Raw genomic sequence first — 71,397 nt, forward strand, 5'->3', positions numbered from 1 at the left:
TTTGGGCCAGTCACACTTGGTAGTTGTGGTTGCATCGACCACCCCTGCATTCTTTAACCATTCAAACATTTTACATTCATGTGCAAGTTTTTTTGTTTTTTGATTCAGGTATGTAGCCCGTACCTATGTCCATGTACCGTTGCAGAAGTGGAAGCAAAGGTCCAGTTGAGTTTAGCTCCTCGTAATCTTGCGCACTCCACGACGGTCCTCATAGAGAGTCGTTGAACCAGGGATTCCCCCCCATCGCTTGTATTCATCCTTGCTCCTTTTTTAACTCTATGCCCAAATAAAACATCAAACCATTTTTTAGGTCATTGCAACAGGGACATGTAGCATGGCAATTATGGTTCGTGTAGTCTGAAATAGGTCCCTCATACATAGAATGCAAAACATACATGCACATGGCAATAATAATAGGATACACATGGCAAGAATCATTTCATACACATGGCAATAACAGGGGACGGCAACTTCTTTTCATTTTCACCTTTCGTTTTCAAATTCATAGACACATGGCAATTCTTGGATGACATTGTAGTTTTTCCTGGCATCTATATAGACTTTTTAGCCATTCAAATTCACATATTCTTATTTTTTTTCTATATAAACAATCTACTTTGCGTAACACATGGCAACATCATGTCAATTAGGTTGGCAATTTTCTCCAAACATACATGGCAATTACGTGCAGGCCTCGGCTAAACTAGCTCCCTCATATCTAAAAATATAAAACAGAACTGTAGATGTCATTATTAGTAGGAATTACATGGCAAGAACCATATCATAGACATGGAAAAAATAGGGGATGTCAACCTTTTTTCCTTGCTCTATTTTTTATTTTCAAATTCACCTTCACAAACCCTCCCATCAAACAAACCCCCACACGTATTATTCTTGCAAACAGAATATACACATGGCAAGAATAGTACCACACACGTGGCATTAACCGTAGCACATAATACATCGTAATTTGTTCATGCCAAGATTTACGTGAAATCCAAGCCCTAGGTTCTTCTTGTCACTTACAGTACCACCCACATGGCAACATTTTCAAGGGAAGAGATGGGGGCGGGGATGGGAGGTGGGGACGCGGGGGGGGGGGGGGGGGTTGAGCAAAAATAGCCTGATTACACTTCAATTAGCTCAAATTTCGGCTTACTTTTTCGCAGATCTTGCCATGGCAACTTTCATGGAGAGCAATGGATAGAGGGGAAGGGGAACAATGGAGGGGATCGGGGGTGGAGAGGGGAGGCGAGTGTGAGTTGGATCTAGTGAGGGTTTGGAGGACGGCGTCGGGGAGTAACCGCCTTGGATCTCGCGAGTTTTTGAGGTTTTGCGCGGATTGGGCTTAGAGCAACTCTAGCAGACCCCACAAAACGTGTTTGCGGGTTCACGAAAATCGCTTTTGCGGGTCAAAAACATACGCGGCCGAGCAGAACCCGTATCTAAACCTGCATAATTTGAAAACATACTTTCACGGGAGAAATTGCACAAACATAGTTCATCACATACTACATTGTTCATCGCATACTACATAGTTCATCACAAACTACATAGTTCATCACAAACTACAAGCATAGTTACACTACATACTACGTTAAACTAGTACTAGGGGGTCGGCTCTGACGGCGGCGAGGTCGCGGCAACTGGACGACGCCGTGGAGGAGCCGGACGCTCAATCCTCCTCGCTGGAGCTGCAGAGATCGACGTACTTCTCCGCCTGCTCCGCCCGGATGCGACGCCACTCGTCAGCCTTCTCGTTGGCGGCGACGTTGTCGGCGACCGCCTGCCGCCACTCGAGGGCTTTGAGCTCCTCGGCGTGGCGCCGGCGCTCCTCCTCCTCGCGCACGCTCTGCTCGGCGATAGCGGCGGCGCCGGCGTCGAACTCCGCGACGTAGTCCTCGGGCCCGACGACTCCGCGGCGGCAGAGCGGAGCGGGCTCTTCGGGCTCCTCCTTCACCGGCCGAGCGAACGGCGCCGGCGGCTCCGGCTCCTCCTCCTCGTCCGACCACTCCCTCTTCACGGGGAGGAAGCCCGCGACAGAGGAGGAGGAGGATCCGGCGTACGAAGAACGCGCGGAGAAGAACGACGCGCGCCGGTGGTCGTACTCCACCGTCTCGCGGCGGTCGAAGCTCGCCGGCGGCGAAAGCCCGCGGTTGGTCCACTTCCGCGCGCCGCGCTTCCTCGCGCCGTTGGACCGGACGCGCCGCTCGCGCTCCGGGTCCCTCTCACGGCCGGATCTGCTGCCGGAGCCGCGTCCGGAGCTCCACATTCGCCCCCACATGGCGGCTGGAGGCGGGGCGGAGGGTCGCCGGCGGCGAGAAATTGGAAGAGGAGAAAGGGGAATCGGGTGGCTCACGGCGGCGGGGGATAGGGTTTAGACCCGCAAAAGGGTCACGGAACCGCACTTATAGTGCTCGGGGCGTGCGGTTTGCGGGCTGCGGCAAAAAAATTTACGGGCCGGGCGAGTATGCGGGCTCTGTTCTGGCCGCAAAATTGACCCGAGCCCGCATAGTCGCCGAAATTTTTGCGGGCCAGACGTTTTACGGGGTCTGCTAGAGTTGCTCTTATGGCGTTCGGGATATATAGAAGCCTATCCGAACGTTTTCGGACGGTCTGTAATGTCTCCCGCTCCGAATGGCTCGTTCGGACCGGCCGCCAATGGATCCGAACGTCCGCGCGATATCAGGGTGTTTTTTTTGGACTGAAAAAGGGTCTTGGGTGAAGACAAACCACGCCCGTCCGATGTAAAATAAGTGGCCACCGAGCACGAATGGAGCGGCTGAAATCTCTAGTCGTGGCTTGGGGTGCTCGTGTAACAGGAGGCGGAAGTAGGACGCCCGTGCACGCTGTGTACCTACCAGTTCTCGGCGTAGTAGGTAGTCACTGCCGTCGGTGCCGTGGGTCGAAGGGCCCACCAGAATCGTGCCTCGCACAGACTCCAGGGTCCCACTGAAGCCCCGGCCCCACCCGTCAGCCCGTCGCCCTTTCCAGCCGTCACAGCTCACAGCGCCCGGGCGCCCGCAAGCCATTAATAACCGAACACGGAGGGCAGGCGGAAACTCCACAGCTCATCTCCCCACCTGAACGGCCCTATCGGAGAAGAGGGGAACGGCGCGGCGGGAAGCTGCTGGATCGCGCGCGCGGCCATGTCCGCCGACGAGGCCGCACTGAAGGTACACACACGCCTCGTGAGGCTTGCTCTGAATTTATACTTCTCTTTTAGAGGGTAGGTTTCTGCCCTTGGATCACCCGAAATTTAGGGAACTTTCGAGGGGCGAACCTGGGCGGAGGGTTCAGTTGCTTTGGATCCTTATGGTTAATGTGGGCGATTCGTGCGCTCCTGACGCCAATGGTGCTCGGGATTTTGGTTTGCGCCGTTCGGGGCCACGGTGGAAGGCCGAAGCGGCTGAATTTCGGTGTGTATTTCTGTTTGGCATTGCAGAGTATTTAGTTCAGGAGTGCCCATGAAATGCCCCTATTATGCGGTGCCGTGTTGCTGATCCTGTAGTCTTAGACTTACCTGAAGAGGATGATTAAGCATCAACTGTGTGACTCAGTTCAGCTCATCCCCATTATTTTAGTATTATTAGGCTGCCCTATTCCATGTGCATCATGTCCAAAAACATTGACTGATCACAGTAAGTATATAAATACTCCATGCTTGTAGAGTTGCAATACGGTTTCTAATCTCAACCTCTAGTGGCCATCTCTTTGAGATCATATATCTTGCCTCAGTTCTTGTCGATCAACTTGCACTTGTTTCCCCAAGTGTTCCACCTTTGTGATATTTGAACATATTATATCATTAACTTCTGTCTTATTTTTTTCTGTGGGTTGACAAAAGCACATATAATACTCATCTTTGACACGTGGGAGAAGAATATGCGGTGCTGTCCTGTTGAGCATTGACTTGTCTGTCACATAGTGACTGATGCACTACTGAAAGGATTTTGAAACCAAAATAATACTGAAAACCTTGGATGTTATATGTGTCTAGAGGCGATACAGTTTGGTGCCTTGCTAACTTCACAACTACTGCTAGATGCACAGCTAAACATCCCCTCACAGTTTGCTTAAAATCTTCTGAATTTTCTGTAACATATCTGGTTATAGTAGGATTTTCACAAACCATACCTGACTATATGAACAAAGTAAGACTTTAAAGTCATTGACACAACCTGTGTTTTCGTTTTGTTTAGTCTCTCGCTGTTGTTAATGCATGAACTTGGTTTAAACTTCAGTGACATACTCTAGAGTTTTATACAATGTCTACCAGCAGCACTTGGCCTGTACTATATTTGTTCCTTTGAGTGGTCCGTTTGATGCTGGAAAGCTTGAATTCTGTTACCCTCGTCAGATTTCATGTTATCTTAATGAGGTTTATTCTTTTACAGACCTGTCATGAGAGAATAAACCTTAGTGTAGCTGCCTCACACCAAGCTGAGAATGGACCCGTCACCACAGTTAGTTCCAAGAAATCAGAGGAGGCGACCTATGCATACCTTCCTCCTATCGAGTCAACTGACGCGCACCTTCACGAGTTTGCAGAGGCCATGAGAAGTAATAATACAAATACTTGACATCATCTGAAGTCTGTCACTCTACTGTCTAAAACTTATGTGTGTCTGCACACATGTGCTTAATGTACATATACTTTGCAATTTAAGCTGTTGGAAAAGCACTGCGACAAGTCGCGGAAGGGAAAGCTGCTGCCCAAGCAGAGGCAGCTGAGTGGAAGCGCAAGTATGAATCTGAGAAGGCAGCCAAGGCACACACGCATCACAGTGTAATTAAAGGTACACAATTGGAAATTTTGAGTTTTACTAGTTCATGGTAGCTATCACATATTACCGCAAAACATATTTTTGTCGTATTTCGGTACATGATACATTATCATTTTAAATAATGGTATATTATTAGATCAGCCTCCATTGTCGTAGAAGACCAGTCAACGAAAGAAGGATCCATTGTACTGAAGTTGTACCTTCCGTGCGCAGAATATTAATGAACTTTCTAAAAAAAGCATGTAAACATAGTTTAATTATCCATGCACATCAGTATCGAAACTACGCAAATAACATGATTCCAGATACATAAGGAATGTAGTCCAACAAGTTAATAAACTGACTACTTTATCTTATCATGCACCTGATTTTGTCAAGAAAATTCATACTAAACTGTAACTTGTGCAGGCTGCAGCAACTGTGTCAAGGACAAGCTAGAGCATTTGGCTAGTAAACTGACACTGGAGACTGCCTCGGCTGATGAAACAGGCTGTTGCGGAAACCATGGGATCTGCTCACGTCAAATTCTCCAGGATCAGTGTCCTGGACCTAACCGTAAATCAGATGGCAGGATTGTTGGAAGAAAGGTATCCTTTGGGCTTTGGGCAAGGATATACCCTTACATGCTGTCTGTTTGCAGCTGTTGGTTTACATGACCATACTAATGTGTTTTCTTCGTAATGTGGTTTGATGCTAAAATCAACTCATATCCAGCTGTTCTTCATCTGATGCTGCTGGGTTACCTCTAAATACTTGCTGTCACCCAGATTAACGAAAGGAAGCCAATAAAAAATGATATGTGAAAAGAACTTTTTGCACATTAAATATACACCATTGAACTTGCAAAACTATTTTTTATTTATTTCTGGTTTGCTATATCTATTAGTGAAGAATCTCCCTGAAAAGCACAAGCATTTGTCTATGACATTTTGCTTGTGATACACAAATAACAGGAACACTTTTCATGTTTTGACACAGTTGGAAGAAATAGTCCTTTTCCAGTCAATGCGACTTGTCCTTTTTTCTTTTTTTCTAAAAGCACCTTTTCCTTATATTTGCAGGTACCATTTAGACTTTCGTGGGGTAGCAATGGGGATAAGAACGGTCAGCACAAGCATGATTTTGTGTCCTTCGAAAAAGGGGATATTACAACAGCAGAACGCAGCAATAAACAGGTAGCCCTTTTATGCTTAGTTTGATCCATTTTGAACAGAATATCTTATTTGTTTCCACTCGTCTGAAATGATTGTTTGAGAATTCGAGATAATCTCATTGCTGCTGCATATTTTTTCATGTCAACAAATACTCTCCTTGCAGATTTTTCTGAAATGGGATTCCCCTCCACAAACAGTTCTTTTTGTGACTAAACCTAATTCCAACTCCGTGCATGCTCTCTGTTCCGAAATGGTTAGGTATGTTTCTTTGCTGCCTATCCCGAGAGAATTTTACTAATGTCAATTATCTGGTGTATTCCACGCAACAGTATATGTTTGTTAGAACTTATTCTCCCCTGCTTAATGTCTTGTCGAACTGTATCTTCAAATATATTTGCCCACATGTCTTAAGTGTTCTGTGTATTTCTTGCAGATGGCTTAAAGAACATAATAACATAAACATCTTTGTAGAGCCACGAGTTAGCAAGGAACTACTGATTGAAGATTCTTACTTCAACTTTATTCAGACATGGGATAATGGTAAGAGAGTTTGACTGTATATTTCATTTTTCCACATTGCTTCCGACTGTACTTTTGGGATATAGGGATATTTGCTGTATTTTCGTGTCTGGATGTATTTTATTTTTAAAATCTCTATAACCTGATATGTGAATAGTTGTTATGGCTGTTTATTAGAAGAATGAAAAATGCTATGTTGTTATTTAGCAATTACATAAAGGACTTGTGCACCTCAAAGTTGCAGAGCACGCAAGTGGATTTCCAAGTAATATTTTGAATTTCTGCTCCATCCATGGTTTCTTTTGGGAGGACTCCTGTACAATCTCATTGTCGAACACTCAAGCACCTAAATTTCTCTCGTGATTTTAACAAGTGACGTGGTATGGGGGTTTAGTTACCTCGAGCAGTTATTCTTTACCATCAGTACACAAGTTTTCTGATGTTGTTTTTGTGTGAGATAACCTACCAAGACTACCAAGAATGAACTGCTCTTAAGTCTAAATAGTTTTTATATTTGCTATAATTGTTACTAACTTCCTGTTAATGCTCGAGGGTCATCTCTTATTAAGCATTTCCTTCTCCATTGCTGAATTATATCCAGTAAAGTTCTTCTGTGTTTTCTTATAGATGATTTTAAGCTATCACTGATTGTACTACCTTTAGTCCATATAACCTTTTCCATATAGTGCTCAACTAATGAGAAATATCTGATAGATGAGGAAATGAAGACATTACACACGAAGGTTGACCTCATTGTAACTCTCGGAGGTGATGGAACTGTTCTGTGGGTATGCAGCTCAATTATTGTGACAGTCTATTGAATATGGATGTTGTGTGCTTAGTTTGACAGAGCACAACCTTTTGGTTAGTTCAGCCTTTAATAAAATATACTACGTAGCAGTCTTATAACACTAATGTGTTATTAGTGCGCGTAGTTCCTTTGTGCATAGGAATTTATTTACTATGCAGATGTTAGCTCGCAATAAGGACATCCAAATGATTAGAATAGGTCAAACAGTTTTTTTTTCCAAATTCTGTTAATGTAAAATAAAAAAACAATTACATACACCTTGAAGGAAAACTGAGTAACTATCAGATGTACTCCTTCCGTTCCTAAATATAAGTCCTTTTAGAGATTCAAATGCGGATTACATACGAAGCAAAATGAGTGAATCTACGCTCTAAAGTATGTCTATATACATCCGTATTTTGTCTTTATTGAAATCTCTAAAAAGACTTACATGTATTTAGGAACGGAGGGAGTACATAAAAAATACAAGCTTTTTGGATGGAATAGACTTGTAGATAGATGATCGAATAAGTTCAGTAAGAGCAACTTAGAGGAAAATATCAATGCTATTAAGCATGGCTAGAGTGCAAGATGTTGAAGTGTGTTCACTTAGTTAACAGCGCATTGGAGAGTGGTTCGTCCACTCTTCTAAAGTCAATGCAAGATGCGGCCGCTGATTGATTTGTGGCTACAATAAACCCTTTTCAGGGATTGTCGATAGTGAGCCAGGTCTAGTTCTACGAGCAATAGCACCGAGTTCTTCAATACATTTCTAATCACATGGATACTTTTCTAACCTAGCTATTTTCTCGACTCATATTGTATTAGAAAAAGAATGGCGAGCGCAAAGTACAAACTACCAACTGTGGGGATGACCAAACCAAAAACAGACAAAGCCAAAACCAAAACTAAGAGAAGACCTACTCTACACCACAGAAGTAAGAGATACCTACTCTAACCTACTCCAATCTAGCAGCTACTACGGTTGGTAGTATAAGCTGAACATTGCCCTACTATTGAATAACTCGATAACCTAAATGCTGGCTGTGTTATGTTGAAACAAATCCTGTCCTGGTTTGTTGTTCTCCATAATTTTCAGTATTTTATGGCTTGTTTTTATAATCAGTTTAAGCTAGGGAGCTCTTTAACATGACAACATCTGTAAACAGGCTGCATCATTGTTCAAAGGGCCAGTTCCCCCAGTGGTTGCATTCTCTCTTGGATCATTGGGCTTCATGACTCCCTTCCGTATCCTTAATCATCAGTTTATTTTTGTTTTGAGTCCTTGCTAACCATGTTGCCAAACTGCACTGCTGTTTATTTTTGTTATTACATCGTTACATTTGGATATTGCACTTCTGCCTTTTCAACTCTGCATAGCAGATCCATGGCATGTTTGATTCCATCTGCAACTGGCCATAGCAGATTGCAACGTTTGGTCTCAGAGATTTAACATCGATACTTCACTATATGTGTCACAATCCCATCACAATCTCTATACCAGGGGTGCCTACATATTTTGTACCTGACTAACAGTGAATCTAATACTATATTAGTAATATAAAATATTTTTTACTCGGTGGAGCTTTATGCTCTGTGCTCAACCCACCATTTACATAGTTTGTCCTTAACTTAAGGTTAGCAAGCGAGCAGTATCGTGAGTGCTTGGGCAATGTGCTGAAAAGACCATTTGCTATCACACTGAGGAGCCGGCTGCAGTGTCATGTAATTCGTGATGCAGCTAAAGATGAAGTTGAGACTGGGGAACCGATTCTAGTGCTTAATGAAGTTACAATTGACCGAGGAATGTCATCTTACCTTACCTACTTAGAATGCTATTGTGATAGTTCTTTTGTTACATGCGTACAAGGAGATGGGCTAATAATATCAACAACATCTGGAAGCACAGCCTATTCACTGGCAGCTGGAGGATCAATGGTACATCCACAGGTATACCTTTAACTCTACATATACTCCCCAGATTTCATTTAGCGTTAGTATTATGTTTTAAATCACTGGAAAGGTTGTTATCTGCCTTGTTCTGTATTAAATAATATAATGTGTATTAGGTTTTATTAAGACAAGACTTTGGCCAGGAATTACTTGTTACTCCCTCTGATCCAAAATAAGTGTCGCAGTTTTGAACTGGGATTAGTTCAAAACTGCGACACTTTTTATGGATTGAAGGTAGTAATTATTATTTATATGACATGAAATTGGTATCACTAGATTCGGTTCTAAAATACTCGCTGATGATTATGATTTTATATCATATAAACCATTTATTAGTGGAGCAATTCTTGGTCAAAAAGCCTCGTGCTAACAAATACTAATAGCCCTTATATTATTGATGCGGGGAAAGTATATGTTTTAAAACTAGTTGAGGTGGATCTCAGTTTTTTAAAGGCCTAAAAACCTTGTCCTGGTTATTCTAGTTCAGTTTTTAAGGGGTCACTATTTCTACTAGATGCATTTTATATATTCTGAAATGTTGCCTGAGCAGCTATTTAAATCGTCACAAAGCCCATTGTACATGGTAACATTAGTTAAGAGGAATCAACAACCAACAATTTGATTAGAATCATGTATCAGCAATTAGACAATTTTGATGGTTCTGTGTTTGTCGCTCCCTGGTTTGTAGTCATTTCATATTTCATTCCCTTCAGTTGCTGCTTCTCATTTAAGTTGTACGATTTGCCTGTGCATGCAGGTCCCAGGGATCCTTTTCACACCAATCTGCCCCCATTCATTGTCATTCCGGCCTCTGATACTGCCGGAATACGTCACTCTGCGCGTGCAAGTACCGTTCAACAGCAGAGGGCAAGCCTGGGCGTCCTTCGACGGCAAGGGCAGAATTCAGCTAGGGCCTGGCGACGCCCTCATCTGCAGCGTCTCTCCATGGCCCTTGCCCACGGCGTGCCTGGTGGACTCGACAACGGACTTCCTGCGGAGCATCCATGAGGGCCTCCACTGGAACCTCAGGAAGAGCCAGGCACTGGACGGCCCTGGCTGACCGATGAAGTTTGCGTGTCACTGGAACTCGAGATGGCTGACGAGTCGTTAGATGTGATATTTCAGAGCATCTCCTCACAGCCCAGCGAAAATGGAGTGGACATGTATCATATATATATACTCCTGTGTTGGTCCGGTTCTTTATGAATCCTTGAATGTTCTTCTACTATATGCTGCGCTGCGCATAAAAGGGTTTATCGATATGTTTAGGTTTATTTAGGCTCGTGGAATTCGAACATGGTCCGTCTGTCGCCATGTGAATATCTATAGCTTTGTGGAGTAGAGGTGATGTAATTATGTAAGAGTTGCAGCTGAAACTCTGATGTGAATAATGGGCGGATTTCTTGCCTGCTGCTTGCCTTGGAAGAAGAGAGGTACACTAATAAGCTTTGCTTGCTTGTGCCGATTCCTAATGATAGCCAGTTGATCAGAAACAGTATTTGTTGTGGGGGACATCCTTCCGTGGGACCTAATTATATTGGTGGTTTTCCTGTCCCGCGGTTCGTTCTCCTTTTGTTCCCTCCTCTGTACTCATCCGATATAAAAACGATCTGGTATTTCAGGCCTATTGAAGGAAATATTCAGGCGGGAATCTCTCCCCCGGTGACCTTTCATTTTATTTTTATTTTATTTTTGAAAAAAGAATCTCGTAACGGCATTGCAGATAGCATCCAGCACCCGAAATACTACGAGCCAGTCGGCGTCCCCAATGCACGCGCACCTGCAATGCAAAGCTACGTCCCCGGCAGCTGCCAAACGAGTCTGTAGTGCCTAGTGCACCACGGGTCGTAACCAAACTGCATCATCCGTGGAGTCGTTCTCTTGAAAGCTCTCGGTAAGAAACGCTTCGCCACCAACCCCAACGAAAATCCGATCACGGAAATGGCCCGAGCCTCTCAGAAAAGGGCATTGCTAAATCTCAGTCGACTGAGACTAAACGAAGTTTTAGGGGGTGTTTGTTTTCAGGGATTTTTTTATGTAGGGGCTAGAAAAAATCCCTTTTAGAGACTTTTTTATCAAACGGGAGGGACTTTTTAGGGACTAAACTAGACATTTGAGACTAAATGAAGAAGACTCTCAAGGAGAGTCTTTTTTGGGACTTTGTGAGACTTTTCCAACAATGCCCCTCCATGCATCTATTGGCCCGCCACCCCATGGTGTTGTTTGATTGTTATTTTTCTATATACTAGGGGCAACATGGTCATTTAATAACCTCTAGGAAGGGACTAGGGACTTTTTAGTCTCTGAAAACAAACAGGGAGAGATTTTTTAGGGACTAGGGACTTTTTAGTTGGGACTAGAAAAAGTCTTAAGACTTATGAACCAAACAGGGCCTTAGTCGATGCTATATGCATGAAATCTTACTTGGAAATCCATGCAAAGTTTTCTTTTATTTTTCTTTCTTTTTTTATATGTTGTATCACTCGACTAAGACTCGTTAAGTCTCAGTTAAAAGATGTAGCCACACCCCTAAAAAAATCTGGATGCAAAACGATGAACACCAAAAATCAATCAACCCGTCAGTCGGACTGACGGTCTCGCTCTCGCCTGGCCGCTGAAAGACCGAAGTGAACCATTCGTGTCACTGGCACTGTGCCAGAAACCCACAACTCCAGAAGGACTGAAGGAGCGAGAGCGTACATAGCTGGTGCAGGCCACGGCAAGCTTCAAAAGGAAAATTCGCATCACAGGAGAGGAGGGAGCGCGGCCACACACGGCCTCGCCCCCACACGACGAAGCCCCCGCCGCGTCCACCGCACACTTTTCGCGCCCCCCTCGGCCTCGGCACGGGTCTCGGCTCGGCCGAGCCAAATCAGGCGCCCAGTCCGTCCCCTCCCTCCCTCCGGCCGGGTCGGTCCGAGCGACGAAGCCCTCCCTATCCGGTGCGCGTCCACCTCACCCGACCCGAGACCCATCGGTTCGCCTCCTTCGTTATAACACTCCACGCGCCCGCTCTCGGGATATAATCAATCATCCACCCGCTCTTATCTCCTCTTCCTCCTCCTCCCTCCCCCCCACCACCCCCGCCATGGCCACAGCCGCGGCCTGCGCGTCCTCCCTCCTCGCGCCGCCCTCCGCCTCGTGCGCGGCGGGGCCGGCCGCGTCCGGCGCGCTCTTCCCCACCTCCGTGCCCTCGCTGCGCGCGTACCCGCGGCTGCTCCTCGCCTTCCGCCGCCCCGCCGCGGCCGCCGTCGCCGACCCGCAGGGCGCCGCCGTGCTAGAGGAGGAGGAGGACGAGGCGCCCGTCCAGTTCGACGACATCGACGAGGACTACGAGGATGGATACGGCGGGCGCGGCCCCGCGTTCACGGCCCCCACCCGCCCGCGCACCGGCAAGGCCGCTCTCCCGCTCAAGCGCGACCGCGTACGCCACGGAACCCCGCGCGCATCGTTTTATCTTCTGTGTACGCGTCTCGTTTTGGACGGCTGGGTGACGTTGGTCTCTAATGCGTGCAGACCAGGTCCAAGAGATACCTGGAGATACAGAAGCTGAGGGAGAGCAAGAAGGAGTACGACGTGCCCATGGCCATCTCGCTCATGAAGCAGGTCGCCAACACCCGCTTCGTCGAGTCCGCGGAGGCGCATTTCCGCATGAACCTCGACCCCAAGTACAACGACCAGCAGCTCCGGGCCACGGTACCGTTTCATTTCTTCTTTCTCTTGTTTGCTCTCTCTCTCTCTCTCTCTCTCTCTCTCTCTTCCGTTGTTTGATTTGTGTTTTTGCTTGTGGCCGCAGGTCAATTTGCCCAAGGGGACGGGACAGACCGTGAAAATTGCAGTTCTCACCCAAGGTGAGTGACCACCGGTTGCATGTTGTTTGGACATGGTTATCGCCCAAACCGATGCAAATTGCACTCTATGACACATGTGTTCAACAGAGTTATATGATGCATGGAGTTGATCGAGTTCAGAGCATGCTGACTTCAATTTAATTGGTCAATATGTTATCTATGTAAAGCACCAATGCATGTTTTGTTGAACAATGTGGTCGATATGGTAAAAATGAGTCTGCCAAAGCAAACCCCGTTGGCTGTTAGTTTCAAGTAGTGACAACCCATGAACTTGCATTCCACCTAGGCTTGTCTATCTATGGTTCATGTCTCGTTCAATTGATGAATATTATGCTTACAGTTATCTTGCTCTTCTTTTGGAGTTGAAAAGCCATAAATGTATCAGAATTGAATGTTCATATTGGGTTGATCAAAATTGTGTCTTAGGGGTAACTTACTCAGCAGAAGCTCCCAATCAGCACACATTATGCTCATGGTGTTCCTAGTTCTGTTCATACACGTAGGATGTCAGTTGGGCATACCACTTTGGATTCATTTTCTTGATGCTATGATGCATAGACTTGTTGAATAATGTAAACTTCCATTTCAGTCTTTTGTTATACTATGTTATTCTTACCTGGTTATGCTCAGAAAATTGGCTACCTTATATAGTGATTCTCTGATGTCTTGCAGGTGAGAAGATAGATGAGGCAAGGGCTGCAGGCGCTGATATTGTTGGCTCAGATGACTTGATTGAACAAATAAAAGGAGGATTCATGGAGTTTGACAAATTGATTGCGTCACCTGATATGATGCCTAAGGTATGGCAGTGGAACTAGCTTTGTGCGGATCATCTTTGAAGTCTCTCTTGTTTAATGAAGCTTCCCTATCCACATGCAAGGTTGTTGGGCATATTTAATTAAGCAATTGTCGGACACTTCACGGAAACAGATTTTACTAGGAAATAATACAGTGATGCCTTTTTATTTGTGATGATGGTCAAATATACTCCATTGGAATGTATTTTTCTTTTTGTTGTATTGCATTCCCTTTACTCAAACATTCCCTTTCTTAGGTTGCCAGCTTGGGTAAGATTCTAGGACCAAGAGGATTGATGCCCAACCCCAAAGCTGGTACTGTTTCTCCAAACATTACTCAGGTACTGTAGAGACTTTATTTGGTTTCCCGTAAATATTGCTTGTGAATCATCAATCATGTCTGTTGTTTGGACTGGGTATTGCGACAGTGACAGTGGGTGAAACGTAGGGAGTTGCCCGTCCAACTTCAGTACCCAGATATTCATAGGTTGCTTCCTTGGCTAATTGCATATATTTCCATAGCTGAAGGCTCGTTCATAGAGATATGTATTGTGCAACTCGAATGTGTAGTTTGGTTGTGCTAGGGAAAGTCAAGGAAGTGGGAGAGGAAAGTAGATGATGTTGATGTGGCAGTGAACTGCTAATAATTTTTAATCTGCAAGTTGCCTTGGTAAGGCTGAAAGTATAGTAACAATAATAATCAACTTAAGGCAGAGTGGGTTAGTTGACTGTAAGGTAGGACTACCAAGTCTACAATTGTTGATGACATTTGAGTTGATGGATTTTAGCACCTAGTCTCAAAGCTTTGAGTACCTGAAACCACTTAGGATTGCATAAGTAGGACTAACACATCATTTTTATTTATATAGTAAATAGGTAACATTTGTAGTTGAATACCTGAATGTTAATCTATATTCATCCTGGCAAGACTATCATGATACACTGCAGCTATACAGGACTGCAGCAACACATACAGTACAACCTTGATATAAGTTGTTGACACTGATAAATGATCTTATTCACACATTGTATTCATAAAGTCTCTTTTTTCGTGATATTGCGACATTCATCTGGCTATGGTCTGCCGTGTGATTTTTTTTTTCTCTGCTAGTCATCTCTGGAGTAAGTTTGCAGCTGAACTTCTGGTGGTATCCTGTCTGCAGGCTTTCCTATGCAGAAGTTGCCCTTTACTTTTGCTGATCGTGAATCTAAGTCATTCTAGAATTCATGCCAGTAAAAAAAAATTGGTTTGGCCTTCAATGTATAAATACTAATGTAATCTGTCATCATTTTAAATATATTTCCATACTGTATAGTTGTATGATTGTGGCAGCAACATAGTACGAGATAAATTAGTTGTTGAAGTGGTATGGATTACCTTGAAGGTCGTGTTGGCGTCGAGAATGACCTAATAGTTGAGAGTATTATTTGATCTGTTTATGCTGTACCAACTTAAAATTGAGCCAATCAGCCCCAATCTTGTACTACCTATGTAACATTTTACAAGACGTTTTTAGAGTCTATGACAGTGTCAAAAAACGTCTTATATTAAGTTACGAAGGGAGTAGCAGTTAAAAGTTTTATACTGTCAATGGAGAGTGATGAGCTTGATTATGCTAATTGTGCAAATGGTTACAGGCTATCGATGAGTTCAAGAAAGGTAAAGTTGAATTCAGAGTTGATAAGACAGGGATTGCGCACATTCCTTTCGGCAAGGTTAACTTCCCTGAAGAAGACCTTATTGCAAACTTCATGGCTGTTGTTGTAAGATATCTGCTCTTAAAAACATCTCTTTTGTTGCCACTCTCAGAGTTTATGTTTACTTACCTTTTGCCATATCTTCCCAGCGCTCCATTGAGAGGAACAAGCCATCTGGTGCAAAGGGGATATACTGGAAAACGGCATATGTATGCTCATCAATGGGACCTTCAATCAAGCTGAACATTAAAGAAATGCTCGACTATGGCGCAGATTCGTCTAACTAGATGTCACCACGACCAATTAAGTCATCAGGCATTTGCTGCCAACTTCACAGGCTTGACCATCCATCCCTTGTGATAAATACACACTGAGAAACACGACTGTGGGGGAACACTGGGAGGTGCTTAGGTACAGTTTTTTTTTAGTTTCACGGACATCCGACGTCGGCAGTTAAACAGTGCCCTGATCAACAAACAAGCGGTATTGTTGGTCGTTTGTATTTATGAGCGAATTATGCATGCACTTACACATGTATTTTTGTCTGATGTTTGTTGTAATGTTCATCATTTTGTCAATAGTCATCCTTGAGCTTCAGCCAATATCATGTCCTCACCCGCCGTCATCGTTAAGTTGCTGCTGTTCTTGGACCATACAAATGATTAGAGGAGTAAAATTTGTGTAAAAGAAAAGTTAAAATGAGAACAATACTCACTGTGCTTATAAGTTGGATTTGGCCAAGGCCTATGATAGGGTCGATTGGAACTTTCTTGAGGGGGTCCTTCGGAAGACAGGTTTTGATCAAAAGTGGATTAATTGGGTAATGCAATGTGTCAGATCAGTTAGATATTCGGTGAGATGCAATGGTGAATTGCTGTCACCGTTCATCCCGTCTAGGGGATTGCGGCAGGGTGACCCATTAAGCCCGTACTTGTTTCTCTTTGTTGCGGATAGTCTGGTCGGCCTCATAAACAAGGAGATTGAGTCTGGAAACCTGAGCCCTATTAAAATTGCTAGAAACAGCCCAGGCATATCGAACCTTCTGTTTGCGGATGACAGTTTGCTGTTCTTCAAGGCTACTCTTGAGCAAGCCAGGACTATCAAGAAGGTGCTGTCCACTTTCCAGAAGTGCACCGGACAACTGCTGAGCGAGAGCAAATGTTCGCTGTTATTTAGTGAAGCTTGCCCGGAAGAGGTCAGAAACCAAATCAAAAACTGCCTGGGAGTTGTGGCATCAACTTTTGAAAGTAAGTACTTGGGATTGCCAACACCGGAAGGGAGAATGAAGGATGAAAACTTTCAGCCAATTACGGATAAGTGTGGGAAGAGATGCAATGACTACTTTGAAAAATTTATGTCATACGCGGCAAAGGAAGTGCATGTCAAATCTGTGGTGCAGTCTCTCCCTTGCTTTACCATGGGCGTTTTCCTCCTGTCCAAAGGGTTCTGTGAGAAATATGAGAAAATGGTGAGAGACTTCTGGTGGGGGGACGAGGTTGGACATAGAAAAGTTTACTGGATGTCGTGGGATCACATGACGAGACCCAAGCGAGCAGGAGGCATTGGTTTCAGAGATAGGCACCTATTTAACTTACCCCTTCTTGCTAAACAAGGGTGGAGACTGCTGCAGAACCTGGACAGCCTGTGTGCAAGGGTAATTAAATCTAAGTACTACCCACACGGGAATTTGATTGACACTGTCTTTGCAGCGGATGCGTCTCCAGTCTGGAGGGGTATAGAAGCAGGGCTTGAACTCCTCAAGAAGGGCATAATTTGGAGAGTAGGAGATGGAAAGAACATACAAATACAAAGGGACCAGTGGATCCCTCGGAAAGAGGGCCTTCGGACGGCAGCCTTCATTAGGCGATCGAGATTGAGATGGGTGAACCAGTTAATGCACTCGGACAGGAAGGAATGGGATACAGAGCTTATTCGGCAGATTTTTCATAGTTTTGATGCGGAGGAAATTATAAAGATTAACATCCCTAGTACGGACACAAAGGATCATATCGCCTGGCACCATGAGAGAAATGGAGTGTTTTCGGTGAGAAGTGCATATAAGCTAACTGCCTCGCTAAAAACACATGCTGCACAAGAACCCTCGAGCTCTTCAGGTGAGGTGCAGGACCGGAGCATCTGGGACAGCATATGGAAGGCAAAAGTCCCACCGAAAGTCAAAATATTTGGATGGAGGGTTGCAACTAACTCACTTGCAACAAAAAGGAATAAATTCAGAAGAACACTTGAGTTAGATGCTATTTGTAATATATGTGGCGTCGATGAGGAGGATGAGTTCCATGCCGTACTGAAATGCACAAAAAGCAGAGCCCTGAGAGAGGCGCTAAGGAAAGTTTGGGACCTTCCTCCTGAGGTTGCATTCTGCCGTACGGGTCCGGATAGGCTTCAGATGTTACTATGCCCTGAAACTGAAGAAGTTAGAGCAAGAATTCTCATGATGCTTTGGAGAAGCTGGCATTTGCGTGATGATATTGTGCATGGGAACGGGAGAGAGACCATTAAAAAATCTGTTATGTTCCTACTGCAGTATTTTTTTGAAACAAGGCAAAAGATTTGCCATTTTCATTGATTAAGAGAGAAGTTTTAACAGGAACCCGCAAGGCGGGAGAATGGAGTCTACTCTCGCGGCATTACATTACAGAGGTGTCTAGCGCCTGCAAGCGCCCAAATACGAGCCTCCTCCTTTATCCTAGCAGTGACCATGGTCACCGTGGTAGCGACATTCCTAAAAACTCTTGCATTGCGCTCATTCCAGAGTTCCCAGGAAACAAGCATGAGCATGGAGGCCAGAGCCTTCCTCGGGGGCCCCCTATCTAGAATAGTCTTGAACCACCATTCCTTTACAGAAATTTCGTAACGCCAGCCCGCAGTGATAGCACTGTTTATGCCGATCCATGAAGCCACATTAGCCCAAACGCATTGGGAAAATCTGCATTGGAATAGGAGATGTGGTGCAGATTCAGTAACTTGCTTGCATAAAGGGCAAAGCCCACAATTGGGCCAGCCCCGACGCTGCAGCCTGTCCGCTGTCCAAACACGATTCTGGATGACGAGCCAAGCAAAAAACTTGCACTTAGGAGGAGCCCAAGCTTTCTAAACGGACATGTTCATGTTGCTCCTGAGATGGCCCTCGAACTGCGCCATGTAGGCCGAAGAAGAGGAATACTCGCCACTTGTAGTGAGCTTCCATAGGATAGTATCACGGACACCCGCAACAAGGTTGATCGTAGACACCCTTTCCCAAAGGAGGGCGAACTCCTGGATGTGCCCCAAGGATAGGCCGTGCTGGGTGTTTATTTGGCTGACCCAGAAATTGTTCAGGAGTGCCTTTTGGACTGTGCACGTCTTTTTCTTAGAGATGTCGTAGAGAGCGGGTGCAATGTCTTTCGGCCTGATCCCATCCAGCCAAGAGGAGTTCCAGAAGCTCGCGCTGCAACCGTCTCCCATGTGAACCATGGTGGCAGCCGCAAAAATGTCTCTGTCCTTGTCAGTACATGGTGTTCCAGTGCCTAGCCAAAGCTTAGGGGGATCTGCCCATTCATACCAAAGCCAACGAAGACGCAAGGCGGTTGCAAAATTCTCGAGGTTGAGCACTCCTAGCCCACCATAAATCCTTCGCTTACACACAAGTTCCCAATTAACTTTGCATTTTCCTCCCGTGACCTTGTCACAACCTGCCCACAGATATGCACGTCTCAAACTATCAATCTTCTTCCTCACCTCCACCGGTAAATCAAGGGGCGTCAGATGGTAGATTGCAATGGCCGTGAGCACCGCCTTGACGAGGACAATACGACCAGGGGTGGCCACGTGCTTGGCCGCCCATGGCGGGAGCTTGCCGGCGACCTTGTCCTCTAAATATTGGAAATGTATCCTTTTGAGTCTTCTAACTGAGAGGGGCAGCCCCAAATATCGCACTGGGAAGCCGGAGCAAACTGCTGGAAAGTCATGTAGAACATCCTGAAGGTTGATGCCCTCGCAACGGATAGGCGCAACGAGACTCTTTGCACAATTGGTGACCAAGCCAGTGACCTCCCCAAAAGAGGCCAATGTCGACGCCAAGAATTGAATATCACTTTTAATGGGTGCAACGAAGATGGCAGCATCATCGGCGTACAAGGACGCACGGATCGGTCTTCCTCTGAGCGGATGCAAGCTCCCTTGGGCCGTGGCTTTGGCAAGTATGTGGTGTAGGGGGTCAATAGCAAGGACAAAGAGGAGCGGCGAGAGCGGGTCCCCTTGCCGAAGGCCTTGTCCATGTCTGATCGGGTCGCCGGGAATGCCGTTAAGTAGCACACGGGAGGAGGCTGTGGAGAGGAGCGTCGAAATCCAATCACGGAAGTGACTTGGGAAGCCCAGGTGTCGAAGCAAATCCATTAAATAGTTCCATCTAACCGAATCGAAGGCCTTTTTGATATCGAGCTTGAAAAGGAGGGTAGGGGATTTCGTGCGGTGAAAGCGTCTGGCCAAGTTTCTGACATACATAAAGTTGTCGTGGATGCTTCTCTTTTTGATGAAAGCACTTTGTGCATTGGATACTAGGTTGGGCATGTGAGGGGCTAAGCGAGAGGCCATCATTTTAGCGATGATTTTGGCAACCGCATTAATGAGGCTAATTGGTCTGAAATCCGAAATGTCCTCGGCGCCGTCTTTTTTTGGGATAAGGGCGATGTTCGCTGAGTTGAGCCATGTGAAGCTGGAGGCGCGCAGGTTGGAGAAGCCATTGACAACAGCCATCAGATCCTGCTTGATGATGTCCCAACATTCCTTGAAAAAAATACCGGTGAAGCCATCCGGTCCGGGTGCCTTGTCACTTGGTAGGGAGAAAATAGCCGCTTTAGTTTCCTCTTCAGTGAATGGCAGGTCCAGATCCACAAGGTCACATGGCTGGGTTGGAATGGCCTCCCAGTTGAAATCTTTTGACCGTGCCTGCCCCTTACGAATGACCGTGGAGAAGTGCTCATGGACAATGGCTTTCTTGTCATCATGATTGGTAACCCATCCTTGGTTGTGCCGGAGACGATGGATAAAGTTTTTCCGTCTCCGCCGATTGATTCGGAGATGGAAAAAACGCGTATTAGCATCTCCCTCTTTAAGCAAGGTTATCCTTGAGGATTGCTTTTTTCTAGCTCGCTCTAGGACAGCCAGAGCGACAACCTTCCGCTTGAGCTGTTTCCTTATATCTTGCTCGTCGTTGCTCAAGGCCCGAATTTCTTGTGCCATGTCCAAGCGCAGGATGACCTCGAGAGCCATGTGGAGTTGGACTTTATGGTGAGAGAAGAGCTTCCTACTCCAGCACTATGAGGACGACATGGCAAGGGCATCCTTGACACAAGGCTCTGAGTCAGGAAAGGATCTATGGCCCCTGGCCATTAAAATGCCGCATGCTACCGCATCGGAGTGTAGACAGTGGTCTGCTCCGACAGAAGGAACCATCAAAATTAACTCCGATGCGTCCTACTTGCCTGACACAGGAAATTGTTGGGCGGGAGCTCTTGCTAGGAACTACAGGGGGCAGATCATGTTGTGCATAGGGAAACAGATGCTCACATCGAATAGTGTGGAAGAGGCGGAGGCCAAGGCCGCCCTGTGTGGGCTGCAAACGTTGGCGTCAATATATACAGGTCCTGTAGAGGTGGAACTGGACTGCCGATCAGTTATCAAGGAACTGTCAGCTGCTGGTCCTAGCCTGTCTCCCTGCTATGCTGTGATTCAGGACATCAAGGCGACCCTGTGCCAGTTTGCGTCGCACAAACTATCTTTTGCTGGGCGGGAGTGCAACAAACTAGCGCATGAACTAGCCACAGAAGCAAGGAAGGTGGGAGATCTGCATATTGTCGGCGGAGTTCCAGAAAGACTGCGTGCAATGATGCTTAAGGAGTGTAGCACCCATCCTGAGTAATTATTATTCAGGTTTCTCAAAAAAAAAGAAGAGTAGTCTTCGCTATGTGAATTTCATTTTAACAGCAAACTTGGGATCAGTCATTTGCCTAGTTGCACGGTCTGAAACCTAAAGTGAAAACTTTGGTAAGAATTTTCTCCTGCAAACTGAATGAGGTCGTATTGGGCCTGGAACCTACAGGGTATACTTCGGTAAAATGCTAGTGACGTAATTTATCTGAAGGTCCAGCGGTAAGAGAAACTCTAATGGGGCGACCCATTTCGCCCGGCGCCGTCCGTTTGGTCGGCGCCGACAGAAAAGTCGGCCCAACGCGCTGACCCAAACGGACGCGCGTCCGCTTTTCATCCGCGGACGACCCATTCCCGGCCCATTTTTTGAGCCAGATTTGCGTCGGCGCGGACATGCGACGGACGCGCGCACGCTCGCCTTCTCCTCTCCCCGGGCCCGCTGGTCGGTGGCTTATTGGCCTCCCCCATCCCCCAGCCAACAACAACCCTCGCCCGCCTCCTTTGTCATCGACGCCGCCGCCCTTTTTTGCCGGCGACTCTGCCAGCCGCCGCCGCCTCCACATCCGCCCAACAACGCCGCTCATTCCCCCCGTTGCCCCGCCACCGCCGTCTTGCCGCCGGGGAGCAAACTGTTTCCCACCGCCACTCCCCCAACCGCACAGCCGCTCGCGACCAAGAGGCCGCCTCGCCGCCCCGGCCAGATCCTCACCGGCACGCTCGTTGGACGCCGGCCCACTCGTCGGACGTCGGCAGGGCAGCTAGCTGGTCCGTGCACGCCGCGACTCCCCTCGCCGGCCGTCTCCTTCTTCGACGCCCGCAAGCTGTTCGACGGTTTGCCAAGGTACGAAAATGGACTCCGCCGATGAGTTCTTTTTCCACAATTTCCTTTGCGACTCCGACGATTCGTCGTCCGACGACGAGGAGGAGATATTGGCTGCCGTGTTGGTCCATCACCACCTCAACAGCCATCGGCCGTTGTTTCGTGGCTCCATTTTGGGCCACCTTCCGGCGTTGAATCGCAACCGAGAGAGCGGGCATTTCCTTCTTTGGAATGACTACTTTGATACAACAAATCCATTGTTCAAACATCAAAAATTCCGCCGCCGTTTCCGTATGAGTAGGCATCTTTTCAACCGTATTAGAGAGGGGGTGGTCGGCTATGATGACTATTTCGAGTGCAAAGAGGTGCCGTCGGCAAGATCGGTTTCTCCTCTTATCAGAAATGCACTGCCGCCATCCGAATGCTTGCATACGGAGTGCCCGGTGATCTCATTGACGAGTACGTCCGTATGAGTGAGTCTACATGCCTAGAGTCCCTGTATAAATTCTGCAAGGCTGTTATTGCTGTGTTTGGCCCTGAGTATTTGAGAGAGCCGACAGCTGAAGATACAGCCCGTTTGTTGGCGACGAATGCCAGAAGGGGCTTTCCAGGGATGCTTGGCAGCATAGATTGAATGCACTGGGAGTGGAAGAACCGTCCTTCTGCTTGGCAAGGGCAGTATAAGGGACATGTCAGGGCTTGCACTGTCATATTAGAGGCCGTGTCGTCCCAAGATCTCTGGATCTGGCACTCTTTCTTTGGCATGCTGGATCACACAATGATATCAACGTGCTTCAGCGCTCGCCGGTGTTTGCTAGGCTTGCCGAAGGCAACAGCCCACCGGTGAACTTTACTATCAACGGACACAACTACGACAAAGGATACTACCTGGGTGACGGTATCTATCCTCAGTGGACCACTATTGTCAAGACAATACCCAACCCTGTCAGAGAGAAGAGGAAAAGATTTGCCCAGGAGCAAGAGAGTGCCAGGAAGGATGTCGAGCGTGCCTTTGGTGTTTTGCAATCTCGATGGGGCATCGTTCGGTATCCTGCTAATATCTGGAGCACGCATAAACTATGGGAGGTGATGACTGCTTGTGTGATCATGCACAATATAATCGTAGAAGACGAGCGCCCGGAACGTCTGTACAATCAAGGGTTTCAGTTTCAGGGTGAGAATGTTGTGCCTGAGCATAGAGTAGCGGCAACATTTGAACAGTTCACCCAATTTTATGAAGACATGCGTGATTGGGAAACTCACGTGCAACTGCAAAATGATTTGGTTGAGCATATGTGGGCTCATGTTGGCAACCAATAGATGTATCTTTTTTTATTCGTTTGAAAAACTATGTGACACATTTTTATTTGTATCCGGCTTGTAAAACTATAATATTTTTATTCGATAAAACTATGTTATTGACAATATGTTTGAATGCAAATCAATGTAAATATTAGGCGGCCAGCCGGCCACGCCGGCACATATGGGTCGGCGCGTTGAACGCGCTGCCGACCCAAATCTAAAAGAGGGCGGACGCAGGGCGGGCGGCCGACCCAAACGGACAAAAAACGGACGAAATCGCCGTCCGTTTGGGTCGGCCCGTTGGAGTTGCTCTAACAAAGTGGTAAGATGCTTCTACAGGTTTTTAGTGTGTAGTGAGTAGTCTAGGTAATCATACAATTATGGAGGACTGGAATTTTTATATTTTTTTTAGGGATTTAGAATTTATTTTCTATGAGGTTGTTTGGTTTTGTAGGACTATACCCATAGAAACTTTTCCTAATGATTGTACATTCGTACTACATTTTTCATAAGAATTTTTTAATTGACTCGAACTTCTTGGGATCATCCTTTGTTTCTCTGACGATGTAAATTCAATCATTGGGGCAATTTCAATCATGCAAGATATAAGTGGACATGTCGTCACAATCCTACATTCTCTATTTCAGCGTTTTTGGAATGCTGTGAGTCAAATGAGCCCCTAGATTCAGTATATTTTTTGCGATTCCAAAGATTTTTCTCAACTATAGTATAAGTTATTTCTGAATGATCTGCAAAAGGAAACACATAAATTAGACAGACCAACGCGTAAGTTTCTGCAAAGTCCCTCAGATTTGATTAAAGCAAAATTATGTTTTTGTCCCTTGACTGCTGACACGATTTGGTTGTGAGACTCAAAACAACAAAATTTTGAATAATATAGTACATTTTCTCAATACAACCTATTAGTTTGTATTACAGTTGAGCATATAGGTTGTATTTCTTAATAGGCACTAGAGGAAACACATAAATTAGACAGATCAATGCATAAGTTTCTATAAAGTCCCTCAGATTTGATTAAAGCAAAATTATGTTTTTGTCCCTTGACTGCTACGATTTGGTCGTGAGACTTAAAGTCAACAAAATTTTGAATAATATAGTACTTTTTCTCAATACAACCTATTAGTTTGTATTACAGTATATTTACGAAATCGGATTTTGTTTATATTGTGGAAGCATGTTTCGCATTTTCTCATTGATTTGTAAATATTAGTAGTCAGCATTTTAAAATGTGTCTTTAGTCTCACCTAAAACCTCAACTTCAGATGATCAGATGGAAGATTTATATTACATTTCCTGATTTTTCTGTGTCTTATCTGATTTTCCATACTGACTAAAATCTATAAGGCCGGGCTTTGTACACGTCAAACGTCGAACAATGTCCATACTGATCTCTATACCTATTATGGTGCTCTGCAAAGAAGATCATGCCCATACGACCACATTCATATACAATTACATAATACCCCGCGCGTTGTTGCGGAAATTTATAGCAATAAATTATCAATAAATAAATTAAAATATATGAGTAATACTGCACCACATTCATGCCATATGAACGGTGAAAAATATACAGGTAATTGAAGGATGTATGCATGTTATATTGCCTTGTGACATTCAAGTTCTTTTTTGTTGAAAATTAAAAAGGAAATCGATGATATGGAGGACTTGCATGTGTTTGACAATGTGGAGACTTGCATGTGGTAGAAAGTGGACATTGAAGTTCGATTATTTGTTGCTGAAAAATGAAATAAAAATTGATGATGTGGGAGGGATTGCATGTGCTTGATTATGTGGAGGGCTTGCATATAATGGAAAGTGAAAAGTGAAAGGGTTACATGCATTTGATGATGTACATTAAAATGGGATCACTTACATAAATACTATAGGATAGGCTGTGTATCCATATGCCGTGGCTTCACTAAATGTACAAATAATATCATAAAAAAGGGAAAAAATATGATAACTCTTTTGATACAACAACGCAACATATATTATGACTAGGAAAGTTAGAGTTTACAATTATATATGTAATGGATCTTTGACAGCTCATATGTTATGTGGAACAAATATCATTTACTTAATTATATATTTAACTACTAATCGGGAACCATGAGCAAGAAATTATACTCATACCTAACACATAACTAATCATGGGGGGGTGGGGGGGCATACTTGTGCCTAACCCATGCTAGACGGATATCACGTGTGATTGCAATCTTCTTCGTATAAAGGTTCTTATTAAAGGGCAACTTATGAGAGATTCAAATTTGACAGTCAAAATCTACACTCAAGCACTAGTTTATGAGAGACAAAATATGGCATTTCCTAGTATAAGAAAAAATGGATTACTTCAAACACATGACCACTAGAACAGTGGCACTCAGCCTTGCTTATGTCACCCTTGGGTACCCGAGCAGGAAATGAGCCACACATCACACGTGCTTTCTGAGGCCTACCCACCCTCCTCTATTCCGTTCAACTAGACCGGTAACGCGCCTTGGCGCGAGGGTGCCGGACCCAATGATATTGTAAGCCATGGAAGATCAAACGACATGATGCATTAGTATGAAGGCAAGTTTAACACATGTAACAACGCAACCGATTATAGTGTTAAAGGGTAAGAAGAAACATTTACTCTGTCCAGAAGAATAACATCATTGAGTTCAACAGGCTCATGAGATTATAAAAGCTGAAAGCAAGGTAGCATCCAATTTAGCACATGAGATTAGGAAATGTTAATCTCCAAATTCCAGAACCATTCATCATCAACAACATAATAGAATTAAAATAGGAAAACTTTACATATAGACCATTTTATTATTTATAAGAGATACACAGAGTAAGTAGTCCCATATCAGAACATTCAGTAGCGTGACAAAATAAAAGGAGATGCCTGTACATATCAGAATTGAGATTCTCCAAATCCCAAATCTTGGTCATGAAATATATTCTTTATCAGAATTTGAAGTACCACAATGGCCTAATAATCACTGTCAATGTAAGGTACTGCATGCTTTTCTTTCGCTTCATATTGAACAGAATTTCTCTATTAAATAATCATAGTTGATATCAATGTCCAACCTTGAAAACCACTGCATTAGTAACTCGATGCATTCGTTTTGTCTTCACTTTGTCATAGTAGACACATTTATTGCCCCATTCTGATTTTAAAACTCTGCTGCACAAGTTAATATCATGACAATATAAGTGCCAAAGATAATGAAAATGTTTGTTATACGCTGTTTCTGATTAAAGAGAAACATCAAGCATCTAGCATAATTTTACGATTGAAGAGAAACATCAAGCATCTAGCCGGACAGGGCATCTTATAATAAATGGATCATTGGCTATCCTTGATTGGCAAACTAACTCGATATCTCCAGGAAAAGAACCTGTCATGACACATTATGCACTAAAAAGGCAAAAGGCGACCATATAGGGTACATAATGTTTGCAGTCCATCGGCTTTACCAAACACTAAAAAGGGGTGAGCATAAATACACCTCGCTAATCCCATGGAGGCACATTTCACAAAAAATCAAGAAATGAAAATAGGGCAAATTCGAAAGTGGAAACTCGTACGACATAGTAAGGAGTAAACACATAAACAGAGCAAGCATTTAAGCACACTTATTCACACCTTGCCTGATTCAGTGCTATACCAGTTCTCACGAAAGCAAACTCACCCTATACACTGCGTCTATCATTAAGTAGAGAAGAAGATCATAAAGAAACAAAATAAAGGCATGCACCTGCATCATATCCCGCCTTGTATTGATATATGAATATGAAAGCCTCCAATAATTAAAGAATACACATGCTTGCCCTATCCAACCTCGTGGTCCAGCGCTAAGGCCACTGCACAACAAAGACAACAAGATATTGATTTGTATCACCTAAATAATAGTAGTAGAAAACATTACCTAAATACATATCCTTCTTATTATCAATCAAAAGTACTTGAAACTAAAATTACAGAAGAACATTTATCTCCTAAGAGTGTAACCTAACCACATGCTGAAGCAAACTGTCATAATTTTTGGAAGTTTCATCATTTTCCAAACTTATCATTTTCTCCTCTCATCTCAAAACTATCATAAATCCATATCTTCAGTCTAAATGGTCAACTTTCTTCATAAAGCAATCAACCAAAACAAGTACTACCTTTGTAACTAAATACAATACGTTTTTGCTGTTCAAATTGAACTACAAAGACGTTTTATATTTGGTTACGGAGGGAGTATCTTTTAAGCATGAGTATAGATACGACATCAGAAGCTCTGTAACAGAACAAACATGGGAATGTTTCAAGAACTATCAAGACTAAACAGCAAACACGAGTTGTGTGCAGATTGTAGATCTTGTAAAGTATAACATCCAGATGAAAAATCAAAATTACTATGTGGTACATCATGAGTTGTTAAGAAAATAAAGATGTGGTCCAAAAATCCAGAAGATTTCTCTCTGAACCTACAAAACTCACTTTGTTGCAATTACAAACGTAAAGAATAATAAAGTATCTTAGAAGAAAAATACTAAACATGATCCAGACGATACAGAAGTAAATCATCCCACCCTAATTGCCAAAGCAAATGTCGATTTACTAACCACACGCTAAATGAACAAACATAAGCGTCTGTGAAACCATTGACCTGAGCGGTGGTGCTTCCATGGGCCAGCCTAGTGAACAATCGACCATGGAGGAGAAGCATATGATGTACCGTTGGGCAGTACAGAGACAACATGGGGAGGTCCAGGATGAAGGCGACGAACGCCGATGGTGTTGCTTTCACCTGGTGGAGGGAAGTAGAGGACATGGACAATGGTAAATATTTAGACTCAAAGCATGAAAAAAAACATCACATGCTCCAGAAATGCATAGAAAATAATGTCTGAAGCCTTCACAAAACAACTTTTGTAAAAGCATATGCATTGGCTTGATAAATCCAATATTAGATGCAGAATGTTAAACTCAATTTGATCATTAGTGTAATCAGACAGAATTGTATGGCATGCACTGCAGGCATCACATTAAGATCATTTAATAAATTTGTATCTGGAAGTAACTTAAAAGTCCAGCACAGTGCAGGCTTTTTTTGTACAAAATGATTATAAGTTGAGACTGAAAGATTTTATTTTTTTATAATACACACAAGCATGTATATAATTATAGAAGCGTCCGTCCACGTCATTACGATACAACAAGCGACGACAGTCCACCACTAAGTGCCGCTACGGTGGCTGCTCAGGCACACTCCACCTAAACAACCACCCAAAATGATCACTGAAATCCCAATTCAGCAGCCCAGCCAATGGCATGCTTTGGCTCAACTACTCAAAGGGTTCACCAGATTAGATATGTTTAATTCAGTGTCGAAGTAGAATATCTTAGCTAAGCGACACAAAAAATTACATAACACGATATGTTTAGTTCTGCAAACTCAGTCCATCAACACATCACTGATAGCAGCAGTCCTAAAGGCAAGAACAAATACCAATGTTTTCAACTTGATGTTGTATACGGAAAATGACTTGATTTGCCAGTGTTCGGACATCAATAACTCGATAGTCCAAGTGTGTGTCCTGACCAACATGGACAAGTGGCACTCCCTTCTGCAAAACAACAAGTTACCATTAGCTGAACCCAGATATCATCATCGGAGATTGGAGCAACAATCTGTATCCTCCTCCTTTATGCATTCAAAGAAGAGGCAAGCAAATACGCAGATTGTGTAGATTGACATACTGATTCAGCTATTGCAAACTCCTTAGCACTCCGTCCGGCGTCCTCCATGCTGATTGGTAGCTTCGGGTCAGCCCTGTTGTTGCAGTAGAGCTTCCTGACCTGAATATCCACCTGCCAGCCATCAAATGAAATTACAAATAACTACTATGGTGTGTATGTCAGCCCACAATTCGAACAGTCAACAGACAGAGGGGACCTGCAACGAAACGAGATCTCAAACTTATAAAAGACGGGTAAACAAACGGAACCATCTCCCTCTCTGCCTCCTCCTCATCTTCCTGGCACTCACAGGCTGCGGCGTACAAGCAAGAGAAGGCGAGGGAGTGGGCTGACCTCAGATCCTCTCATCCATCCCTGTAGCGGGCCTCGTCGGCGAGGACGGCTCGTCGAGGAACTCGGGCTCCTTGTCGCCGGTGGCCATGTTCCCGGCCTTCTTGGTCGGCTGCGCCATGCGCCTCTTGGTCGTCGCCGCCGCGTGCCCCTCCTCCTTCTGCTGCTCCATGGAGGCGGCTGTCTCCTCGTCCTCCCCGAGCGCAAGCTCCTCCTCGGCGACGGGGACGGGGCAGGGAGGTGGTCTAGGGTTTGGAAGGAGAGAGAGAGAGGTGAGGCGGGAGGAAGAGGAGAGGGGCGGTGTGAGGTCGTGGATGGGTGCCCGAGTGAGCGGTGGCGGCGGGGCAGGGAGGCGGCGCGGGTTAGGGTTTCGAGGGAGAGAGGGAGGCGGCGTGGGAGGAAGAGAAGGAGCGGCGCGAGTGAGAGAGGAGCGACAGCTAGGGCATCTCCACAGGAGCGGGCCACTTTTATACCGCAGGACGCGAAATGACGAAACTGCCCTTCGGGGGGCGCTGGAATTACCCGCGGTGGCACGATTGTTGCTGTACTATTCATTGTAGAAGTGTTCCGGTCGGATCCAACGGCCGAGGTGATCCGGTGGCAAGATCAGACGGCCCAAAACGCATCAAGAAACCGATCCGACGGTCGAGATTCGCTGAGCTCTGAGAATGCTCATGTTCTCCCAACTAACATAGTAGTCTGACACGTGCACCCGAGGACCCCATGCACCGTTTACCGAACGCGTGTCAAAGTACGGATTTGTTTCCGTGCAAAAGAAAAGTACGGAATTGTTCCTGAAGAAGTATATATATACCCCTACATTCTATCGTGTTGGATTACATGACCGTCTCCTCGGAAAAAAATCATTACATGACCATTTGTTATGTACTCTCTCCGTTTCTAAATATTTGTCTTTCTAGAGATTTCAACAAATGACTAACATACGGAGCAAAATGAGTGAATCTACACTTTAAAATATGTCTATATACATTCGTACGTGATAGTTCATTTAAAATCTCTAAAAAGACAAATATTTAAAAACGAAGGGAGTAATTTCTAACTGACGAAACTGTCCGGCCTATGCAGAGATCCATCCATGCATTCCTAATTTCCCACATATCTTTCTTTTTCTGTGAAAAGCATTTCTGTATATACGATAGTTAACACAACGTCTACTTAATCATACTACCTGTAAATGTGTGCTCTTTTTATTTCCTACTATGATCTGAAGATTGCTCACCAAAACTTCCAAATTCAAATGAGTGCTATTGGCGTTATGAGAAATCGTAAATATCTGGGTTCTCCTTGATCCGAATAACACAAAATTACACAAAACCTTATATATATTACTTAAAAAAGAGTAGTGTTCCTTTTCCTGCAAGCAAAACGCTTCGTCAACCGGTTCTCCTTCTTCTCACCATGTCCCTTCGCCGATTTTTTCCATCCAACCGGTTTTTAGTCTCACTACACATATTTTCCGCACCTTCCCATACGCTAATCAATCATCTTGATTTACTTAGCTTTTGCATCATTTTCACCTTAATTTACTTACCAAACATTTATTTACACAATCATTCTCATCCGCTGCAGCATCCGCACAATATGGGTCATCGCCTAGCACTGCCCAAAGGAGCGTGCTGCGTGAGCGTCATGATGCAACCGGTGCGTGACTGGCCGGTTGGCCATCGTGAATCATTAGGTTTTCTGAATTCATTGGGATAAATCACTCCATAGCACAATCATAAACTCATATGAATTGTTCTAAAAATATATATACTCATATGATTTTTTCCAAGAGGTACAAGTTAAATGATTTTTTAGATAGTGTAGATGCCTAGAAGGTAGAGAAGATCTGCTGACGTTCTATCAAGATCTTTTGTATGAAAGGATCTCAAAATATATGGTGGCACGCAGAATGTATTTATAACACGAGTGCTATGTGGCCTTCCTACCCTCTCTATAGAATGACACTACTATATTTACTTTCCCACTAATAATTATCGGTCCGTTGCAGCGGGAATACAACTATTTACTAGCATGCAATCACTGTGATTTACATGCCATCTTATTGTTGGTGTAATTATGCACCGAAAATATATTTTAGCTGTCAACTAAATCAACTTATTAACCTACCAAATAAAACATAATTTTATTATCCAGCTAAAAAAACATAGTAGTTTTATTTAGTACAGTAAGTCATCAATAAAATAAGGTAAATGGAACTTTTCGTTTCTTTTTTTAAGCATATGGAACTTTACGTATCTACTACTTGCAAACTTGAAATTCTTATATGGGGAGATGCTTGCAAACTTGAAATTCTTATATGGGTAATATAGAAGCCCAAGACAAGGATGTTTGGAAAATGTATCATCTTTTCGTCAGCTTTGACTCTGGGCAATGGGCATGACCTCCGGCGGCCTCATAGACTCGTCGTAGGTGGTACAGTTATATAAAGCGCCGTTGCCCACTCGTGTCGACACGACTGTCGCGGCTGCGGTCTCGCGGGCTTCCACTCCTTCACCTCACCAACCACACTCCTCTCGTCTCCTCTCCTCCGGGAGGTCCACGCCCGCCCACAATCCCCGCCCCCGGCCTCCCCTCCGACCACCTCCCGCATCCCCCGCCATGGCGTTTTCCACCCCCAACGCCCTCTCCGCTTCCGGCCCCGCCTCCCCGTTCCACCTCCGCCTCCAGCCGCAGCCCTTCCTCCGCCTCCCCGCCCTCCCCTTCCACCGCTCCCTCCCGCTCCACCTCCCCTCCCTCCGCCTCACCCGGCCCCTCCTCCCTCCCCTCCCGCTCGCCTCCTCGGGCGGCGGCAGCAACATCGGCTCCGGCGGCGGTGGCGGCGGCGGCGATGACGACCTCCCCTCCGGCGGCGGAGGAGACGAGGACGAGGACGAGGGCGAGGGCAGCGACGACGCGGCGGTCAACAGGAGGGAGGCGCTGTTCGTGCTGGCGCAGCTGGGGCGGAAGCTCGAGAGCCTTCCCGCGGACATGGCCGCGGCCGTGGAAGGCGGGCGCCTCCCCGGCGAGATCGTGCGCCGGTTCGCCGATCTCGAGAAGTCGCCCATGTTCCGCTGGCTGCTCCAGTTCGGCGGCTTCAGGGAGCGCCTCCTCGCCGACGACCTCTTCCTCGCCAAGGTCGCCATGGAGTGCGGCGTCGGCATCTTCACCAAGGTCCGTGTGAAAATGAAGCCCACTCCGTATATTTTCCCACACAGTAGCATCTCCTTTCTGTGGTTTGCGCTTCAGATCGTCAGATGTGGCTTCACTGTAGAAGTTTCTGTGGTCTAGAGTTCAAAGGCCCAACTCTGATGTGTGTAGTAGATTGTCGTACGAGTCGGGCTTTGGCTCGATGGCGATGCGTGCCCGACTCTGGCTTCTTGTCGACGTCGCTTCAGGGTTGTCGGGGGCGTTGTTTGGACGAGCGCTTCGGCCTTCGGTGAGAAATGGGGCGCGCGGGAATATTTCTCTGCTGTGACAAGATGCCGATTCTTCACTAAATCGGATGTTATTCCATAATGTAATTGGACAGTCTACTAAGTGCTTTTTATTTCCTCTAATACAACAAATGCAAATGTCGCTTTGCTAGATGAAGAAAGGAATACAGAATAAAAGAAGCCTTTCTACGGTCTAAAGCATACTCTGTTGCTGGCAAACAATTTGCCTTTCTCTGAGTAGCATCATTCGGTCACATCAGCCAAAAAGCTCCAGAGCTACCGAGCTTTGTGGTGCCGTAGCACCACCAAAATGTCATAATAGATCGTACAATCTAGCATACTACAAAAAAATGATTCAGCACAACGTACGATTGGTGGCTTCACCATTTCTCTCTTGCTGGCCTACAGTGCATGGTAAAAAATAATCTCAATGTGTATACTAAATTTATGACATGATGATAGACACTCCCTCAGTAAACTAATATAAGATCTTTTAGGTCACTTAGGGAGTACATCTTGTGGCAATACTATTTTTCTTTTCATAATTCTTTAGTAGTGCTATCGTGTGCTGGTAGCTTAGCACAGGAACCACGGAACTTATTTGGTAGCACTAGAACTTCTCTCGTCGTGTATACTTTTGTTTGACTAGTGCATACTTTGTTTTGCTGGCCAGTATGCAGTAGTTTTTCCAGTAAAACAGAGTATGCACTAGTCACCTTCAGTTGACTCTTTGTGGACCTATCCTTCAAATACAATCCCAGCGGCAGCCGAATGGAAACTCTGTACCGTAGGAATATGTACTCCTTCCAATCCGCAGTAAGTCCTTTTAGCATTTTTTTAGTTGAATATATACTCCCACTGCAATTTTGCTCATGTTGTTCCTATTTAGTCCCTCATCAAATTCATTGAGAACTGAGCCTATAACTCTACCGGGAGGGAAAACAGAAAGTTATGCAAACAATTGAAGGGTAGCATTAACATTTTTCTACACCCTTAATTCTTGTGAGCCTATTTTGGATTGGAGGGAGTAGTTAATGCATGGCGTGGAGAACATTTGCTCATCTCCAGAGTTGAGAATTGAGAAACTACATGCAATGCAACACAGTGTATACTTTGGTGCATTGTTGTTAGAAACATCAATATATTTATCTCAAGTTGTATGCCTGAAACCTATTCTATATCTGCGCTTGCTTTTATTTGAGTGCAATGCATTATTATGTGATTCAGTTTGCAACGCATATTTAAGTTCTGTACAGCTTATTTGACATATTTCTTTTTAATGTTGCTAGACTGCGGCAGAATATGAGCGAAGGAGGGAGAACTTTGTCAAGGAGCTTGACTTTGTGATTGCCGATGTGGTATGCTTTTATTATTTTTTGGGATATCCTTTACAAACTGGCGAGACTTCGCCTTCAATTCCGTGTACTCGGAATTACTACCTACTCCCTCCGTTCAAATTTGAACTAAAACCACGACAAGTAAATCGGAACGGAGGGAGTATGTTCCAAAAACTGATGATGTTAATAAAAGCATGCACTCAAACTTCTCTTGATAAAAGGCACAAGGTTTTCTGACTTAGCTAGTATTTTGTGCAAACATTTGCAAACGCCAGTAAATTATGCAACCGGCTTCATATTAGGGGGTTGAATAAAGCAATTTAGTTTTGATTCGAGATTTCGGTCATCATTTTTTTTCCTTTTAGAAATCTGAACAAAGAATTAATACGCACTTTTGGTTGACCCTGCGAAGCTGTGCTAGAGATTGTTAATGTGTTATAATTCCCAAATGAATCTTTTTTAGATTTTTTGCCAAAACAAATAAACAGATTGATTTTCAAAATATATAACTTGCATTTTAGACCCAGTCCTAACAGCACAGACCTGCCCCCTTTCCTTTACAAAGTTCCTTTGCATTTTTTTCCTGAAAAGAAGAGAGGTGTTCTGCCGCTTTTTTTTTGCCGAAATCGCGCTGCTCTAATTTAGTAGGATTAGTGTTTAAAATATAGGGGTGGGCGAGCTTGAAAACTGAGTAACCACTTGCATGCTCGCTTTCATGCAGGTGATCTTCTAGTCCAAAAGTTACATTTATCTAAAAATACACTACTTGATTTGAAGTGCACAAATGATTTTTTAGAACTCTTCTGATTACTAGTCTTAATCTCTTGTTGCAATACTTTCTAGGTCATGGCAATAGTTGCAGACTTCATGCTTGTTTGGCTTCCTGCTCCAACTGTGTCTCTGCAACCAGCACTATCAGTGAATGCTGGGGCTATTGCTAAATTCTTCCACAACTGCCCGGATAATGCATTCCAGGTAACATGATCTCAACTTATTTCCCCCTTTCTGAAAGGTAAAATATTTATCTTTTCCTTGAAACTTGTAAGGGAACTTATGTGACCTCTTCTGCAGGTTGCTTTGGCTGGAAGGTCATATACATTTTTACAGAGATTAGGAGCTATTATGGTAAAGATTAACTATCTGTGCGCTATTGTGACTTGTTTAGAGCGTGTTTGTTACAAACTAATGATTCGTCTTCTTTCAGAGGAATGGTGCAAAACTTTTTGCAGTAGGAACGAGTGCATCTTTGGTAAGTTTGTTATGCTGTAATTTTGATGTTTCTGACAAACAGTACTAGCATTGTGTTTTTATTCAATTGTAATTGTATTGCCTTGATGCTATGTGAGGAGTCGTAGAAGCTTCTGTCATTTTTTTTGGTTTAATCATGAAATAGCATGAGGAGAACAATTAGTTTCCTTTTTTCAAGTACTCTGTTCTCATAGGAAGAAGTACCCATTTAGTACTCCACAAAAACATGCAAAAAAGTACTCTCTCTGTCCCAAAATAAGTGTCTCAACTTTAGTATAACTTTGTACTAAAGTTAGTACAAAGTTGAGACACTTATTTTGGGACGGAGGGAGTCATATTTAGAAGAGGTTTGATGAGGTTGTTAGTTTTCATGTAAGCACTCGTTATGTCATGCACTGCTCAGTTGTTTAATTGAAAATCTCGAGGCCTGGTAGTGTACAACTTAATAAATTTAATGGTAATTGTTAAGTCGATATGTTAGCACTGCAACTGTATATTACGACCTTGAAGCCTCAATCAGATATGCTGGTTAATTCTTAAATAAAGAACAAGCATGCCTTGCAGAGTGCTATTGATCTTGTATTAGGTGAAGGGAACATTTGAAAAGCTAAGGAGCATGGTGAAGTGATGATACAATTTGTTTTGGTTCCACATAGGAACAACTTTTTTTTAGATAATGACATAGTAACAACTAGCCAGTGCCATTTTTACTCTTCAAATACTACTCAAGCCCTTATGCAAAGCTTAAAAAGATTTGGGACCAAAAGCGGTTAGCAGTGACCATTGAATAAGTTTCCTCAGCTTGAGTTGGGTTCCAGATTCTTACTAATATCATTTGACATTTTGTACCCAAAACAAACGCGTTACCAAGCTGCGCTACATCCCTTTTCAAAAGCACAGCTTGGGGAACTTCAATATTGACGGGCTTGCTAGCTAAATGGCGCAAAATCTTTTGCAGATTGGCACGGGTGTGACCAACGCAATTATAAAGGCAAGAAAGACTGTTAACAAGGATGATGCTGGCGAAGTTGAGGATATCCCAATTGTTTCCACTAGTATTGCCTATGGTGTATACATGGCAGTTTCTAGTAACCTCAGGTACCATACAATATTGCAATTATTACTCTTATGTGATATGTTTAATTTGCATGTAAGTGATTTAATATTTCCTAAGAGGTTAAGATGAACCTTTCTAATGATTATGTTATGTTAATTCCGCTTCCGTTCCGATTGGGACATTATGAAGGCTCCAAAAACCGTCTAGTAAATAATTATACAAAAGTAGGACACTAGGATATGGAAACCTGAAAATTTGTGCTGACAAAAATTAACGAAAACTAAGGCAACTGAACTTCTTCTATAACAGGTACCAGGTTCTGGCTGGAGTGATCGAACAGCGGATGCTTGAGCCGTTACTACACCGCCACAAACTAGCATTGAGTGCACTGTGCTTTGCGGTTCGGACGGGGAACACATTCTTGGGTTCTCTACTGTGAGTAATCTGTAGTCTGCAGGATGTTAACTCTGAATTTAAACATGAAATTCCGATGTGGTCACTTACTGGCTGAACATTTTGCCTTTGCAGGTGGGTTGACTATGCCAAGTTTATAGGCATACAATAAGTTGAAGACAGACCTAGAATTGCACAAATCATCCGCAACGTCGATACGTCGCTACGCCGTACCCTTACCGTGCTTCCTATCCTGACTCATCTGCCTTCATTGGAGACACTAATGACAGAGGTCGATTGCTTTTGTTGGAAACGAAAGATGGGTGCAGAGAAATGGTAATTTGTCGAATTCCCAAGAACAAGCGCTTGGATTCTATTTGGTGGCTTGTGAGTTTTGTCCTGTTAGAACTCGATTCGTTTCAGACGATGGTTTTGCAGTCGTTTCTGTTGCGCAAGTACGTTCATGTGCTTTGGTTTGGTTCTGTTTAAATTTGCGGCACATAACAGAGGAGATCATCTAGGTTCTGTATAAGAGCATCTCCATCGGATGACGTATAAGAGCATCTCTAGCCAATCCATCAAAATTTAGGCCCTTAATATATGCCCCCCTTGTACCTCAACTCCTTAGAGCATCTACAACCGGACTTGGCAAATTCAACCCCTCAAACGCGCCTGGACACTGGCCGGTCAAGCCTCAAATTGTCATTCTCACAACCGGACACCTCAATTAGCATATCTCAAATTCATACAAACCCATGCAACTACGTAAACAATGCACATCATCTAGGTACTACAACATGCCATCAGACTGTCAAAATTTGGCTATGTTTGGCTATGGTGGAGAAGATCATCCACGGTTGCCCTTGTCGTCCTTCTCGCGAAAGTACCGATCGAAGACACAGTAAGGATCTGCTCGTTGCTGGAGCTGTCCTCCTTTGGTGGCAGTCCGGCCATGGCACGGACCGCCCGATTCTGCCCTCGGGTGAGGGAGCGCGTGTTCTTCCGTTGCCGCTTCTTCACAATGCGGGCGCGGATGGCTTCCTCCTCCGCATCCGCCCGCGCCGTTGCCATGTCGGCAGCGAGACGGGCCTCGGCGGCCCTTATCCTCTCCTTCCCACGGCAGGCACATTGGTCCCGGTGGGACTCATAGTCTGCCCGACCGGTGATGGGGAAAAGAGATTTTTCGGCTGACGGGACCGCGATGATCCAACCCCAGAGAATCCGAGCGTTCATTGAGCCGATGTTATGGAGTCACGCCGGACAGATCCTGCCGTCGGCCGGGCGCTGTCCTCCCGGGAGCGACGGACTGCAATGCGGACGACCATTGCCTCCTCTAACCCGCACGGGATGACACCCCATTCGACAGATCCAGACTGGTCGAAGTCAGATCCACTGCCCGCCATGCCAGAGACGGCCGGAGATCGCCGGACGGGAGCTTGTGTGGCGGAGGGGAGTGGAGGAAAGTGTAGTGAAGTGGCTAGGGTTTGGTCCGGCGAGCGGATGGTGAGGAATATATGTGGGGTCGGGTGGGCCAGCATGGGCCAGGTCCGACATGACGGATGCGCCCGGGCGCCCCCATATCTGCCTCATATTTGAGCTGGATACGAAGGGTGTCGGTAAGCCCGGGCGTTTGAGGGTCATTTGAGGCGTCCGTCTGGATCGAATTTTCGTGTCCGGTCAGTGACCGAGCCGTCCGTTCGGGCATTTAAGGCGGGTTTGGGGCGTCCGACTGTAGATGCTCTTATACTTGCTTTGCTAAAAGAAAAATGGTTCCTAGCCGAACACCTAGACTTAACTCCTCAATTTTTTAACACAAATTCATTTATTTGAGGCCATCGAGTTAAAGGTTTACTACTCAATTATTTCATTAGACGTCATTTTGTGCACATGCTTCAACTGTTCCTCACTAGAAGCATTGATCCAAAGAAAATTACACACTTCAACAGAAATTCCTCACTAGAAGCACTGACCCAAAAAAACCGCAAGGAAAATTACACACTTCAATAGAAATTCCTCACTAGGAGCACTGATCCAAAGAAAGCGACAAAGAAAATTACACATTTCAATAGAAATTTTTTGACTGCTCATACAAGTACAATCAATACTTCCTTCGTCTCCTTATTACTCTTCTCTGTTGCCTTATCTAGCTTACACACTTGTTTCTTCTGTGCCTCCTCAAACTTGGACATTGCGGCCTCTTCAATCTCATGTCTAATAACTAGTGCACCAACATCTAATAGATCTCTCTTTATCAATATATATCATTGTATTATTCTTCCCAAAATTAAGCAAACAACGAGCACAGATTATAGGTGAACTGAAGCACAAGTGCACTCACTTTGCCCATTTTGCACTTGAAAAAACCCATCCGGGATGGCCTATCGCCTCTGAGACCCGACGCAGCACCGGCCGCCAACAGTCATCTCACTTGATGATCGATGAAGGCACACCGATGAGCTGCTGGGCTAGAGCCAAGCCAGTCGACCTGCCAACGAGGATACATCAGCGGTCGGACAACGATGCGAGCGACGAGAGGAGGAAAACATACCAAGAGGCGGCGTGGTGAGCTCCGGGTGGCTGTGTGGTTTGGTTTCTGACGTTCCTCGACGAAATACAATGGCGCCGGGGCATAGGTGTGTCGAATCCGGCGACGGAGGTGACGAGCGTAGGTGCATCGAACTCGGCAGCGCAGGGACGACCGGCAACTGAATCGAAGTGAGCGGAGGAGCGGCGGGGCTACTACAGTGGCGCGTGGTCGCCGACAGAGGCAAGGATAGCTGTGCCAGAGTGGATGCGGTCGACCGGGGGAGAGAGGCGACCTCGGGGGGTGGGGTTTTTTTTTTTCCATGAGAAGTGGCACCGATCGAGTAAATATATGGGGACTCTTCGAAAGGGGATAAGGGATTGACTAGGTCCGTTTAAGTCTTTAAAACTAAAATTTTACTCCTCTAACCGCTTTTGAGGAATCGGGTTGAAGATGCTCTAAAAGGGTGACTGTCCACGTTTTTAGGGCATTTGGACCAAAAAACGGAGCTATCCCTAAATCGTGCTGCAATTTTTCTAGGGCAGCCACATATTTTGGCCTCATGTGATGCAAATATACAACAGCCACGCAACTGTCGTAAAACAAACCCGCATCTGCGCACAACACACCCTTCGCGTGAAACTTCATCCCCGCTGCCTCTTTCCCCGCCCGACCTCCGCCATTATCAAATCCGGACACCACCGCCGCACCGCCCGGTCACCAGATCCATCGCCCATGCGTCCGTTCGGCTGCCGCTCCATCTTCACCACCGAGCCAAAGATGCTGCACCGCAACCCCGAGCCGAGGAGTAGCATGAACGTTCAGTTCTGGCCGCTAAGCCTTCGAGATCTTGTGCGACGGGATGGCGCAGTGGCTCCGTACCTTCGTGACACTGGAGCTCTTCATTTGGGCTTATGACGCCATGGCTTGGAGGTAGCACCGGCTAAAGTCTGAACTAAATTTTCCGGACATCACGAGTCGGGAGGTGGCGGAGTTCCTCGCTCCCGAATTGAGGAGTGTGTCTTGCAAGGAGGAGAAGGAAGACCGTATCGTCATGCAGCAGCACTCTGCCCGTGAGAGCGATGACGCAGCTATGGCAAGGTTCCCCGCGGAAAATCCTCACCTTATGTAGACGGGATACGAGTTATTTGCCAGTAGGGACGCGCAATGCAAGAAGGCGATCAAGAAGAAGGACAAGGTTGGCCCCTCGGTGATCAAGGAGGACGAGTCAGGCCCCTCGGTGATCAATGTTGATGCTAACGATGAAGAAGAAGAGGTCGAGGTGGATAGTGAGACCTAGTCATTCATGGAGCTTTGGAACCGTGTCGACGACGGGGATCATGATGATGAATAGTGTGTGTGCGTAGCACCGAGTCTATCGTAGGACTTCCGTAGTATTATTATGTTTAAGTTTGAAATGTCGAAATATGCAATAATCATGTACCCTATTTACATCATCTGATACGACAGAAAAGATTCTGGTGCCCTATTTTACATCATTTGGTACGACATTTTTATGCCCTATAATCCACTTTTTGGTGCCCTAATACTTTTTTTGGCTGCCCTATTATACATCATCTGATGGAGATGCTCTAAACACGTCTTGACTTGTGGTTATGGGCCTCACCAACTTAAAAGGTCCCCAAGAGCTTAGAACGGGAAGATCTCTCTTAGTTTCTCGAAGCTGCTTATAAGGATAGGGTGCGTGTGAACATTCATAGGGGGTGAGTGTGTGCACGTGTTGTGAGCATCAACATCTCTATTGTGTTGAAAACAAGAGGAAAACACTCGTAATCCACCGACTGATCACATCATTTCATAGCATGTGTTGCACTATTGCTACTCTCTCTCTCTCTCTCTCCGACGTGGAACCCATCGTTCTCCTATCTCTCTCTCCAACGCGGAGGCCGTCATTCTCCTCTTTTGTCCATGCGAGAGACGCCATAACTACGACAACAAAATTTTCTAGCACGGTGCTGCCTCCCCCGATCTTGCCCTCCTGTGCATAGTCTCAAGCTGATAAAGCAAGTCAACATTGCTACAAAGAGGTGAGCCTCCTATGCTGCAAAGGCCAACCATCGGCGGTGCCTCCATTGTTGCCGTTGTGAACACGTGAATGTGGTGGCCCTGCTCTTGTTGCAAGCTATGGATGTAGCCATCACTGTTGTATGGAGCAGCCACTAGTAATGCAAGCACGTGGGTGGTTAGTGCTTCAAAGGGGTCACTGGTGTTGAGAGACGAGGGGCTAATGCTCGTCGCGACACGCTGCGGGACGGGTCACGTTGCTGCGGGGCGGCACACTCGGCGCCATCATTACTCATCACCTCTGAGACAAGCTACTATGTCAACGACCGTGCTGCAAACAGCGACGGGAGCGCTGGCGGCGACACACATCCGCAATAGCGGTGGAGCTCTACAACATCATCGATGACGCCGCTGCTAGATTGCAACATGATTAATGTTGCGGCCAGGACTGCAATGTGATAGACGTTGGAAACGGTGGTGTTATGCAACATCATCGATGTTGCAGCAGCTACATTGCAACATGGTCAATGTTGCGTCCGAATTGCAACCATTCGACCACACTGATCCAATGGCTCGCGACCTGACCGACCTTTGGCAAAGATCAGCCGGCCAACGCGTAGTGGCCAAAAAAAAGGAGATGAATGATGCAAAGTCCAAGCATGAAGATCCTAAAAAAAAGTGTCCAAGCATGAAGCCAACCACGCACGATGGATCCCAAAAAAAAAAAGAAAAAGAAAATAATAACTACGCACGATGTAGGCTGGCCGGCCCGAGACGATCCTGTTTTTGATGGTTTGTGTACGCGTATATACGCGCCCGAGTTCGACCTCTACAGTACATGTTGGAACGCAAGCCGCGAATGCTTCGGCAAATTTGACAAATTTGACCTATAGACGAAATCAAATCACAGAATGAACTATTCATGAAACTATTTCACGCGGCTGATCTTTTTGTGCGACGCCCGACACGAAGGCGCCACACTACATTGTGCAACGCCTCACAGATAGGCGCTACACGGCCAGCGTCACACCCGTGTGATCAGAAAATTACTAAGTCAGTGTGCAGCGCATACAGTGTAGCGCCTAGCTCCTAGGCGTTGCACTAGTGCAGCGCCTAGCTCCCAGACGTTGCACTAGTGCAGCACCTGAGAGCTAGGCGCCACGGGTCAGCCGCGTGAAATAGTTTTACGGACAGTTCATTCTGTGATTTGGTTTCGTTTATAGGTCAAATTTGTTAAATTTGCCGAATGCTTCATACGTGCGTGTGCCAGACAACTACTCCACACGCCCTATATATATGTCAACATCCACACGCCCTATATATCCAGAATATATTTCTCGTGTGTTGTTTCTTGCCAGGGCCAGTAGATTGGGCTAGACGACCGTCGCACATCCACCAAGATCGGTCTCGATGGCTATGATGAGGGCGAAGTGGTTCCTGACGGGCGTGCCGGTGGGGTTCTGGTGGGGGTGGAAGAAGAGCAGCGAGTGGGAGCTGGAGGCGATGGTGGAGTCGGTGCTGCCGCGCCCGGTGGCGAGGCACGTCGTCGACCTCCTGCCCAAGGCCACCGCCGACGCGCGCCACAAGGGAGTGATTGACAAAAAACTACCACTTTAAGGGTTACCATCCCACAGAACTACCACTTCTAAAATACTGACAAAAACTATCAAAAAAAATTCTAATTTCATGACTAAAAACTACCACTTTCGGAAAATGGCTGGTTTAGATTATTTAAACATGTTTATGACATGTAGGACCCAGGTGTCAGCATTGATCTTCTTCTTCCTCATCCCCTCTCTCTACTTGGCATTTCAACAAACACCTCAGGAGCACAACCACGCCGCCGCCGCCGCCGCCAGCGGTGGTGAGCTGTCTGCGCCGCCGACGCCAGCGGTGATGAGCTGTTTGCGCCGCCGAGAACACCGAGGAGTTGGGCCTGCTGGCCACGGACGACCCCGAGCTGCTCCGACCCCGACCACCGTCAGCAGCAGCCAGGTCTTGGCTGGAATAGGAGTGTCGCAGCCGCGTTTGCGGGAACCAACAGCAGCCAAGTCTCCTGAAACAGCAGCGCCGGCGGCCAGCGTCTTCCTCGCCGGGAGATGGAGGGGCGGGTCCTCGCCGGATCCTGCGGCGCCGGCGACTTCCTCGCCGGGAGATGGAGGGGCGGGTGCACGCTGGATCCCGCGGCGCCGGCGGCTACCTCGCCGGGAGATGGAGGGGCGGGTGCACGCTGGATCCCGCGGCGCCGGCGGCTACCTCGCCGGGAGATGGAGGGGCGGGTCCTCGCCGGATCCTGCGGCGCCGGCGGCTTCCTCGCCGGGAGATGGAGGGGCGGGTGCACGCTGGATCCCGCGGCGCCGGCGGCTACCTCGCCGGGAGATGGAGGGGCGGCTGCTTCGCCGGGACATGGAGGGGCGGCTGCTCGTCGTATCCCGTAGCTCCGGCAGCGAGCGGCTGCCTCGCTGGCCAGATCGAGCGGAGTCAGGAGCAGATGTACGGGTGGAGCGACGGTGCGGTGCGGGGTCAGGGGCAGCGGTTGACTTTTTTTTAACTGAGATTGAGAATTTAGAAGAAAAAAACATGTCAGCCCTGACTGGTAGGCCCCGCATGTCATAAACATGTTTAAATCGTTTAAACCGGTCATTTTCCAAAAGTGGTAGTTTTTAGTCATGAAATTAAAAAAATTTGGTAGTTTTCGGTCAGTCTTTTAAAAATGGTAGTTTTGTGAGACGGTAACCCCTAAAGTGATAGTTTTTTGTTAATTACTCGCCACAAGGCGCGACCGGAGGAGTCCATCCGGGAGAACGCCCGCAAGCAGGAGGAGACCATCCGGAGGCAGGACGAGGCCCTGAGGAGGATGGAGGCCACCGCGATGAGGCAGGAGCAGACCATCGGCCTGCTGCACGCCGTCATCTCGCGCCTGCAGGAGGCCGAAGACCAGGGTCTCCTGCTGAAGCAGAGCTCGTCATCGCCGACGACCACCCCGGCGTCGGCGCCGACGAAGCAGCAGTAGTACGTGCGTCGTCCTGAAATCCTAAGCGTGCGTTCGTGAGTTGCTTCTGCTTGCGTGATACGTCTACGTGTTGACGGTTCGATCTAGTAGTAGTTGATGGTCGGAGAAAACCTTTTGTTTGCTCTTTAATTTTGACAGTATACTGCATGTGCCATGCTCGATTGACCGTGTGTCCGTGTGATAACCGTTGGAATATGCATGATGTAGCGAGGATGCACATACACGTGCATCTTCTGTCCACCTACGTCGTGACTCTGTGCTTCGACTTTCGTGATGCACATGAGCACACATCTCCATGCGTGCGCTCTGTTTATATACTGGATACGATAATGAACCAAAATTGTAAATAAAGCACAACTAAGATGGTCCACCCAAAAAAGATTTTTTTTTTCTTTCACGTTCATGTTTGCCGATAGCATCTAAACCAACTCTAGCAGAATCTGTCATATTAGGCAAATCGACATAATAACCATCAATATAAGGATTCTACCAAAAAAAAAGTTATGTCAAGTTCAATCTTTTATTTTGTGGGGAAAGGAGTTCAGACTTGATTTCAAGCTCAACAATTTTGCTAGTACTGTACATGGTAAGAAGTTTGTTTCAACTATAAAAAGACGGTTAAAAAAATGTGAGCATTCTTGTAATGAATTCCAAAGAAAGGGTTTCTTGAGGTTGTACAAAGACTCCATTTTCTTTCGGGTCTGTCTAGGACTTATCTAGATGTGATACGTTATGTCACATCTAAATTGAAATCATCACCTGTTTATAGCCTTTTATTTGTTTGTTGTTTTCTTTTTTGTTATTGTATCGTCTCGGCCTTGTCTTTTCTTTTTTGTGTGACCAGGGCACGCTCGCATGGGCAAGGGTCAGCGTGCCTCACACCGTCACACGCTTGCTCACTCTACGGCCTGTAACTGATAGTACGTAGTAACGATTTGTGTTTTTTATTCCTTTTGTTTCTTTTTTTTCTATTTTTTTTTCTTTCAGATGTAGTTTTTTCAGTTCTAATTTATGTTAAAAAATTATACACACTGATTTTTTTGCATATATGGTGAACATTGTTTTCAATACACAGTGAACAAATTCTAAAATTATGATGAACATATTTGTAATATACATTGAACAAATATTTAGTATATGATGACCTTTTTTAATATACATTGAACTTATTTTCTATATATTGTGTATGTTATTTAACATATATACGGTGAACCTTTTACAAAATACTCACTGAAGAATTTTAAAATGGCGGACTTCTAATAATAAATAAAACAATAGAAGAGGAAAGTAAAAAACTGGTCAAAAATCTAGAAAAATGTTCACATATTAAAAAAATGTATGTGGATTTAAAACAATCATGAATTTGAACATTGTTTGCAAATTCGAAATATGTTATTTTAAAATGGACCCTAGTTGCGTATCATGGGTGAAGTTGCAACTAAGAAGAATATTAGTCGGGCCCCCAATTGCATATCGAGGGTGGAGTTGAATAATAATAGGTACTTTAGAACATTGTTACAAGAGTAAATCACCTCTACAACTACAAACATTTTTGCAACCGGGGACCCTCGACAAACACCCCCCCCCCCTAGTTGCCAGTCGATGCTCGGCATGCAACTGGGGACCCTCGACAAACACACACACACCCCTAGTTGCAAGTAGTTGCGAGTCGATGCTCGGCACGCAACTGGGGACCCTCGACAAACACACACACATCCGTAGTTTCGAGTCGATGGTTGACAATCAACTGGGGACCCTCAACAAACACCCCTAGTTGCGAGTCGATGGTCGGCATGCAACTGGTGGCCCCGACAAACACACACACACCCTAGTTGTGAGTCGATGGTCGACATGCAACTGGGGACCCTCGAGAAACAATGTTAGTTGCGAGTCGATGGTCGGCTTGCAACTAGGGGCCACGATAAAACATAACCCCCTCGTTGCGAGTCGATGCTCAACATGCAACTAGGGACCCTTGACAAACACACACACCCCTAGTTGTGAGTCGATGGTTGGCTTGCAACTAGGGACCCTCGACAAACACAGTCACCCCTAGTTGTGAGTCGACGGTAAGCTTGCAACTAGGGGCCCTCGACAAACACACACACACCCCTAATTGCGAGTCGATGGTTGACATGCAACTGGGGACCCTCGACAAACACACACACCCTTAGTTGCGAGTCGATGGTCGACATGCAACTGGGGAGCCTCGACAAACAAAGACTCGCCTAGTTGCGAGTCGATGGTAGCAACCGGGGAACCTCGACAAACACACACACACCCTAGTTGCGACTCGATGGTTTGCTTGCAACTGGGGACCCTCAACAAACACATACACACCCTTAGTTGTGAGTCAATGGTCGACATGCAACTGGGGATCCACGACAAAACACACACACCACATAGTTGCGAGTCGATGATCGGCATACAACTGGGGAGCCTCGACAAACACATACACCCCTAGTTGTGAGTCCATCGTCGTCATGCAACTGGGGACCCTTGACAAACATACACACCCCCTAATTGCGAGTCGATGGTCGGCTTGCAACTAGGGACCCTCAACAAACAAACAGACACACACAAACACACCCTTAGTTGCGAGTCGATGGTCGACATGCAATTGGGGACCCATGACAAAACACACACACGCACCCTAGTTGCGAGTCGATGGTCGTCATGCAAATGGGGACCCTCGAGAAACACCATTAGTTGCGAGTCATGGTCGGCTTGCAACTAGGGCCACGATAAAACACACCCCCTAGTTGCGAGTCGATGCTCAGCATGCAACTAGGGACCCTCGACAAAACACACACCCCTAGTTACGAGTCGATGCGCGACATGCAACTGGGGAACGCGACAAACACATGCAAACATCACCCCCAGTTGCGAGTCGATGCTCGGCATGCAACTAGGGACCCTCGACAAACACACACACGCTCCCAGTTGCGAGTCGATGCTCGGCATGCAACTAGGGACCCTCGACAAACACACTCACCCCTATTTGTGAGTCGATGGTTGACATGCAACTATGGACCCTCGACAAACACACACACCCATAGTTACGAGTTGATGCTCGACATGCAACTGGGGACCCTTGACAAACACACACACCCCTGGTTGCTAGTCGATGCTCGGCATGCAACCGGGGACCCTCGACAAACACATACACACCCCTAGTTGCGAGTCGATGGTCGGCTTGCAACTGGGGACCCTCGACAAACTCACACACCCCTAGTTGTGATTCCACCATAGACACACACACACACATCGTTGCGAATTGATGGTTGACATGCAACTGGGGACCACGACAAACACACAAAAGCACCCTTAGTTACGGGTCGATGGTCGGCTTGCAACTGAGGGGCCCTAACAAACACACACACCCTTAGTTGCGACGTGATGGTTGGCATGTAACTGGGGACCCTCGACAAGCGCACACACCACTAGTTGTGAGTCGATGGTTGTACAAAAAAACAAAAAAAAATAGTCGCGCTCTGTTGTAGGCCTCCCAGCCCGACAATATGATACGACGGGACACAGATCGATCACGACGCGTGCAATTAGTCGAGTGGAGAAACAAAGCACAAACTGATCGGACGGCTGGACATAAAACTGATGTCGCCAAAAATCATCAGATTTAAAAAATCATAAATTACAAACAAATAAATTTAATAGATAAAGAAGAAAAAAGGAAGCAAAAAATGACGCAGTCCAGCTCCTTCAATTCTGCCCGTACAAAAAGGCCTAGGCGCAGATAAAAAAAGCAAAAATGGCAGAGCGCACCAATGTATATAACAAAATATAAAAGCACACATACTTAGATCCCATACAAGCCGATCGGGAAAAGAGGCTAAGGACACTAGTGCGACACGGGCCTTAGCGACAACAAAAACCAACAGTTCACGTCAAAGAAAACGGTAACTGTTTGCACAAATCTTAAACCCATAATCATGTGATGGACAATTTAGATGTGACATCCTTAAAAAACATCTAGATGTGAATTAGTCATTCTGTTTTCTTAATTATAATAATAAAAAAAATTCTTGTATGTTCCCTTCCTTTGAGATTATGAGATTTGTGTTGAGTTGAAGGTTGAATATGAATTTGATCCAAAACTGTCCAATTTTTCGAGGTTGCCCATCCCTGTAAAAAAGTGGCCCGAATAGAACCCGTAAACGATTCCGACCCGTAAATTTTTTTAAGGGGCGGCAGTAAAAAAACTCCTCCCAATATATAAATATACAATTTTCGCGTCCGCTTCTACGGTGCCCTGTATCGAAGGAAAGCAGTTGGCAGGAGCCCAACTGCTATGAAAACATCCACGTCCACCGTCCGCGTTCGCCATCCGCGCCAACCCGGATGCCATCCTGCCCGTCCCTGGCCGCCGGCCGTCCGCTCCAGGATCGATGGATCGATCTGGATGGATTGGAGCTTGCTCGGGAGCTAGGCTCATGGATTTGGCCGTCTTTGTGTGCTTCATATTTGGCCGCTGCGTTTGGTCGTCGGCTGCTTCAATTTGGCCGTTTTCGTGCGTTGTCCACCGGCTTCGTAGGAGACCATGGACACGGGCGAGAGGAAGAAAAGGACGTAAGGAAAAAAATGCGGATATTCGGTTTTATAGTTTATGTTTGAGGGGTCTGTTCGGCCGCAGCTCTAGCCGACCTTTAAAACACGTCTTTTGCGAATTGAAAACCGCGTTTTCAGTTTCGCGATTTGAGGGGTCTACTAGAGATGTTCTCACATTATAACAGGTCTAGTCCAAACCCTACACCTAACTCTCATAAAACTGTTCTTTCTTGGTTGCGAGTGCTTTCCAGAATATTACTCCTAAACACTAGTCATAATCCATGGTTAGAAGGATTATTTCTTTTGGCAAGTGGCAGCTCATACTGTCTCCTGGTTAAGTCTTGCCTGAGTTGTATTTATCGGCTGGTTGTGCCACTGCTTTCCTCCTAGTCACACATGCAAAAACTATCCTCCTCCCAACAGCCGCCCTCACCGCTCGCGAGTTCACCCCCTCCCCCCCCCCCCCCAACCGGTCTTGCTGGCAATGCCGCCCCTCATTCGTCTTGAGCCCTCTCCCTTGACCCATTCCTGACCTACCAACGCCTCATAATCGCCACCCAGCGCATCCTTCCCACCACTAGCCGTCGGTCGTCACCGCCGCCATTGTACTCAGTTGCCCCGCCACATGTCGCTTCCGATTGACTTGTGTGCTACTGCTCCCTCCTCCAATCGACCCCTTCACTGTCCCCCGTCATCCATCGCCTCGAATCAACCTCTTGGTTGTCCCTCACCTCAAATCGACCCCTTTGCTATCCCCCGTCTCAAATCGACCTTGGCGGCAATGATGATGTCAGCGAAGGAACCCTGTTGGTGCCGCTTGCGAGTCATGGACCAAGTTAAGGTTCGTGAATATGTCTTCAACGGAGACGAAGGAGTTGCCGGACTTTGAGTTCAAGCTCTTACAATTTGGCTACAGTGCCGACTTTAGTGACGCTGACAGGAAGCACGAGCGATGCCGGCATCTCCTCAGCCATGCTCGGCGTGTTTGCAATGACCGAGCCAACATTGGGAGGAGGTTTCTATGTTGACCATTGAAGGGTTACAAACATTTATGAATATGTGAATCGGGTAGGCAGAGAAAGGAAATGCAAGACAAAAGATGTCACCCCGGGATCTTGCGATAAAGAAAACAAGCTTTGGGTGGAGAATCAACAAAATTAAGGTTGTAGATCAACGACAACAACAAGATAGAAGGATGAGGGCAAAGATGTACAAGAAGCAGCTGAGTAAGAGGGATATAATGCTTAGATCTAGTGTCATATTATATTTAGAATTGCTGTATTTGTGTAATTGTTAGGAAATGATATATGCTTGTAGTGATGGTGGCTAAATTTGTGTTGCTCAGCCTTAATTTTTTAATGCAAAGAAACTTTATTGGCAGCTAATTGTAGGGATTGATTATAATGTGGCCTCCAAAATCCTGGCTTTTGAGAGCGAGCTTTTTTGGAGTTAACTATTATAGTTGGATTAGAGATGCCTTTCGACAACCACTACACATGGTCGTTTATTTTGTAATCTGTAGCATTTGTTTACATTTGTCATTCATTTTCCGCTAAACCTCTCTTGCATTTAGTGCTATTCTCTCAGCATGTTGCTACGCGTGTTTTGCTTAGTAAGATTATGTTACTTGTGTTGTTGCGGGAATTTTTTGCCATATATTTCGACAAGATTTATGCGATTTGTAAATATTTGGAGTTTCTTAGGGCATCTCCAACGGCAACTCGCGGAAAACCTCCCGCATCCGTCCACGGACAAGGGGAGCCAGTCCGCAGACACGGATGCGGGAGGCAACCATCCAACGCTAACTGCATACATTTTCACAACAACTCAAACCAACCGGACGAAATTCGTACAAACACAGCCGGATTTCATACAAACATGACCGGATTTTATATAAACATGACGGATTTCATTATAAATACATCAAAGCGGTCCTAGGCATGCTCTAAAGTATAATTAATACCGAATCTAAATGATCGCCGACGTCCGGTCCCCGTCTCCGGCCATGAACAAAGAGAACGAAAGCTTTGCCTTTTCCAGCTCCGCCTCCGAAGCCCCGAGAACTGAAGTTGTCCGCCTCGACGTCGCTGCCAAACAACTAATCGGCCGAAGATGCTGAGCCCACCAAGCTTGGTGTCGACGAGAGGGGAGGACGGTGGCCTTCCTGGGACATGAGCGGCGGCGACCTACCGTGCACTACTCTTCCTCGCTGCCGGCGGCACGCGTGGGCGTGCCGACTTCTCCGTGGTCGTAGCGCCAGGGCGCGGCCTCCTCGTCGTCGGTTTCGTCGAACGACGCCTCGCCCGTGCTCTTTGCCGGTGGCCGCCACCTCCACCACCTGCTACCGATACCGCCAGCGGACGAGGCGGATCTCGCGGGCGGAGCGGTAGGACTCGAGCAGCGCCTCCTGCTCTGCCAGGTCCGCGTCCGGCCCGACCGCCCTGCCGGTGGCGACCTGCTCCTCCGCCTGCAGATGCTCATGGAGGAGGTTGTGGTTGTAGTAGGCGTTGGCCTGCGCCTCCCGGAACCGCTCCTCCGCACCATGTCCATATAACGGACACGAGCCTCGCCGATGGTTAGGGTGCAATGCACCAGAGGAGGGTGCCGCGGACGAAGAGGAGGGTGGCGCTGGCTCGTCGGAGGAGGCGTCCTCCATTTGCACGTCATCTGGCTGTCTGCCGGCCTGCCAGTCAGCAGCAATGGCGGTCATGGCCTTCTTCTGCTCCGAAGTAAGCCCGTCCCAGAGAGCTTTGGTCGCGGAGGAATCCATGACGGGGAGTGGTGTGGAGAGGGATGAATGTGGCTATGGCCGGGGCACCAATTTATATAGCACCGGTGGGCGGCAGACGAACGGACGGGTGACGCCTCGACAAGCGTGTGCCACACGGACGGACGGGTGGCCATCGTGTCGTTTGAACGTGCGGCAGTCGCCTGCACTGGGAAGCGGCGCGGGCGCGCCGCTTCAATGCCGGCGCCAGTGAGCTGTCGCGTCCGTCCTGGGTGGGCATGAATGCAGGCGCTGACGCTCTGGAGCGGCGCTGACCGAAAACGCGCGGGAGGGGTAGGGGTTTTTGGTGGGCAGGACGGTCAGAAACGGGTTTGGGGTCGGTCCAGACTCCCGCAAACCTCACCCACTTTTGTCTTCGGTTTGCGGGAGAAATCTTGTCCGAACTGCTTCGCGGACCGATACATGTGACACCCAAAATTTTATTTGGCTTTTTCAAACTTTTATTTTATTTGAGGAGGGTTTTTAAAATTTTCTTCTAAAGAACCCACCCTCTCAAAAACTTTCTTTATGGCAAGAGTTTTATTTGAATTCACCCAAGACTTGATTTTTTTGGTCTTGGAGGTTTTCCTTTTTTTTGGACTCAAACCAAAATGCTTTTCACTTGGAATAATGTCTTTTGAAAATTCCTTTAAAAAGCCCTATGGCTTTTGGAATGATCCTTTTCCACTTTCAAAAATCTCTCTTGCCATGACCTAAGTGTAAATCCCCTCCCATAAAATTTTCCCCACCTTTGGATCATGATGTACCTCAACTACAGCAAGTTGAACCTCTCCATATGTTTATTTTCCAGTTATTTCTCATAAAAAACAATTTTTGCCTTCTATCTTGATCCTTGGAGGTTTTCAAAGGAGCTACTCTTTCTGCTTTGAATTTTGCCTCCAAACCAATTTCCCTACCTAGTCCTTTGAGCCCTCAACCAGGATCCATGAAGATCCACTGGTCTCCAGTTCAAATTTTTCAAACTATACTTGCTGCAAATTTGGACCAGATTTGCCAAATTTGATAAAATTCATTTGAATTCTCCTCCTAAAAATCTGAGAAAAATCAGGCAGCCTCTGGGTACATTGAGAGGTCACCTCACCAAGTCCCAGCTCCAGGAAAAATTTTCTTCTTGCCAAATCATTTCATCGAACACCTGCTGGACACTGTTTCTATAATGTTCAGTCAAGTTCAGTTAACAGTGTCTGAAACCACTGTCGTTTCTTCAGTGTCCGTTGTCGATCTCGCCAGTGCCCCGGCGTCGCCGTGCTTCCTGTCCCCTCCCCCTTGTCCTCTGCACCGCACGAGCGCCTGGAAGGTTGCGGGCGTCGGCGACGAGCAGGAGGAGGTGCGCCGCCCCGTGACCGACGGCAGCGGCGGCTTTGCAGCCACCAGAGAGAGGCGCAGCGCAGACGGCGCCGCCCAGCGCCACCCAAGCCACCGGAGGCCGCAGCGTGGCCATCCACTCCCCAGTGCGCGCTGCCACCCTCGTCGTGAACTGCCAGGCGCGGAGCGCGCTCTCTGCCGCCGCCGTGCCCGTACGGCCGCCCCGACGAAGACCGGCGCCATTACGCCAAGCCCGACCGAGTTTAGCAGTGGAACGGGACCAGTAACTCTCACTGATGCTGCCTGGCCACCTAAACCCCCTGCCCAACCACTGCCTCGCCGTAATCGCTCGCCGGAGATTTCCCGTTCACGGCCATCCCCTCGAACTGCCTATAAATAGAGGCCCCGAGCTCCAACTAGAACCCACACCACCTCTGCACTCCACCAAGACCACGCCTAGCCACTGGAAGAGCCCCGAGGGAGTCTCCTTCCTCAACTCCGGCCGCCGCGACCCGCCACGGGATCCAGCTCGATTCGCTCCCGTGCGTGCACCTCTGCCTCTCATCTCTTGCCAGTAGCTTCCCTATGCATCCACTCTCCTGACCCGCGCTTCAATTCGGAGTTTGCAGCGCCCACCGGAGTTCTCCACCATCGGCCGAGCCGCCGTCCGCCGGAGAAAGTTCGCCGTCGACGTGGTGCTCCCCGACGACCAAGTCCACCACCCACCGACGCGGAAGGACACGCTGAACCTCTTGGTACACTCCGATCTCCCTGACTCGCCGTGGTTCGACGCCGGCGACCACCGCAGCCTTCGGGCGCCGGCGAGGATTTGAACCTGACGTGTGGACCCCCCACGTCAGCCTCTCTTTCTTTCCCCGCGAACCGTTTTCTGTTGGCGCCTTCGGGCAGAGTACGTTTTCTCTTTGGGCTGACGTCTTTTACTCCGAACCGTTTTCTGCTTTCTCAGTTAAGTCCCTGGATCTTTTCTGGTTCATCACAGATTAGTCCCTGGACTAAAACCCTTATAACTTTTTAATAAAAAGTGATTTTTGAGTGATTCTTTTTCTGACAGTCTTATATTTTTGTCTAGTTTTTTATAGTATTTATTTGAAAAAAAATTGAGACAACTTTTATGCACGCGTTGGTTTTCACGTTAGTATACGTTTTCGCTACCGTAGGTTCCGGAAGAGGTGACGGAGCCGCGAACTTCGCCGAGCTAGACTCCGACTTCTCTGAACCAGGCAAGCATGTTTGAACCTTTGATATGATAGGTGTTTTGCATGTTTGCGTGAATGGTTGTGCATGGCATATGAGCATCGGTGAGTATCTCGTTGCATGTAAGGCAACTATCCGTGTGTTTCCGAAGTTACTATGATCTCTGATGAGAGATGGCCTAGTCATGTGGTGACATGAAGGGCAGTAAGGTGGTACTATTGTAGCATGCCAGCCTTACGTCATCCGATAAATTCCGACGTTAACGTGGACGGAGTCACGTTATCGTTCTTCCCCCTTCCGTGCTACCACATGTTTTCTGCCAGAATGCGGTTTAGTAAGTTGGTAACCTCTTTCCGTGTACACACCAAATAGAGGGGCCGGGATGAGGGTTCCATGGCCCTGGATTAAAGCCAGTCATCCGGTCAGGGGGCATGGGTGTTTCCGGTTGGGACCGAGAGGGGGGCACCCCTTAGAGCGCGCGTATATAAATTTGATCCCATGCTACGCGAGGTTGTAGCCTCCCCGTCTCAAGGTTTTTCTTGAACGTTGCCGAGGGTGATTCCTGGCTTCGGAATGTTGAATGGGTGTGTACTGGTTAGATGTGTTTCCTCCAAAACACCATAAACGGAACTAGTCCCCGTGACTACTGAAATCCGTTGGCTGTGGTTAAAGTACAAACTCTGCAGAGTCAAATCCTTCCGAGTCATCGTATCCATGGTCAAGTAACGTGACCAGTGCATCCTTACCTACGTCAAATTCTCGTGGTAATATCCCCGGTAAACAAACTTGAGTGGTAAACTTGGTTAAACATTATTCCTGTGGATGGACTAACCCTGTTGTTTATCTCATACCTGATTACTCTCTTGATATGATTTAAATTCATGAGTTACTAAGTTGTGAATATAAGCCCTTTATGTGATGTCGCTCAGACGTCCGACTGTGGCATGTTTATCGTTTACTTTCAATATAAGCCCTTTATGTGATGTCACTCAGACGTCCGACTGTGGCATATTTGTCTTTTACTTTCAATATAAGCCCTTTATGTGATGTCGCTCAGACGTCCGACTGTGGCATGTTTATCGTTTACTTCCAATATAAGGCCTTTATGTGATGTCGCTCAGACGTCCGACTGTGGCACGCACTGTCATTTATTTCCCATTATAAGCCCTTTATGTGGTGTCGCCTTGACGCCCGACTGCGGCATTGTTATTCTTGTATTTTCCTCTCGAGGAGTCATTCAGACACTCGTTTGGCCCTCAGTATTCTACTTTGGGATTTCGGGAGGACTACCGCCCGACTTCTCTTTTATTTCCCATGCATTATTATCTCTATGTCTGAGTGCACTTGTTAATCTGTTCTTATGCATCATGTTTACATTTGTTATATCTTATGTCCGAACTGTCTTGCGAGTACTTTCATAGTACTCACCTGGCTTGTTGTTTTGGCCAGATGTTGACGAAGGCGATCTCATGGATGAAGAGTTTGATAGTGAGTCCGACGCCTAGAGGAGTCCCAGTCAGTCCCGTGCGATCCTGGATATTGGTCACTTGTATTATATACGCTTCCGCCACCCGCAATAAGTCTCCTCGAGCCTCACTCCGACGCTCGAAGAGTTGTTAGATTCAAGAGTCTTATCACCCTCATCGCTGTGATATTTCCACCACCGCTCCTATCGTGAGTTAGTAGTTATGCCACCCTATCCGCCGTTATGTTTTATCGGCGCGCTTGTAATAAATTGTTGGGCAGTCTCCGCTCAACCTTGTATTATATTCAGTACTCCTGGTATTTTCTTCTGTGATCAAGATTTTGTCTACCAGTAAGAAGGAATTCTTCTCTACTGGTCCGTAAAAGGGATCGGTCTCTCAATAAATTATTTTATTGGAAAACCGGTCGTGACAAGCTTGGTACCAGAGCCAGGCTGACTGTAGGAAGCCACTAGGTGCGATCACTAATCGGTTATTAGCGTCCTTTGTGCTTTTTCAGCATTTTTGCAAATGTAGCTATTTTCTGTTGGTCATCATAAATTTATGACATGACTACTCAGAATTTTTGCCTACTTTTGTCGATGGCTGGCAGCAACTGCGAGACTCGAGTGTTCACGAACGTGCCCGAGGGGTTTGTCAAACTCCTTGTCTCCATCACCAAGCTCGCGATCGGGCCTGCGACTCGTCCGGAGTTCACGCTTTACCAGCACAAGCTCAGCGACGACGTGTCTATGCACCAGGCCGTGGTGCAATTCAAGGGAGGACGTTCTGCATCTCGCCACTTCCGTTTTGTGGGAAGGGCCATGCCTACGGAGAGGCATGCCATGCAGATGGCTGCCCGTGAGGCGATAGCTCGCCTTCGGGACATTCTTCCTATGATGAAGACTCGTCGCTACCGCTACCTCCCATGCCATGTGCCATATACCTGTCACTATGCATTCGCCTGCCATAGGGGAGAGCGAGATGAAGCCATCGAGATGGTTGTTGAGTACCTCAAAGCTCTGGAGGAATCTTTCGACAACCTCGTGGACGATCTTGTGGCTGCCCGCATGGACTTAGTTCGGGGCGGTCCTGCCAGCAGGAAGGAGCTTCTCCACATGGCACCGCCTCTGACATTCGTCTCGTCCTCAGCATCTTATGCACCGGCCATTTTAGCCACTGCTCGCCGTCTGCCTACCACTGAGGAGTTCGACCGAGTCATCGCTCCTACTCCAGTCAGAGCTGCACCGCCTGCCGCACCCGCACTACCGCCTGTCGCACCCGCGCCATCACCTCAGCGCAGTACTACACGTCTGGAGCCTGCTAGAGAGGAGGTGGAGGTTGAATCTCCTGCACCGCTGAGTCTTGCCCTCGGCAAGGGAAAGGACATCGTCACCATCTCCGACTGAGAGCGCCGAGTAGCCGCGCATTGTGTCTGCTTGTATGTTGTGTTTTATCTGTACGTTAGTTTGTAGTAGTTGTGTACGCTGCTTTCCGAAGGAGTGTGCTAGTCAAATAACATGTCAGGAATGTGTACGCACATCCTGAGTGCTGTATCGTACGTTTGCGTTTCGCGTGTAAGATATATGCTAAGCGGTTCTTCTCCGTGCGAAATCGTTTATGTTTTCTTGAAAAATCTTGAGGTCTTTTAAATTTTTGCCTTTGCAAGATTTTCCTTGTGCCACACAGTTCTTCTCATGAATTTGCAAAATAATACCCCAGACTGGAAAAATGTCTCGTCCATGGACTCGTTCCATGCCCAATCAGCCAGAAGAAGTTTATGGGACACAGACTAGCAACAACTTCACTCAGGGACAGTCCAGTCAACAGGACAGCGAAGCGGCCTTATCTCAAGTATGCCGTCTGTTCGAACAAAGCCAGCAACAGCACCAAGAGATGATGAATCACGTCGTCAATATGGGAAACCACCGTGAGCCATACCAACCACACTCCAAGTTGTCTGAGCTGCAGAAGACACGCCCGCCAACGTTTGCTCACACCGATAGGCCACTTGAAGCCGATGATTGGCTTCGTGACATCGAAAGGAAGCTGATTATTGCTCAGTGTTCAGATCATGAGAAGGTGCTTTATGCACCACACTACCTTACTGGAGCAGCTGCAGCATGGTGGGAAAACTTCCTACACATGCATCCCAGTGAACACAACATCACCTGGGAAGAGTTCAAGGAAGGCTTTCGTGGGGCACACATCCCCAGGAGCATCATAAAAATCAAGAAGAGAGAATTCGATGACCTCAAGCAAAGAGGCATGTCAGTGACAGAATACAATGGTCAGTTTACCCAGCTATCTCGTTATGCCTACGACGAGCACATGACAAAGAACAAGAGGATGGAGAAATTCTTGGACGGCCTGGCACCGGCACTAAGATGCCAACTGGTTGTACACACTTTCACGGATTTTAAAACCCTGGTTGACAAGGCCATTACCTTGGAGAATGAGCGCCGTAGTCTGGAAGATATCCGTAAGCGAAAGAGGGATAAGACGACCCTTGCTCGCAACAACCGAAGCAAGACTGATGTCCAGAGGACTGAAGCAAGGAAATCCACGACTACTGCTGTAAGGCCAACCAGACAGTTTCATTCCAGGGACAAGGACTTCACATACCATCCAGGGGTCACTTGCTATGCTTGTGGTGAAGAAGGGCACTATGCCAAACAGTGCCCAAAGCCAAGGAACTCAGCCCCCAAACCGAACAATGGTGGGAACAATCCAGCCCCCAAGCGCAACTGTTGGAAATATGCCCTAGAGGCAATAATAAATTGGTTATTATTATATTTCCTTGTTCATGATAATCGTTTATTATCCATGCTAAAATTGTATTGATAGGAAACTCAGATACATGTGTGGATACATAGGCAACACCATGTCCCTAGTAAGCCTCTAGTTGACTAGCTCGTTGATCAATAGATGGTTACGGTTTCCTGACCATGGACATTGGATGTCGTTGATAACGGGATCACATCATTAGGAGAATGATGTGATGGATAAGACCCAATCCTAAGCATAGCATAAAAGATCGTGTAGTTTCGTTTGCTAGAGCTTTTCCAATGTCAAGTATCTTTTCCTTAGACCATGAGATCGTGCAACTCCCGGATACCGTAGGAGTGCTTTGGGTGTGCCAAACGTCACAAAGTAACTGGGTGACTATAAAGGTGCACTATGGGTATCTCCGAAAGTGTCTGTTGGGTTGGCACGGATCGAGACTGGGATTTGTCACTCCGTGTGACGGAGAGGTATCTCTGGGCCCACTCGGTAATGCATCATCATAATGAGCTCAATGTGACTAAGGCGTTAGTCATGGGATCATGCATTGCAGTACGAGTAAAGAGACTTGCTGGTAACGAGATTGAACAAGGTATTGGGATACCGACGATCGAATCTCGGGCAAGTAACATACCGATTGACAAAGGGAATTGCATACGGGATTGATTGAATCCTCGACACCGTGGTTCATCCGATGAGATCATCGTGGAACATGTGGGAGCCAACATGGGTATCCAGATCCCGCTGTTGGTTATTGACCGGAGAGGTGTCTCGGTCATGTCTGCATGTCTCCCGAACCCGTAGGGTCTACACACTTAAGGTTCGGTGACGCTAGGGTTGTAGAGATATATGTATGCGGAAACCCAAAAGTTGTTCGGAGTCCCGGATGAGATCCCGGACGTCACGAGAGGTTCCAGAATGGTCCAGAGGTGAAGAATTATATATAGGAAGTCAAGTTTCGGCCACCGGGAAAGTTTCAGGGGTTACCGGTGTTGTACCGGGACCACCGGAAGGGTCCCGGGGGTCCACCGGGTGGGGCCACCTATCCCGGAGGGCCCCGTGGGCTGAAAGTGGAAGGGAACCAGCCCTTAGTGGGTTGGGGCGCCCCCCTTGGGCCTCCCCCCATGCGCCTAGGGTTGGGAACCCTAGGGGGAGCTTCCCCCTTGCCTTGGGGGGCAAGGCACCCCTTCCCCCCCACTTGGCCGCCGCCCCCCCTTTGGATCTGATCTCCAGGGCCGGCCCCCCAGGGGGCCTATATAAAGGGGGGGAGGGAGGGCAGCAACGAACAGCCTTGGGCGCCTCCCTCCTCCCCTGCAACACCTCTCTCTCTCGCAGAAGCTTGCGAAGCCCTGCCGGAGACCCGCTACATCCACCACCACGCCGTCGTGCTGCTGGATCTCCATCAACCTCTCCTTCCCTCTTGCTGGATCAAGAAGGAGGAGACGTCGCTGCACCGTACGTGTGTTGAACGCGGAGGTGCCGTCCGTTCGGCACTCGGTCATCGGTGATTTGGATCACGGCGAGTACGACTCCGTCATCCACGTTCATTGGAACGCTTCCGCTCGCGATCTACAAGGGTATGTAGATGCACTCCCTTCCCTTCGTTGCTAGTAGACTCCATAGATGCATCTTGGTGAGCGTAGGAAAATTTTAAATTATGCTACGATTCCCAACAGTGGCATCATGAGCCAGGTCTATGCGTAGTTACTATGCACGAGTAGAACACAAAGCAGTTGTGGGCGTTGAGTTTGCCAATTCTTCTTGCCGCTACTAGTCGTTTCTTGTTTCGGCGGCATTGTAGGATGAAGCGGCCCGGACCGACCTTACACGTACGCTTACGTGAGACAGGTTCCACCGACTGACATGCACTAGATGCATAAGGTGGCTAGCGGGTGTCTGTCTCTCCTACTTTAGTCGGAACGGATTCGATGAAAAGGGTCCTTATGAAGGGTAAATAGAAATTGGCAAATCACGTTGTGGTCATACGTAGGTAAGAAAACGTTCTTGCTAGAAACCTACAAACCACGTAAAAAAACTTGCAACAACAATTAGAGGACGTCTAACTTGTTTTTGCAGCAAGTGCTATGTGATGTGATATGGCCAGAAGATGTGATGAATGATATATGTGATGTATGAGATTGATCATATTCTTGTAATAGGAATCACGACTTGCATGTCGATGAGTATGACAACCGGCAGGAGCCATTGGAGTTGTCTTTATTATTTTGCATGACCTGCGTGTCATTGAATAACGCCATGTAAATTACTTTACTTTGTTGCTAAACGCGTTAGCCATAGAAGTAGAAGTAATCGTTGGTGTGACGACTTCATGAAGACACAATGATGGAGATCATGATGATGGAGATCATGGTGTCATGCCGGTGACAAAGATGATCATGGTGCCCCGAAGATGGAGATCAAAGGAGCATGATGATATTGGCCATATCATGTCACTATTTGATTGCATGTGATGTTTATCATGTTTTTGCATCTTATTTGCTCAGAACGACGGTAGTAAGTAAGATGATCCCTTATAATAATTTCAAGAAAGTGTTCACCCTAACTGTGCACCGTTGCGAAGGTTCGTTGTTTCGAAGCACCACGTGATGATCGGGTGTGATAGATTCTAACGTTCGAATACAACGGGTGTTGACGAGCCTAGCATGTACAGACATGGCCTCGGAACACACGCAATACACTTAGGTTGACTTGACGAGCCTAGCATGTACAGACATGGCCTCGGAACACGGAGGACCGAAAGGTCGAGCATGAGTCGTATAGAAGATACGATCAACATGGAGATGTTCACCGATCTTGACTAGTCCGTCTCACGTGATGATCGGACACGGCCTAGTTAAACTCGGATCATGTTTCACTTAGATGACTAGAGGGATGTCTATCTGAGTGGGAGTTCATAATCAGATGAACTTCATTATCATGAACATAGTCAAATAGGTATTTGCAAATTATGTCATAGCTTGCGCTTTAGTTCTACTGGTTAAGATATGTTCCTAGAGAAAATTTAGTTGAAAGTTGGTAGTAGCAATTATGCGGACTGGGTCCGTAAACTGAGGATTGTCCTCATTGCTGCACAGAAGGCTTATGTCCTCAATGCACCGCTCGGTGTGCTGAACCTCAGCGTCGTCTGTAGATGTTACGAAACATCTGACATACACGTTTTGATGACTACGTGATAGTTCAGTGCGGTTTAGAATTGTGGCACCAAAGACGTTTTTGAAACGTCGCAGAACATGTGAGATGTTCCGAAGACTGAAATTGGGATTTCAGACTAGTGCCCATGTCAAGAGGTATGAGACCTCTGACAAGTTTCTTAAGCCTACAAACTAAGGGAGAAAAGCTCAATCGTTGAGCGTGTGCTCAGATTGTCTGAGTGCCACAATCGCTTGAATCGAGTGGGAGTTAATCTCCCAGATGAGATAGTGATAGTTCTCCATAGTCACTGCCACCAAGCTAGTAGAGCTTCGTGATGAACTATAACATATCAAGGATAATTATGATGATCCTTGAGCTATTCGCGATGTTTGACACCGCGAGAGTAGAAATCAAGAAGGAGCATCAATTGTTGATGGTTAGTAAAACCACTAGTTTAAGAAGGGCAAGGGCAAAAGGGATACTTCATGAAACAGCAAGTCGTTTGCTGCTCTAGTGAAGAATCCCAAGGTTGAACCCAAACCCGAGACTAAGTGCTTCTGTAATGAGAGGAACGGTCACTGAAGCAGTACTACCCTAGATACTTGGTAGATGAGAAGGCAGGCGAGGTCGACAGAAGTATATTGGATATACGTTATATGAATGTGTACTTTACTAGTACTCCTAGCAGCACCAGGGTATTAGATACCGGTTCGGTTGCTAAGTGTTAGTAACTCGAAATAAAAGCTGCGGAATAAATGGAGACTAGCTAAAGGTGAGATGACGATGTGTGTTGGAAGTGTTTCCAAGGTTGATGTGATCAAGCATCGCATGCTCCCTCTACCATCGAGATTTGGTGTTTGCGTTGAACATGATTGGATTATGTTTACCGCAAAACGGTTATTCATTTAAGGAGAATAATGGTTACTCTGTTTATTTGAATAATACCTTCAATGGTCTTGCACCTAAAATGAATCTCGATCGTAGTGATACACATGTTCATGCCAAAAGATATAAGATAGTAATGATAGTACCACATACTTGTGGCACTGCCACTTGAGTCATATTGGTGTAGAACGCATGAAGAAGCTCCATGTAGGTGGATCTTTGGACTCACTCCTTTTTGAAAAGATTGAGGCATGCGAACCATGTCTATTGGTATATATGCATGAAGAAACTCCATACAGATGGATCATTTGGACTCACTTGATTATGAATCACTTGAGACATGCAAATCATACCACATGGGCAAAATGACTGAAAGTCTTCGTTTTCAGTGAGATGGAACAAGAGAGCAACTTATTGGAAGGAATACATTTTGATGTACGCAGTCCAATGAGTGCTGAGGCATGCAGTGGATATCGTTATGTTCTTACTTCACAGATGATTTGAGTAGATGCTGAGTGTATTTACTTAATGAAACACTAGTCTGAATTATTGAAAGGTTCAAGTAATTTCAGAGTGAAGTTGAAGATCGTCGTGACAAGAGGATAAAATGTCTGTGATATGATCATAGAGATGAGTATCTGAGATACGAGTTTGGCACACAATTGAGACATTGTGGAAAGTGTTTCACAATTAATACCGCCTGGAACACCATAGTGTGATGGTGTGTCCGAACATCATAACTGCACCCTATTGGATATGGTGCATACCATGATGTTTCTTATCAAATTACCACTATATTTTATGGGTTAGGCATTAGAGACAACCGCATTCACTTTAAAAGGGGCACCACGCAATTCCGTTGAGACGACACCGTTTATAGAAACCTAAGTTGTCGTTTCTTAAAAGTTTGGGGCTGCGATGCTTATGTGAAAAAGTTTCAGGCTGATAAGCTCGAACCCAAAGCGGATAAATGCATCTTCATAGAATACCCAAATACAGTTGGGTATACCTCCTATTTCAGATCTGGAAGCAAAAGTAATTGCTTCTAGAAACGAGTCCTTTCTCGAGGAAAAGTTTCTCTCGAAAGAATTGAGTGGGAGGATGGTGGAGACTTGATAAGGTTATTGAACCGTCGCTTCAACTAGTGTGTAGCAGGGCACAGGAAGTTGTTCCTGTGGCACCTACACCAATTGAAGTGGAAGCTTATGATAGTGATCATGAAACTTCGGATCAAGTCACTTCCAAACCTCGTAGGACGACGAGGATGCGCACTACTTCAGAGTAATGCGTGATCCTGTCTTGGAAGTCATGTTGCTAGACAACTATGAACCTACGAGCTATGGAGAAGCGATGGTGGGCCCATATTCCGACAAATGGCTCGAGGCCATGAAATCCGAGATAGAATCCATGTATCAGAACAAAGCATGAACTTTGGTGAACTTGCCCGATGATCGGCAAGCCATTGAGATAAATGGATCTTTAAGAAGAAGACGGACATGGACGGTAATGTTACTGTCTATGAAGCTCGACTTGTGGCAAAGAGTATTTTCACAAGTTCAAGGAGTTGACTACGATGAGTTTTTCTCATCCGTAGCGATGCTTAGGTCCGTCGAAATCATGTTAGCATTGACTGCATTTATGAAATCTGGCAGATGGATGTCAAAACAAGTTTCCTTACCAGTTTTCGTAAGGAAAGGTTGTATGTGATACAATCAGAAAGGTTTTGTCGATCCTAAGGATGCTAAAAGGTATGCTAGCTCCAGCGATCCTTCCATGGATTAGAGCAAGCATCTCGGAGTCAGAATATACGCTTTGATGGAGTGATCAAAGTTTTTGGGTTTATATAAAGTTTGTTAGAAACTTGTATTTACAATAAAGTGAGTGGGAGCGCTACAACATTTCTGATAAGTATATGTGAATGACATATTGTTGATCCGAAATGATGTAAAATTTCTGGAAAGCATAAAGGGTTGTTTGAAAGGAGTTTTTCAAAGGAAGACCTGGATAAAGCTACTTACATATTGGGCATCAAGATCCATAGAGATAGATCAAGACGCCTGATGATACTTTCAAAAGACAGCACACCTTGACATGATTTTCAAAGAGTTCAAAATAGATCAGCAAAGAAGGAGTTCTTGGCTCTGTTACAAGGTGTGAGTATTGAGTGAGACTCAAGACCTGACCACAGCAGAAGAAAGAGAAAGGACGAAGGTCGTCCCCTATGCTTTAGACGTAGGCTCTATAGTATGCTATGCTGTGTACCGCACATGTAGTGTGCCTTGCCATGTGTTGGTCAAGAGGGTACAATGGTGATCCGGGAAAGGATCTCATGACAGCGGTCGAACTTATCCTTAGTACCTAGTGGATTAAGGAATTTTCTCGATTATGGAGGTGGAAAGGAGTTCGACGTAAAGAGTTACGTCGATGCGAACTTTGACACTAATCCGGATGACTCTGAGTAGTAAACCGGATTCGTATAGTAGAGCAATTATTTGAAATGGCTCCAAATAGCGCGTGGTAGCATCCACAAGATGACATAGATATTCGTAAAGCACACGGTTCTGAAAGGTTCAGACCCGTTGACTAATAACCTCTCTCACAAGCATAACATGATCAAACCAGAACACATTGAGTGTTAATCACATAATGATGTGAACTAGATTGTTGACTCTAGTAAACTCTTTAGATGTTGGTCACATGGTGATGTGACCTGTCAGTGTTAATCACATGGTGATGTGAACTAGATTATTGACTCTAGTGCAAGTGGGAGACTGTTGGAAATATGCCCTAGAGGCAATAATAAACTGGTTATTATTATATTTCCTTGTTCATGATAATCGTTTATTATCCATGCTAAAATTGTATTGATAGGAAACTCAGATACATGTGTGGATACATAGACAACACCATGTCCCTAGTAAGCTTCTAGTTGACTAGCTCGTTGATCAATAGATGGTTACGGTTTCCTGACCATGGACATTGGATGTCGTTGATAACGGGATCACATCATTAGGAGAATGATGTGATGGACAAGACCTCCTAAGCATAGCATAAAAGATCGTGTAGTTTCGTTTGCTAGAGCTTTTCCAATGTCAAGTATCTTTTCCTTAGACCATGAGATCGTGCAACTCCCGGATACCGTAGGAGTGCTTTGGGTGTGCCAAACGTCACAACGTAACTGGGTGACTATAAAGGTGCACTACGGGTATCTCCGAAAGTGTCTGTTGGGTTGGCACGGATCGAGACTGGGATTTGTCACTCCGTGTGACGGAGAGGTATCTCTGGGCCCACTCGGTAATGCATCATCATAATGAGCTCAATGTGACTAAGGCGTTAGTCACGGGATCATGCATTGCGGTACGAGTAAAGAGACTTGCCGGTAACGAGATTGAACAAGGTATTGGGATACCAACGATCGAATCTCGGGCAAGTAACATACCGATTGACAAAGGGAATTGCATACGGGATTGATTGAATCCTCGACACCGTGGTTCATCCGATGAGATCATCGTGGAACATGTGGGAGCCAACATGGGTATCCAGATCCCGCTGTTGGTTATTGACCGGAGAGGTGTCTCGGTCATGTCTGCATGTCTCCCGAACCCGTAGGGTCTACACACTTAAGGTTCGGTGACGCTAGGGTTGTAGAGATATATGTATGCGGAAACCCGAAAGTTGTTCGGAGTCCCGGATGAGATCCCGGACGTCACGAGAGGTTCCGGAATGGTCCGGAGGTGAAGAATTATATATAGGAAGTCAAGTTTCGGCCACCGGGAAAGTTTCGGGGGTTACCGGTGTTGTACCGGGACCACCGGAAGGGTCCCGGGGGTCCACCGGGTGGGGCCACCTATCCCGGAGGGCCCCGTGGGCTGAAAGTGGAAGGGAACCAGCCCTTAGTGGGCTGGGGCGCCCCCCTTGGGCCTCCCCCCATGCGCCTAGGGTTGGGAACCCTGGGGGGAGCTTCCCCCTTGCCTTGGGGGGCAAGGCACCCCTTCCCCCCCACTTGGCCGCCGCCCCCCCTTTGGATCTGATTTCCAGGGCCGGCGCCCCCCCCAGGGGGCCTATATAAAGGGGGGAGGGAGGGCAGCAATGAACAGCCTTGGGCGCCTCCCTCCTCCCCTGCAACACCTCTCTCTCTCGCAGAAGCTTGCGAAGCCCTGCCGGAGACCCGCTACATCCACCACCACGCCGTCGTGCTGCTGGATCTGCATCAACCTCTCCTTCCCTCTTGCTGGATCAAGAAGGAGGAGACGTTGCTGCACCGTACGTGTGTTGAACGCCGAGGTGCCGTCCGTTCGGCACTCGGTCATCGGTGATTTGGATCACGGCGAGTACGACTCCGTCATCCACGTTCATTGGAACGCTTCCGCTCGCGATCTACAAGGGTATGTAGATGCACTCCCTTCCCTTCGTTGCTAGTAGACTCCATAGATGCATCTTGGTGAGCGTAGGAAAATTTTAAATTATGCTACGATTCCCAACAGCAACAACTTCAATCCGAACAACAACCACAGGAAGGGTCACCTAAACCATGTGACCAAGGAAGAAGCGCAGAATGCCCCAGACATCGTGCTCGGTACGTTCCCTGTCAACACAGTACCTGCCACGGTTTTGTTTGATTCTGGAGCTTCCCATTCGTTCGTTTTGAAGAATTTTGTTTTGCAACATGGTTTTTCGATACTTCCCTTGGAAAAATCTATGATCATCAAGTCCCCCGGAAATAAGCAGATCGCTCAGAGTTACTGCCAAGGAGTGATCATTGAGTTCGAAGGACTAAAGTTCCAAGCTAATCTCATCGTGTTGGAAAATAAAGGACTGGATGTCATTTTAGGGATGGACTGGTTAACCACCAACAAAGGATTTATTGACTGTTTCAAGCGGACCGTGATTCTCACCCATCATCACGGCAAGACAATTAAGGTTACAGCTCAAGAGAGACCACGGTCACGGCAACCAAAATTGAACAAAGTGGACATTTCAGAACTGAGAAAAGTTCCAGTGGTGTGCGAGTTTCCTGACGTATTTCCTGAAGAACTACCAGGCATGCCACTAGACCGAGAGATAGAATTCAGCATTGAACTAGCACCTGGCAACGCTCCCATCTATAAGAAACCTTATAGAATGGCACCCTCAGAATTGGTAGAATTGAAGAAGCAGATAAAGGAATTACTGGACAAAGGTTTTATTCGAGCCAGCTCCTCACCTTGGGGTTCGCCAGTATTATTCGCCAAGAAAAAGGATGGGACACTGAGACTGTGTATAGACTATCGAGCTCTCAATATGGTCACCATCAAAAACAAATATCCGATGCCACGGATAAATGACTTGTTTGACCAGCTCGCGCAAGCCAAAGTGTTCTCAAAAATTGATTTGAGGTCGGGATATCATCAATTAAAAGTACGGACAAAAGATATCCCTAAAACAGCATTCACCTCCAGATATGGATTATATGAGTTCACAGTAATGCCATTTGGACTGACGAACGCCCCCGCATATTTCGTCCACCTCATGAACAAAGTGTTCATGAAATTCATGGACAAATTTGTTGTGGTGTTCATTGACGATATTCTGGTTTACTCAAGGACACCAGATGAGCATGCTGAGCATCTCAGAATTGTTTTGGGAGAATTAAGGAAACATCAGTTGTACGCCAAATTTAGCAAGTGTGAATTTTGGCTAAGGCAAGTTGGTTTCCTAGGCCATATATTAAACCAAGAAGGCGTGGCCGTAGACCCAGAAAAAGTCAAAGCCATACTTGACTGGAAGCCACCAGCCAACGTGACAGATGTGCGGAGTTTCCTTGGAATGGCCGGATATTACAGAAGGTATATTGAAGGTTTCTCCACTGTGGCAAAACCAATGACACAGTTGCTCAAGAAAGACAAGAAATTTGTTTGGACGGAAGCATGCGAGAAAAGCTTCCAAGAACTCAAAAAGAAACTAACAACCGCACCGGTCTTAACTGTACCAGACATACACAAGAGCTTTGAAGTGTATTGTGACGCATCCCGGAAGGGCCTCGGATGTGTACTGATGCAAGATGGCAAAGTGGTCGCCTATGCCTCCAGGCAACTGCAGAAACATGAGAAAAATTATCCAACTCATGACTTGGAGCTAGCAGCGGTCATCCATGCACTCAAGGAGTGGAGGCACTTTCTGTTGGGTAATCGTTGTGAAATATATACGGACCATAAGAGCCTTAAATATATTTTCACACAGCCAGAGCTAAATTTACGCCAACGACGCTGGTTGGAATTGGTCAAGGACTATGATGTCGGCATTCACTACCATCCAGGGAAAGCAAATGTAGTGGCTGATGCCCTTAGTCGGAACCCCAGCCCGGACAACGACGATCCACAAAACTTGAGGCCTGAGTTTCAGCAAGAGTTCGCTAGACTCAACATGGTGTTAGTCTCTGAGGGCACCGTATCAAATCTGGAGATACAACCCACCCTAGTGGAACAAATTAAGAAGGCTCAGCAGGGACATCCCAGCATCGAAGGTATAAAGAGGAAAATGAACCTTGGCAAGGCTTCAGAGTTCGTCACGGATAGTAAAGGAATATTATGGTACGGGGACAGACTTTGCGTACCTAACATTGAGGAACTCAAGCAACAAATCCTAACCGAAAGCCACACCGCTCCATACTCAATCCACCCTGGAGGAACCAAAATGTACAAAGACATTCAGGAAAGATTTTGGTGGCACGGTATGAAAAGGGATATAGCTGCATTTATTGCGTGTTGCGATTCATGTCAGCGCATCAAGGCCGAGCATCAAAAGCCAGCAGGGCTACTCCAGCCAAACAGGATACCGGAGTGGAAATGGGATGAAATAGGAATGGACTTCATCGTCGGACTACCTCAATCACAACGCGGTAATGATGCCATATGGGTCATCACAGATAGGCTAACCAAGGTAGCCCATTTCATCCCCGTGAAGACAACCTACTCCACACAAAGGCTAGCCAAGCTTTATCTCTCCCGAATAGTTTGCCTGCATGGAGTCCCAAAGACTATAATATCCGACCGAGGCACTCAATTTGTCTCTAAATTTTGGGATCACCTGCAACAAGCTCTGGGCACGCAACTAGCTTTTAGTACAGCGTACCACCCTCAGACTGATGGGCAAACGGAACGCGTAAACCAAATCTTAGAGGACATGCTGGGAGCCTGTGTGCTCACCTATGGATCCAGTTGGGAAGAGAGTTTGCCATATGCCGAGTTTGCTTACAACAACAGTTACCAAGCCAGCTTACAGGCACCTTTTGAAGCATTGTACGGACGGAGGTGTCGTACCCCACTGAATTGGTCAGAGACAGGTGACAGTCGTATCTTCGGCCCAGACATGCTCAAGGAGGCCGAGGAGAAAGTTAAACAGATCAGGGACAGACTCAAGACAGCACAAAGCCGACAGAAGAGCTATTACGATCAAAAACATCGTGAGGTCAGCTTTGAACCCGGTGATTTCGTATACCTCCGAGTATCTCCTATGAGGGGTCTGCAACGGTTCAAAATTAAGGGAAAGCTAGCCCCGAGATTTATTGGACCATTCTGCATCGTCGCACGAAGAGGCACAGTGGCCTACAAACTAGACCTACCAAAGGAGCTGTCTGACGTCCATGACGTGTTCCACGTCTCACAATTGAGAAAATGTGTAAGTAACCCGGAGAAGCATGTATCTCATGAAGTCATTGATGTACAACCAGACCTCACCTACAGAGAGCGGCCAGTAAAATTTTTGGAAGAGTCTGAAAGAAGGACCCGTCAGAAAACAACAAATTTTTTCAAAGTTCAGTGGAGCAACCACACTGAGGATGAAGCTACATGGGAGAGGGAAGATTTTCTCCAGACAGAGTATCCATATCTATTTGAGGATCAAATGAAATCTCGAGGACGAGATTTTTCCTAAGGGGGTAGGTGTTGTGACACCCAAAATTTTATTTGGCTTTTTCAAACTTTTATTTTATTTGAGGAGGGTTTTTAAAATTTTCTTCTAAAGAACCCACCCTCTCAAAAACTTTCTTTATGGCAAGAGTTTTATTTGGATTCACCCAAGACTTGATTTTTTTGGTCTTGGAGGTTTTCCTTTTTTTTTTTGGACTCAAACCAAAATGCTTTTCACTTGGAATAATGTCTTTTGAAAATTCCTTTAAAAAGCCCTATGGCTTTTGGAATGATCCTTTTCCACTTTCAAAAATCTCTCTTGCCATGACCTAAGTGTAAATCCCCTCCCATAAACTTTTCCCCACCTTTGGATCATGATGTACCTCAACTACAGCAAGTTGAACCTCTCCATATGTTTATTTTCCATTTATTTCTCATCAAAAACAATTTCTGCCTTCTATCTTGATCCTTGGAGGTTTTCAAAGGAGCTACTCTTTCTGCTTTGAATTTTGCCTCCAAACCAATTTCCCTACCTAGTCCTTTGAGCCCTCAACCAGGATCCATGAAGATCCACTGGTCTCCAGTTCAAATTTTTCAAACTATACTTGCTGCAAATTTG

At 46.3% G+C, this 71,397-nt stretch overlaps 4 protein-coding genes and 1 long non-coding RNA gene across 5 annotated transcripts; 4 read left to right on the plus strand and 1 right to left on the minus strand.

The window, feature by feature from the left end:
- The first annotated feature begins 2,863 nt into the window (after positions 1 to 2,863).
- LOC109782126 (putative NAD kinase 3) lies at positions 2,864 to 10,648 on the plus strand. Its single transcript, XM_020340716.4, has 11 exons — positions 2,864 to 3,176; positions 4,398 to 4,563; positions 4,671 to 4,799; positions 5,196 to 5,374; positions 5,849 to 5,962; positions 6,105 to 6,199; positions 6,375 to 6,481; positions 7,175 to 7,248; positions 8,420 to 8,498; positions 8,893 to 9,200; positions 9,961 to 10,648. The coding sequence occupies exons 1-11, from the start codon at positions 3,150 to 3,152 to the stop codon at positions 10,261 to 10,263; spliced, it is 1,581 nt and encodes a 526-aa protein (XP_020196305.1). The 5' UTR covers positions 2,864 to 3,149; the 3' UTR covers positions 10,264 to 10,648.
- Positions 10,649 to 11,852: 1,204 nt separating this feature from the next.
- Positions 11,853 to 16,151, plus strand: LOC109782125 (large ribosomal subunit protein uL1c). The gene is made up of 7 exons (XM_020340715.4): positions 11,853 to 12,627; positions 12,720 to 12,899; positions 13,000 to 13,054; positions 13,727 to 13,854; positions 14,109 to 14,192; positions 15,490 to 15,615; positions 15,699 to 16,151. The coding sequence occupies exons 1-7, from the start codon at positions 12,292 to 12,294 to the stop codon at positions 15,834 to 15,836; spliced, it is 1,047 nt and encodes a 348-aa protein (XP_020196304.1). The 5' UTR covers positions 11,853 to 12,291; the 3' UTR covers positions 15,837 to 16,151.
- Positions 16,152 to 20,878: 4,727 nt separating this feature from the next.
- Positions 20,879 to 21,469, plus strand: LOC109782121 (uncharacterized). The gene has a single exon (XM_020340709.1). It carries the CDS (start codon positions 20,879 to 20,881, stop codon positions 21,467 to 21,469), a length of 591 nt encoding a protein of 196 aa, XP_020196298.1.
- A 10,665-nt stretch (positions 21,470 to 32,134) lies between these two features.
- On the plus strand, positions 32,135 to 37,629 carry LOC109782124 (protein RETICULATA-RELATED 4, chloroplastic). Its single transcript, XM_020340714.4, has 8 exons — positions 32,135 to 32,873; positions 34,426 to 34,494; positions 35,317 to 35,448; positions 35,545 to 35,598; positions 35,678 to 35,722; positions 36,680 to 36,819; positions 37,088 to 37,213; positions 37,307 to 37,629. The coding sequence occupies exons 1-8, from the start codon at positions 32,322 to 32,324 to the stop codon at positions 37,341 to 37,343; spliced, it is 1,155 nt and encodes a 384-aa protein (XP_020196303.1). The 5' UTR covers positions 32,135 to 32,321; the 3' UTR covers positions 37,344 to 37,629.
- Positions 37,630 to 39,011: 1,382 nt separating this feature from the next.
- LOC120968100 (uncharacterized) lies at positions 39,012 to 40,352 on the minus strand. Its single transcript, XR_005762217.3, has 2 exons — positions 39,720 to 40,352; positions 39,012 to 39,656 (listed from the first exon to the last, which is right to left on the minus strand). It is a non-coding gene; the product is annotated as an uncharacterized lncRNA (long non-coding RNA).
- Between the last annotated feature and the right edge of the window lie 31,045 nt (positions 40,353 to 71,397).

Source organism: Aegilops tauschii, chromosome 1, assembly GCF_002575655.3.
Source record: "Aegilops tauschii subsp. strangulata cultivar AL8/78 chromosome 1, Aet v6.0, whole genome shotgun sequence".
Taxonomy (NCBI): domain Eukaryota; kingdom Viridiplantae; phylum Streptophyta; class Magnoliopsida; order Poales; family Poaceae; genus Aegilops; species Aegilops tauschii.

Bases quoted from the DNA above. Each gene is read 5' to 3' on its own strand.
- LOC109782126 (XM_020340716.4), top strand. From the start codon at position 3,150: ATGTCCGCCGACGAGGCCGCACTGAAG. The intron at 6,200-6,374 runs GTATGTTTCTTT...TATTTCTTGCAG, and splicing joins CTCTGTTCCGAAATGGTTAG to ATGGCTTAAAGAACATAATA. The intron at 7,249-8,419 runs GTATGCAGCTCA...ATCTGTAAACAG, and splicing joins GTGATGGAACTGTTCTGTGG to GCTGCATCATTGTTCAAAGG.
- LOC109782125 (XM_020340715.4), top strand. From the start codon at position 12,292: ATGGCCACAGCCGCGGCCTGCGCGTCCTCCCTCCTCGCGCCGCCCTCC. The intron at 12,900-12,999 runs GTACCGTTTCAT...TTGTGGCCGCAG, and splicing joins ACCAGCAGCTCCGGGCCACG to GTCAATTTGCCCAAGGGGAC. The intron at 14,193-15,489 runs GTACTGTAGAGA...AAATGGTTACAG, and splicing joins TTTCTCCAAACATTACTCAG to GCTATCGATGAGTTCAAGAA.
- LOC109782121 (XM_020340709.1), top strand. From the start codon at position 20,879: ATGGCAAGGGCATCCTTGACACAAGGCTCTGAGTCAGGAAAGGATCTA.
- LOC109782124 (XM_020340714.4), top strand. From the start codon at position 32,322: ATGGCGTTTTCCACCCCCAACGCCCTCTCCGCTTCCGGCCCCGCCTCC. The intron at 35,449-35,544 runs GTAACATGATCT...CCTCTTCTGCAG, and splicing joins GCCCGGATAATGCATTCCAG to GTTGCTTTGGCTGGAAGGTC. The intron at 35,723-36,679 runs GTAAGTTTGTTA...AATCTTTTGCAG, and splicing joins TAGGAACGAGTGCATCTTTG to ATTGGCACGGGTGTGACCAA.